The sequence below is a fragment of the Cricetulus griseus genome, chromosome 4, assembly GCF_003668045.3.
Source record: "Cricetulus griseus strain 17A/GY chromosome 4, alternate assembly CriGri-PICRH-1.0, whole genome shotgun sequence".
NCBI lineage: Eukaryota > Metazoa > Chordata > Mammalia > Rodentia > Cricetidae > Cricetulus > Cricetulus griseus.
The window spans coordinates 188,835,058-188,907,146 of NC_048597.1; the positions used below are offsets into that span (position 1 = coordinate 188,835,058).

General features: G+C 42.5%; 1 protein-coding gene across 2 annotated transcripts; it reads left to right on the forward strand.

Annotated features, from left to right (window-relative positions):
* Positions 1-16,573: 16,573 nt before the first annotated feature.
* Gclc (glutamate-cysteine ligase catalytic subunit) lies at positions 16,574-53,471 on the forward strand. 2 transcript variants are annotated; one of them, XM_027411109.2, is made up of 16 exons: positions 16,574-16,988; positions 34,667-34,779; positions 35,706-35,888; positions 39,593-39,706; positions 41,287-41,345; positions 41,438-41,571; positions 45,038-45,112; positions 45,487-45,603; positions 46,400-46,538; positions 46,959-47,071; positions 47,504-47,596; positions 47,886-47,990; positions 50,794-50,875; positions 50,956-51,059; positions 51,162-51,282; positions 52,146-53,471. In XM_027411109.2, the coding sequence occupies exons 1-16, from the start codon at positions 16,581-16,583 to the stop codon at positions 52,355-52,357; spliced, it is 2,172 nt and encodes a 723-aa protein (XP_027266910.1). In that variant the 5' UTR covers positions 16,574-16,580; the 3' UTR covers positions 52,358-53,471. The 2 variants fall into 2 exon arrangements, with proteins under 2 accessions (XP_027266910.1, XP_035299704.1); XM_035443813.1 differs by lacking the exon at positions 47,504-47,596.
* Positions 53,472-72,089: the final 18,618 nt, after the last annotated feature.

Sequence of the window (72,089 nt, forward strand, 5' to 3'; positions counted from 1 at the left end):
AATTTTCTTACCTTGGTTCCTGTAGTAAGAAGTTAACTGGTTACCTTTGTGATTGCTTGGGGCCATTATCTCTCTGCATTTCTGACTTGCTTTTGATTTGGGGTTTACGTAAGTTCTAGGGACAGGGAATGTCTAGAAAGCCAAGGCCACCACAACAAAATAGTGGGGTGCCCCCTCCCAGGATAGGAATCAGTCCTCAAGACTGTCTGTCACGGAGAGGAGAGCCCCATGTTTGGTGACAAGCTGTAAAATGTGGGTCTGGGTGGGGGGGTCTCAAGAAAATGACCACACAATCCAAAATATTATGACAAGGTAAAAAGCCTCACTTCTGCAGAAGGGAGAGTGGCTGTGACAGATTGAGTGGCCAAGCACACCCACCTGGGTAAGGCCCTAAGGGAGAGGAGTGTAGTGCCTCATTCTTGAGCACTCAGAGCTGGCTCACATTCTTATGTGAATGGCTGACTTAAAGCAACACAGCTGATAAACAGAATGCGATTTTGAGCATAAAGTGAAACTGTGAGCATGTATTTTGATTTCAAAAAAATATTAACCCTAGAGGAATTCTAATCTCTGCCAAATGATTTCTTAAAACAAACAAACAAACAAACAAAAAACCCACTTTTAGAAATGGAGTTTTGTCTTAACTCTTTGATAGAAAAGACAGTACACTCTGTTTACATTTCCAACAAAAGGGGGAAAAGTTTGAAGAGATTCACGCAGACATGGTAGCTTGCAGCTGCACTCCAGCTACTCAGGAGGCTCAGCAAGACCACTTGAGTTCAAGAATTCAAGGCCACCCTGAGCAACAAGGAGAAACTCCATGTCCACATTTTGATTAGATTTCAGGCCCACTCCAGAAAATGGAACCCATACCTGGCACAGATAGAGTAGCCAAAAACTGAGACTAGGTAGGTCATGGGCCCCAGGGGAAGACCTGCTACTATTATTCTGCTAAAGGAACATAGCAATAAAATGATTCCCGATGGCATTTTGCTATACCCATAGAACAGAACACTGCTCGTCCCTCATCTGAGAAGCATCTTCTGTCAGTGTCAGTGAATGGTAATCAACAGAGACCACAACTGGATAATGTGGGGAGAGAGAGAGAGAGAGAGAGAGAGAGAGAGAGAGAGAGAGAGAGAGAGAGAGAGAGAGACCGGAACACTCAGCCCTGAATGGGATGGATATCTTCATCAAACCCCTCCCCTCAAGGTTTGGGAATCTGTATGGAAGGAGACAAAATGACTGTAAAACCAGATGACGCCAGGGAACAGCTTCTTCTAGACACAACAGGTCTGAAGACATATGAGCTCCCAGAGACGGTGACAGCATGTGCAAGCCCTGCAGAGCTTCAAACTAGACAAAATCCCAGCACTGAGAAGTGGGCACGAAATCCCAGGAAGCTGTTTGCAATTGATACCTGCTGAGAAAGGGAAAACAGTTTTCTGCACTGGAGTGTCACTGGGTATATTAACCACACTCCAGGGAAGAATGTCAAAAGAAAGACATGTTTTTCCATCCAAAAATAGATAAAATATAGGAGGATGTAATCATCGGGGAGTGACAGAATTCCTCTGTTGCAGTCACAACAATCTTGGGTCTTAGTAGAAATCGGTAGACCCAACAAGCTCAAGCCTCCAGCTGGTCACTTTGGAGACTGCTTTGACTGGTTTTCTACCCTTTCTGTTATACTTCTCCATGGTGGGGAAGGAACCTGGCAGGAAAAAGAATCTCCAGTGAACTTCTGAAGAAAAGACCTAAAAGTAGCTTAACAGGGTTATATTCTTTTCCTTTTGCTCATAGCCACCTTAAATTTCCAGCTTTTAGTCAGGCATTGTGGCACATGCCTTTAATCCCAGTACTACGGAGGCCAGCCTGGTCTCCAGAGTGAGTTTCAGGACAGCCAGGGCTTCACAGAGAAACCCTGTCTTGAAAAAAATATTCTGGCTTACAGGGCTGTAGAGATGGCTTGATGGTTAAGAGTAATGACTGTTCTCTCAGAGGATCCAGGAATAAATGAATACACAGTAAAAGTAGATTTCTTACATTGGCTTTCATGATATAGTTCAAGTAGTCCGATAATGGCTGGGAAAGCTGAGACTCCTGTAGCTGAGCCTGACCCTGAAGGCCAGTGAGATTCCTTAGAGCCATTGGTCTTTGGTTGATATGAGAAGCCTGAAGAAGCTGGGTTCTGATGTCAGTGAAGGAATGAAGTTCACAGCATCGGTCAGAGAGTAGATGGACTCACCAATGAGAGACAAAGAGTAGATGGACTCACCAATGAGAGACAAAGACAAGCAGGCAAATCGCAAAATGCTTTCTCTCAGACCTTTTATCTGGCTGCCACCAGAAGGTACTGCCTGTGTTTAAAGGGGTTTTCCCACTCCAAACAACCTGACCAAGAAAACTTCCTACAGATATGCCCAATGGCTTATCTCCTAGTTGATTCCAGATCTACTCTAGACGGGCCACCATGATTAATCACCACAGGCCTGGTATGATGGCACAAAACTTTAATCGCAGCAGCTGGGAGGCTGAGGGGGGTGGGTTTCTGTGAGTTCAAGGCCAGCATGTTTTGCATAGTGAGACCCTGTTTCAAAACAACAAGTTAATCATCATGAGGAGCAGAGAAATGAACTCAAGATGGGAGTAAGAATGTGGTCTCTGGGAAGGACATAAATGTTGATGAAGACTCAGTTCTCTAGAACTCAGGGGGCGGGGGGGGGCATTGGGGGGGAGGATGAGATTCCACACCATGTGCAATCAATGGCTCCACTGCCTTGCTTTGTGGCCATTCTTCCCTGAGTCTGAATAGCCCTTTGCTAGTACTACCCTGCATAACTGATAGTTTCAGGAGATTCCCCATGGCTCTCAAGGCATGGAATATGGAATTCCATATGGAATCCAGTAAAACCTGAGGTTTCTGGCTTGTGAAAAATGTCACTCAGACTTTCCCTCTTTGCACATGTATTTAATCTTTCTGATGGTAATTTAAGAGATATGGAAAAACCACAAAGATTCCCAAAGAAGGGTTCACTATTTTCATTTCCCCAACCCACATAATCTAGCACTTTGTTCACCTTTGCATGAGTTCATTTTATTCCTGTGCTCTTTCGAACTCCCTGACATATATGACACACTGATCACTTCCTGTTTGTTTGTTTGTGTACAACTCAGCAAATGTTTAATGTGCCTCTGTTGCTCTGGGAGCCAGGAACAGAATCATACCTTGAATGACTCAAGCAGAACTCTACCCTCATCCCAGATATAGCAAGCAAAGAGTAGATTTATCTTAAAGAAAATGCAAATGATTTGTTTAGCCTTCCTAAGTTTGTGTGCTTATTGGAGATTTGTTTCGTGTTAATTTATTATAGTCAATAGGATACACAGAGTTATTCCAATTTTCCTGATTTTGTTAACATTTGTGTTCCTGGATGCCTTCTATTTTAAAGATGCTACCACAGGCTAATTAGAGTCAATATTCTTGGTGTTCTGGTGGAATAGTCTATAGAAAACAGAGACCCCTTCTATGGTATACTATTTTTCTTTTTTTTTCACAAAAGGAGGAAGGTCTGAATTCACTGAAATATACCTTTGGAGTTTTATTACTTTACATACTAGATACATTAGTGTGATATACGGGAATCCAGGGAAGTGGTGAAGCAAGGCAGCAGACACAGTGATTTGAATTCTGATTCTGTCACTTACTAAACAGGGAAACTTTTAAAGTGATGCTTAACTACCCAATGGTTATCTTTTCAACTACAAAATGGAGAAACTGCTAACAACTTCATGGTTTCCCTGGGAATTAAATGAGAAGAAGCTTCAGAACCAGAACACAGTGAGGGATACACACTAAGGCCTCAGCCACAAAACAAAGTGATCAGTTATTTGACTGAGATCTGTAAACTTTCCAAAGGGAGGTTATAAAAGACATTAAGCTGGATGAATCAGACTCTTGATAGATTCTGATTCTGTAGAATGAATCTGCTTTCCCCCCAATGAGATACTGTATCTTAAGCAAGCACAGCAGTAGTTTTTGTCACTTTGCCACAGACTTCAATCTAAGCAATAGTGTTCTGCAGTACTCTCATCCACTCAGCCTTAGCAGAGACACTAGCTCTCTCAGAAGGTGAGGATACTGCTGCTCATCCTGCTTTCTGCATTACTAGGCTTGGGCTCCTCTTGAAGGCTGCTTGAAATAGCCTAAATGGCTCTAGAAATAAGAGAGGAAATAGCTCTGGGTTTTGTTTGTTTTTTTTAATCAATAATGTCTGCAAAGAGCGTTCTTTGGTAGAGAATTATCCCAAAGCATGTTTATGTGTGTTATGTTGTGTATGCGCAATAACTATGGTAAGACTCAGGTTTCCAGTTTTAGTTCTTGTGATGTAGCCCTCCATCTCATTGTGTAACTCAGGCTGGCCTCATGCGTCAGGATCCTTCTGCCGCTGCCTCCTGGGTGTCAGGATTAAGTTGTATATACTATCACAAGTCTGGCAGATTACTGTGTTACTGGTTTTTCCCCAGAACTAAGGCTGAGAGGCAAGCATATTTGCCCAAATTCTTATCACATTTACACTAATATTTGAAAGGAATGAGCTTGCAAATAAGGAATCTAGACCACTGACCCAGGCTGTCTTCATTTGCATTCCTTACCCCTTCCCCTGCTCCCCCTTTTCTCCTTTTCTTTATCTGGTAATTTTTTATTATTATTTCCTTGTCAGTTTCTAATGTCATTCCTCTAAAACACTGGAATTACTGATCACTATGACCAAAGAACAAAAGTGCAGAAGTTATTGTTTTTACATTATTTGAACAGTATACATTCCAAGTAGTTAGAAGAAACCCAGCATCCCTTAATCATGCAGCAACATGCACCTGAGCTGAACCGTTAACAGACATTAGGAGTTGAAATAAATACTTGCAGGCCTATGTGGATGTTTCTTTTGCCTTTTAAGTAAATTGCTGTATAATCATCTCAGTATAAAATAGCCTTAAACTATAAACTGGTCACAACTTGAATACTAAAACTTGGAAACATCAGAACACACTACTATAATTAAAATACAATGACCAAGACTCCACTTCTGTGTAGAAAATAGAGAAGAACCAGTTTTAATAAGGATTCAACTTTCATCAACAAAACTTTTTATGTCTTTCGAGAACTACCCACAGACTTACAAACAACTTTGAGCATGATACAATTAACGTGGATTGTTATTTATTTCTTGTAAATTTGACATCATCAAATGTACTTACCCAGGGCTGTTTGTACTTTTTCAATCTTGATTTACATTTTCTATGTCTTCCACCATCCTGTGCCAGGGACCTTGTGTTAGCACTGTCTTCTTACAGAATATGATTGCATAATATATCAAAACCATACCATTAATTACTGCCTTCATCCCAAGTAAATGTTGAGAAAAGTCTAGTAGGTCAAGTCAGTTTATAATATACTCTTTGACATTTTGACATTTTGGAATACTGACTATTGTGGTGATATACTACTTATGATTTAACTAAAGCTTGCCTGAGGATTCAGAAAGCAAAGTCAGCCTCAAGTTATAGAGATCAGGCACTGGGTGCTACATATTCCCAGTATGTGGAAATAGTTCACGCTCCCTCAAGAAATTTATATGTGTTTATTTGAAGAGAGGAAAGAATGTCACTTTACTGTGACCTTGAAAGACATTTCTAGACAGAGGACTCAGTATTAAGAGGTAGATGGATCTCTGTTAGTTCAAGGCCACCATGGCCTAAATAAGAGTGAAGAATAACAGAGCTCTGTGTTTGATCCCAGCACCTAGGGTTACACACCTTTAATCCCAGCGTTAGGCAGGTATATAAGACAGGAGCAAGGTCTCAGAGCTAGCATTAAGTCTCAGGATTCTCCAGTCTCATTGAGGAGAACACAGCAGTCTGAGGTTTGGTAGAACCAGGATTACCTTTCAGTCTGAGGTAGAGGTTAAGAGTTAGTGCCCGGCTGCTTTGCTTTTCTGATCTTCAGCTTGAAGCTTGAACCCCAACATCAGTCTCTGGGTCTTTTTTGTGCAACAGAATATATTCCATTATAAATCTCTCATAAACCTTCCATACTTTAAATATTAAGTAAATATATATTTATAAGCACATAAGTGACAGTGCAACAAAACCCACCAAACTGGTCCACTCCGTGGGTAAAAAGAAATATTTATTGGGGATCAAACTGCCCAAGGTGACCTTTCAGGGGACAGTAAGAAGAACTAACTGGTGGGATAACAAGTAGATTTGGCAGTTAGAAGGTCTCTGACCAGGGAAGTACATTCCATTGCCCAAAGAAGTTGACAATGGGTGAATTAAGGGAGATTCCTGGTAGTTTAAGGGAGAATCCTGGTAAACAGAACCCCCTCCCCCTTTTAGGCCTCCAATAGGTTTATCCAATAACCATCCTGCTTACCTGACCAAAGTTTAGGACACTATTACCAGCAATGCCATTTGCACCCCCCCCTGCAATTTTGGACCTAACAATAAGGACCTGTAGATTCATAACAGAGAGTGGGGAATATTAAAGGGAACTAGGCATCTGGCTTTTTGTTTTGTTGTTTGTTTTCTTACTTTGTATTTAAGAAAGGACATTAGATACCATACCTGAAAGAAAGTGGTGAAAGCCTTTCTACCTGCTCACCCATGTCATACCCAGAAACAACAGGGAGATTCTTAGGAGCCTGCTAAGCTTTCCAGCAGGCAAGATCACAGCACCTGCAGCTAAACTTTCAGCAAACTAAACAAAATGGCCTGGTACATGAAATAATAGGTGGTCTCTATATATTCTCTCTCTTTTTCTTTTTAATTACAAACAAGCTTCTTTTACATGTCAATCCCAGTTCCCTATCCCTTGATGGGGAATGTCCTTCTATGTATGTTTATCTTATTGGTTGTTGAATAAAGCACTGTTTGGCCAATGAGGCAGAAAGTTAGGCAAAACTAGCAATTGAGGAGGATTCTGGGAAATGTAGTAAAAAAGAAGTCTTGTGGTCTAGGCAGGAAGTGACATAGCAGGCAGACTCAGAATATAAGCAGGGACAAGCAGGAAATTGTTCTCTTCATTCTTCTCTCTTCTCTGGAGCTGCCATGTGATCCCAGGAAGACAGGACTCATTCCGCCAGTGTCCTCCATAAGATAAGTCTTATAAATATATAGATTAATGATTATGGTTGATACTTAATACTCAGCTAGCAGGAAGAAATCCTAGTCATTGGCCAGCAGCACTGTACCTAATATAAGTCTCTGTGTGTTATTTTGGCCACCCACGTGACAGGCAGAACTCGGGCGGCTGGCGGAAAGATTTATCATTACACTCCCTCCCCTTATATATTCTTCAAAAGACATTTAAAAGGGATATGTTTAATTTATCTTGTCTTGTCATTCTAGAAAACAAATCTCCATGAGAGCAACACTGGCAGAGTTATATAATCATGCTACTTTCGCATGCCAAACTTTCAAAGTTCTTTGTGGCCTAGATCAACACTACTACTAATATCACAGATAATTTGTGAAGATATTCAGTCAAAATTAGAAAATAAGGATGGCCATTTGTAGAAAGATCTCCATGGCCCCAATTAGACTGAACATGAGCATGTGTAGGCACGCACTCCTCCACTGAACTCCCTTCCCAGCCCTATAGAAGATTTGGTAACCATGTTTACACAATAAAGACAAAGACTGAGGCTATAACCTCAGTCATAATCTACTTTCTAAGATCTCTCACCTTCAGGCTTGAGCTACTGTTAGCACTACTGCAACAAATTATGACTTGATGAGGATTTCCTCATCACACTGGCCTGTTCCTGACCCTACTAGGGACAATGTAAATTCTGATTAGTTCCCAGTATGTGGAAATAGTTCACGCTCCCTCAAGAAATTTATATGTGTTTATTTGAAGAGAGGAAAGAATGTCACTTTACTGTGACCTTGAAAGACATTTCTAGACAGAGGAGTTTTACTTTGGATATGAATTTTCACATATGATATTATGAAATGATGCTAATGAGAATAGGCCTATGCTTATTAAGGGTCATTTTTAAAAAGGATTTTCCTTTGAAAACAAACCACTGCTTGCAGATTTACTGACTAGTCTAACTCCTGTGTTACTCTTCTCTCACAAGTAGGCCACAACCTCTGGCCTACCTTTAGTTCTTCCTTGCATCTCCCTTCATCAGTGTATGACAGCATTCACAATGTCTACTCCAGCAACTGGTACATGTATGAGGGCTTCCTAGAGATTGAACTCAGGGCTCATGCATGTACTATGTCAATTAAGCTGCATCCCTGGCCCAATGTAGACATTATTCTAAAACCAAAACCTATAGACAAAGAAATGTAAGGGTATAGAGATAAAAATATGCAAAGCCTCAAAATACCAAGATTAAGAGGGTTTGTACAGTTTTGACCCAGTAAACCTAACTCTATTATTTGGAAAATCTGTACTGAATGGTTTATGTAGGTGAGGTTTCTATGTGTCTCGGCAGCTGCTTCCAAATAACCACAAAGAGGCTTAATATTAATTATAAAGTCTCAGCTGATAGCTCAGGCTTCTCTCCAGCCAGCTCTTACAACTTAAATTAATCCATATTTCTTATCTATATTCTACGACATGGCTCATGACTTGTTAGCTTATTTGCTACATGTCCTGCTTCCTCTGCATCTAGCTAGTGACTCTTCAGACAACACACTTCTCTTCTCCCTAGCATTCTCTCTGCTCTGAAAATCCTACCTAGTTATTGGCCAATCAGCTTTTTATTAACAATGAGAGCAATACATTTTCACAGTGTACAGAAGGATAATTCCACAGCAGATTTAAACCATCACTTAGTCAAGATACCTGAGGCTAATTTTCATAGAAATTATGCAATTTCTATGATTTCTTATTTCTATAATAACTAAATTCTATGAATTAATTTAGTTCTTAGAAGTAGTGGAGTGTAACATAGAAAATCATGCAAATAAACAAAAAACTCAAACCCTAAATCCATAATAAAAATCCAATGCATTCTACTATAAGTTTATGGATAAGGAATTTAAATTTTGTAGGTATATAGGAAATATTCATTCCTTTACATTCCTTTACTAAGGCTAGACTTAGCCTTTCTGGCTAAGTACTCTGTAAGCTATGGTTCCTATTCAAACGCCAACACTACTTTTTGTTAAGTTTTGCTTTGTTTTTAACAATGTGAACTGAGTGGATTGAACTTGGACTTTGAAGGCAAACAGACTGGATCAAATCCTGATTCTGTTTACTAGTGTGCCTGGTCAGGTTTCCCCACTGAGCCTTCCCCTCCTCGGTAGAATGGAGTCTTCCTTCCTTCCTTCCTTCCTTCCTTCCTTCCTTCCTTCCTTCCTTTCTTATTAGTTTTATTAATTAAATTTAGTTTATTAATTAAAATTAGTTTAATTTTATTAAATTTGATAACATATATTCACAGCAGAAACTATTTTTCACATTTTTGTAGGACTTTTGTAGGAATATTGTCCAATTCACCAACCTATGATTTGGTATCAGAAAATGAAGTAAGTTTTAGGCCTATATTTTCTCCATAACTAAAATGACTTTTTTTTCCCCCCAAGCAATTAGATTTCCAGAGACCTACAAGGATGACACCAACTGACAATCTAGGCAATGGTGGAGAGGATAACCTAAATGCCCTTCCCCTATAATGAGACTGATGACTGCCTTATATGCCATCCTAGAGCCCTCATCCAGTGGCTGATGGAAGCAGAGGCAGACATCCACAGATATACACTGAACTGAACTCTGGAATCCAGTTGCAGAGAGGAAGCAGTGAAGAGCAAAGAGGTCCAGACCAGGCTGGTGAAACCCAAAGAAACAGCTGACCTGAACAATAAGGAGAACATGGACCCCAGAGTGATGTCTGAGAGGCCAGCATGGGACTGATCCAGACCCCTGAACCTGGATGTCAATATGGAGGCCTCAGCACTCTATGGGGCCCCTGGTAGTGGATCAGTATTTTTCCCTGGTGTAAGAAGGGACTTAGAGAGCCCATCCCACATGAAAGGATGCTCTCTCAGCCTGTTCACATGGGGGAGGGCCTAGGCCCTGCCCAGGATGATATGACCAACTTTGTGGAAGCCCCATGGAGGGCCTTAACCTCTCTCGGGAGCAGAGTGGGGGTATGAGGTGGGGGGGGGGCAGTGGGGGAAGAGGGAGAAGGGATTGCCATGTGAAAGCAGCCTTGTTTCTAATTTGAACGAATGGAGTCTTTCTTTACCTTCTTCCTAACCTGGAAACTCTCTCCTCTCCCTTCCCTCCCCACACTCCACCTGATTCTCTTGTTTGAGGAATGTTCTTGCTGTGTGGTTCAGCCTGACCTTAAACTTGAAATCCTCCTTATTCAACCTTTGTACTGCTCTAGTTACAGGTAGTGCTCCAGTAAGGTCACAGAATATATTCACTGCCCACAGCAACCTGTGACCAAACCAGGGAGACAGTGTCATCCAATTGGCTGTTTTGCCATCCCTGGGATAGAGGAGGTCAGCACAGGAGTACCTTGAGATACTCAGGTCACACTCTTTGGGCATTTTACTTATTTGGTTTGTGGAGTGAAACACATATAAAACTGTCCAAATCATAATTATTGAATAATGTCTTAGTTCCCCATCCTTGTCCAGATCAAAGACAAGAAGGCAACCCACTCACTTGGTTCCCATCTCCATGTCCAAATACTTCTTCAAAGCAGAATCTGTGTGTGTGTGTGTGTGTGTGTGTGTGTGTGTGTGTGTGTGTGTGTCAGAGAGGGGAGGGAGGGAGAGAGGGGGGAAAGGGAGAGAAAGAGGAGTTACAATCATTTTATATTCTTCTCAACTAATCATTTTGATGACCTTAGAAGGCCTTGCAATACTTAAGGGAAAGTACCATTGACAAGTGTGTGTGTGTGTGTGTGTGTGTGTGTGTGTGATATCAAACTATATTTCTCAATCTGACATTTGGTTCTACCGATCTTGTAGATTGGGTTATTGTTGTAGAGCTGTCTTGTAGTATAAACTGCCTTTCAGTGACTTCAGTTGTTTTCATAAGAATCTATTACATTAAGTCTAAGTGCTAACTAGAATGAAACAAATGGCAAAAGGCACAGTGTGTGTGGGAAAATAACTTATGCACAATGATGTTATTATTTTGGCTTTTAGGAATTGGTCTTATCTAAACACAGTTGCTCAATGTTTATTACATTTGCCTTTATACATACATGTAATTATGATTTGACCTTTTTAAATCTCATCATTTACATAAATAGGATGTTGTGTTCCAGGTCCAATTAGTTGAAGATATCTAATCTAGAATGAAATGTACATATATTTATATGAATTCAAGTGCATGAGATGGGAGGTAAAGACTAGAATCTAAAATCTGGCACTTGGCCTACTTAATCATGTCATTATCCATGCAAATCATTGTGAAATGGTTTGTTTACATAACATGCAATAAGCACAGTTTTGTTTTGTCTTTTTAAATGGAAAGTTCCATGATTTAAAATATCTAGTAACTGAACTAGGTGGAAGGTGGTGGCCCATGTCTTTAATCCCTGTACTTGGGTGGCAGAAGCAGGTGGATCTTTGAGTTCGAAGCCAACCTGGTCTTCAGAGCAAGTTCTAGGACAGCCAGGACTGTCATACAGAGAAACCCTGACTCAAAAAACACACACACAAACAAAAAAAACCCTAATAACTTGGAATGAAAAACACATGGATTATATATGTGTACAATCACCACTTTCAGAACAAAGGAAACCACTTCTGTCTGGAAATCAACTTACTCCTACTCTTTCCCATCTCCCTGGGCCCCATGTTTATCACTGAAACCATCCTTTACATGCCTCTACCAGACAGATAGATCAGACAGACAGACAATAGCTAGCTAGAAGATCAATATCAACATTAAGAGCCACAAGATTATCCACATAGTGACACCAATAATAGAGAATGGTGTGTGTTCCATTATATCTGCTTTCATGGTGTTGGGAATTTTCACGGTAAAAGGTTATTTTTTAACCATGTTTGTAAGAAAGAGTTAAGTCTGCTAGGTACAGATTTTGGCCCTTCCTGTCCCAACCCATCATCTTGGCACCTGTATCTTCTTCCCCAGCATCTCAATAGGTAGACAATGATACTATAGGGTATAGGGAGTTCACCTATGTGTGCAGCATCCCACCCATCATGTCCAGGGAGGACTTGCTTCTAAAAGCATCATGTCTTGCTCCCAAATCTGCAATTTCCTACCAGCCTTCATCACTTACTGATCTTTCTAACTACATGAAAACAAGCACATTTCTGTTTCTCAAAAATCTAAATAAACTAAAAAAGGAAGCAGAGTGCGTGATGTGAGCACATCAGAAGTAGAGGCAGGAGGGTCAGGAGTTCAAGGCTATCTTTGGCTAATCAGTAAATCTGAGGCCAGCCTGAGCCACTGGAAACCCTGTCTCAAACAACAAAGCACATCACAAGAGCTTTGCGTTTTCATTAAAATAATAGCACATCTCAACAGCATGAGTACTACACAGTGCAAAAATATTCGCATGTCCCCAACTCCTTCAGTACTGGCATCAAAGAAATGTTTAGGATGAAAGGGAAACCCATCTCCATACTCATGTATAACAGGTAAGAAGGGAAGGTCCCTTGACAGTAAACACATCTTGCAAATCTGTGAAATCCTGTCCCTTAGGGCCTCTACCACCACAGGAACCAGGACACTTCCTTGGGTCTGAACAAATGGCAAGTATAATTCAAATGGAGGTAAAAACCAAATCCCTTCCACATCATTTGTGTTTTGCTACCATATGCACTGAAGGAATGGCTGTTGGCACCAATTAAGAAATTTAAGGCATGACTTGAAGCTCTTCCCTAGTAAACTTGAAGGCTTTGGAGAAAGGGTGTGTCAAAGTAGGTGTGCTCCGCAAGGGGCATCACACCCGGAATCCCACTGAGGGCTGCCACGGGCCTCACTTAGGCTGTGCTTTGAGCTGCAGCAGAGAAGAAGCAGACTTAAAAAGTCAGACTTTAGAGTCACAATTCAGCCCCCCATAGGTGTAGCTGGCATACTACGTCTCAGTGACCTCACTGAAAAAACCTGGTAGCTAGCTCCAGCTTCCCCATGAAACTGAAGAGTGTGGCATAACCAGATGCGGCACAGGGTAACTGATTAAAAACCCACTGGAGGACATTAGGCCCTATCTCAGACCCAGGGGAGCTTGAGTCCCCAGGGCACTGAGCCTCCGCTTCCCTCACAGGATCTCAGCGAAGCCGCCAACGAGGAAACGTAATCGCGTGACGCCCGAGGAACGACGCCCAGTCCGGACTTGCGTATCTGAAACCGCTGCTACGACAACGACCTTCCTGCGGGAACGCCGCAGCCTCTGCTCCGGGACCAGACCCCGCGGGCGGGCGAGCAGCCCGCGCAGAGTGCTGAGTCACGGTGAGGCGGCACGGCGCGCCGGAGAGGCGGTCCGCCGGTCACGTGGCGAGCGCTACCACAACAACGGCGGGCGTGCGACGACGCCCTGGCGCTGAGGGGCCGGCGCCAGCTCCGCATCCGGGTTTTCCCGCGGCCGGCGGGCGGGGCCTGGGCGCGCGCTCGCTCGCTGGCTCGCTCGCTTGGGGGGCGCGCGGAGTTTGCGCGCACGGCTGGGTTCCCCAAGACGCCCAGCTTTCCCTCGGAAGCGCAGACCCGGCTGCGCCTGTGATCGTGGCGGAGGGGAGAGCTGGTTCTGCAAGCTGGGGGCCTTTTCTCCCCTTAGCATCCCCCGGACAGTCTGTAGCCTGCAATCTCGGAGACTTGCAGGTGCAAAGAAAGCGCTGGCAGAAGGGAGCCGCTTGCTAGACCTTGATCGTGGTGGTGCCTCTTTTCGTTTTGAACACAGCTAAAGGCATTGCAGGGAGCATGACTTAAAATTTGGCAGATCTGTCCAGTGGCGCCACAGTGTCTGTGCCTAAGTTATTGCCCGGAGTTCTGAGATCCTCATTTGGCAGTGGACGTTCAAAATTCAGACATCAGGCAAGGGAGCTCCCTACGCTATGGTGAACCCTAGTCCAGTTCAGTCCAGACCAACTCACCGAGTAAAATCCCCAGTACGTTCCGTATCGCGTCGGAATTTGACTATGCTAGAACTTGTCAGCTACCGAACAGCGCAAATCTGTTTCCTCCTGACACTGAGTTGACATTCTCCCTGGAGACCGCTTCATGGTCTCTCTGTGAGAAAACAGCAGGTGTGTGGGGAAATTACTTTCCAACATGTAAACAAGTCTACACCAGCTCTGTTTCAACGAAGTGGAGTGCGGGACACATGTCAAAATTTTTCAGTGTCCACCTAAAAGAACTACAAAGAAACTGGTGGAGCAACATAAGTAATGTGCTATTTATTTTAACCAAACATGTGTATCAACATGTAGCAAATATAATTTTTAGCAATTTTTTAAAAAATTTTTGTACTAAGTCTTCGAATCTAGTCTCTTCGGTCACTAAATTTTCATTGGAAGACTTTAATTGGCATTTCTGTTCCATAAAATCTACAGTTGAAAATTCAGTGAGTTCATAGTCTGAACTTGTTCCAAATGTATGTATAAGTGTCCCTGTTACCAAGCGAAAGATGAAATTTTAGCGGGTTTGTTGTCTTACTCTAACCCAGGCTGGCCTCAAGTTTTCGGTAGTCTTATCACAACCTCCAGTGGGGTGAGGGGTGGGGGGGTGTTAACCTCATCCACCCAGACATGCCATACCACTGCCAACTGAAATCAATTTGAAACATATTTGGAACAATTAAGCTTAATAAAACTAAAAATTCACTTTTTAAGTCATGTAAGTGGCACTCTCAATGCTTAATCCACTTGAGGCTGCTGGCTATTGTGCCGAATTGTGCAGGTGTATGAAAATGTGAGGTGAAATTTAATAATAACCAAATGATCATTGGACTAGTTTACATGCAGGTGAAACAGCTTTTTCCTCCTCTCCCATACCCGCTCTTTCCACAGAGAAGCTAACAATTATTAAGCACTAGTCTATATTGAGCACTTTCCTAGAACTACAAAATACACACATACACTGTCATCTCTACTCCAAAGAATGCCACCATCTAACATATATAGTGGTATAAGCAGAGGTGTATACAAATTCAGGCACAATACACAGTAACCAGGGCTCAAAGGAGTGTGTCAGCTGGAAAATCTGTCATGCAGAAAAAAAGGAAGGATGATGGGAAGACCAGAACATTGTAGTTAAGAACCATCCATATACAGGAAGGTTGGTGGGGCCGGCACAATAGGGTAGGGGATAGTATGTACCAGAGGCTGAGTGGGTGGGGGAAAATTTGAATGAGTTTTTTTTCATCATTATTCTAGCTATGAGCTAGAGATAGATGTCATTGTCTGTCTCCTTAGTTTTAGATCATCTAACCTATGCACCTGCCCCCTTACATATACTGTGGAAATCACAGCACGCCTTCAATATCAATGGTCCCAAGCTTTTTGATGGGCACATTCCATATGAAGGCAGTGAGAAAATATTCTTATCATGCATTCATTGATTAGTGTTTATTAAATGTGATTAGTGTTTATTAAATATCAACTCTAAGCCAGGTGTAGAAGTTCATACCTGTAACTCCAGAACTCAGGAGGCCGAGGCAAGATGAACTCCAGGCCAGGTTGGGCTACATAGTGAGATCTTGTCTCTAAATAAGTCATAATGAAAATGTAGCTACAGTCTGGTAGAAAGGGTGTAATAAATGTTTTCTGCCCTCTGTACATGAATGAATCATCTAGTTACTGCATATATTTATCCAGTTGCGAAACATTAATTGAACAATTATTCAGGGGCAAGGTGCCACTTTCCCTTCATTCCCACCAAATCAAGTTCCTAGTGCCTTCAGCACTCATGGCAAAGCTCTCCTAAGCAGTATTCTGGCCCGTGCTGGATGAACCTTAGGTTCTGAAGGTGGGGAGCTTCTAAAGACAACTCCTCACACTGCCCACTTGGTGATAATCACAAGACCTCTTCTGCACAATGTCTGTGTCACCTAGATCCCGTTGGCAAATGGTTATCTTACTTACAAGGTTTGCATACATATGCCTAACCCCTTGTAGACACATGAATTCATGTAAATAACCAACAGCCAACTCTACACAGTCCATGCCGTGTGGAGCTGAGCAACACCCATTAAAAAGTATTTCTCTAACTTTAAGCAGGTGCAAAGAGTTGAGCAGATATTTCAGCTGACTCCCTAGTTAATATTTTTCACAACATATTTTTTTTTTGTCTCTCGCCGTTTTTGTAAGCATGAGGCCCTTCCCACCTAAAAAGCAATCTGGTCGGCTTTTCATCAATTCAAACAATCGTTTTCTTCTTGACCCGGATTTTATCTCTTGGGACTAAGACTTCTCTGTCCTTAACTCGCTGATAGCCAGGCCACCAGCGGACGGCCTCAGCCCCGCCCCCGTCACTAGGCCCCGCCCCCTAGCCCCCGCCGCTTCGGTCCCCGCCCCCGCCCGCAGTCTATAAAATCCGGAGCGCGGCGCGCGGAGCGGCAGGCGCGGAACTGGGCATGCTCGGTGCCGCGCAGCTTTGGGTCGCAAGTAGGAAGCCCGTGCACGACACCGGCGGCGCCGAGTGGAGCGCTGCCGCGGCGGCCTGGGCCGCAGGGCCGGCGTGGGAGCGCCAGACCGGGCGGCGGCGAGGGACCGCGTCCCGGGCTGTCACCTACGCGGCGGGGTCCGAGCCGGAGCGGGAACGGACGGGACGCCCGCCGCGCGGCCCGAGGGCGCCCCCGGGGCGGAGGTGCGGCCGGGAGGAGGACTCGGCCATGGGGCTGCTGTCCCAGGGCTCGCCGCTGAGCTGGGAAGAGACCCAGCGCCACGCCGACCACGTGCGGCGGCACGGCATCCTCCAGTTCCTGCACATCTACCACGCCGTCAAGGACCGGCACAAGGACGTGCTCAAGTGGGGTGACGAGGTGAGCCCGCGCGCCTTTGTTCGGCCAGGCCGCCCGCGGCCCCGTCGCCGGCCGGGCTCGGCGCTGCGCCTCGGGCTCATTCATTCTTTTCGGAACGAAAGCCTCTCGGATACTGGGAGGGCCTGGGCGGGAGGTGTGTGTGTGTTGAGTATCTGCCTCCCGCCGTCCGTCCGGTGACACAATTCGCTTTGGAGATTAGTGTGAACGGAACTAACTTGCCCAGGGGTTGGCTTGCTATCATGTTTCATTTCTCCAAGGTGTTTGCTTCGGCCCTCTATCATCTAGGTTCTTTTAAACGGGTGTCACATCCCATACCTGTCCGGAAACTTTAGTTATACATTTAAATGAATACATTACTAGATCTAAGGACTTGGGACTTGTCTCCCTACAGGACGGAAGACTTAACTATCCCGTTTAACTGTAATTGCTTACAACTTGAAGGTTGGGTAAGACTGGTTAGGTCCTGCAGCTAAAACCTGCTTGATCTCTGGGACCCGTTTGTTGGAATCATCTGAAAGCGACCACGCTAAAACTGTTGTTTATTTAGTTTTATGCATTCCCCGTTTTAAAAAACACAAGGATGTAAGACACATAAAGTAAATGACCTCTTGAGGGGTCATTATAAGGACTAATAATTGACGTTTCTACAAAAATTGTGTATCTGTTTTCAGGAAAGGGACACAAAATGTTTGGCAATTCTCCAATTTTAGTCTAAAGTTTGCTGTCTGTTTATAACATCTGATAGTTACTCATTTGTGTTTTGTGTGTCATTTACAGGGCTTCTTGTTCACCTGTTTTTCCTAGGGCCTAACCCTGTGTCTGGTATGGTTGGCAGCAGGTAATTGTGGCATCCTTTAAAGTTCTTGTGGAACTTGAGCAATCAAAAATTTATTTTTGCATCTTTTGACCTTTAACTAGGACTCCATAATCCATAAAAATAAAAAAAAAGAAAAGAAAAGGAAGGAAGGCAGTTAATATCTTTGTAATTGTTCCAGGTAGAGCTTCATCCACAGGAGATGTTCAGTGCAGCCGAAGCACAGCTGTTCACTCGAGGGTCCCCTTCCTTGCCTTTTTTTCTAATCAAGAACCACCTAGATCCTTTCTCTTAAAAAGTGTGCTCCCCCTGTTGGCAAGAAGAGCATTATAATTGCCTGTTTCAGGTGACTTACTGAGTAAGTAAACTGATCTAACAGGAGCTGTGGAGTAAGGCCTCAGGTGTGCTACACACATTTCCATCTTGTCAGGCTTTGGTGGCTAGAGTGTTGGGACTAGGTTTGCCTTCCTGCCCAAACAGATGGAGAGGAGTTAGAAGCCTGGCAATCCTGTGCACTTGTTTTCTGTCTTTTTAGGCCCAGCATTTCAGCCAGTTTTAACATTGTTTTTTAAAGACAAATTTCTTCTGTGTAGTTCTGGCTGGCCTGGAACTCTTACCTGTATGCCAGGCTGGGTTGAACTCAGAGATCCGCCTGCTTTTGCCTCTGGGGTGCTGGGATTAAAGGCGTGCATCACCACTACCCAACCAGTTAGCACTTCTTGAAAAGAGGATGTTAGGCAGGTCTGTTGAGAAGTTGGACTTGGGAGGTGTAATCCCCTAATAAGTTACCTGGCTAAGAATGTGCTGAGACTATGTTTCTAAATTTCTTTTTTGCAATATTCTTGTCATAAGCGACATACAAACCTATTAAGTCGAATTTTCCCCAACCTTCCAGTGTTGAGAGTTTACCTGGAAATTGACCGACACCGGAAGAATTTGAATTTTGGAAAGTTCCTAGATGATAAGGAGGAAAAGTCCCTACCCTGCTGTTACTCCTGAAATGGCACCTGAGTGAATTCAGCATTAGTTTTCTCCTCCAGAGGGTTCACAATCTGCCTTTGACCTTTGAAGCACAGATCCGAGCCTCTCTTAGCGTCTGTAGTAGCACTTCCACATTTCTTCTGGCTGCCTCATGCTGAAGTATTTGTTGATGTTAGCTTTATGTACAAGAGCTAGAAGTCAGCAAGAGTCCTTGTGCACAGTGGGATGTTTGAAGTCTGGTCAATTCTTGATGCTGTCTATAAGTAGAACCCTTGGGAACAACTGAGAAACAGGCTGAACAGATAAAAGTGGAAAAAAGGTGTGGTCAGTGGTATGGGCCCTGGAGATGAGAGATAACCCTGGTGGATAGAAGTGTTTTAGATTCAATATGTTGCTCTGGATAGACATGATACCAAATATTACTTTTTACAACAGCGGTTTTCAGCCTGTTGGTCGTGACCCCTCTGAGGGGTTGAGTGTCAGATATCCTGCATATCTGATACTTAACAATCCACAACAGTAGCAAAATTACAGTTATGAAGTAGCAATGAAATAATTTTATGGTTGGGGGTCACCACAACATGAGGAACAGTATTTAAGGTTCACAGCATTAGGAAGGTTGAGAACCACTGCTTTACAAGGTTTGATGTTGCATCTGTCAGACCTTGGACTTGGTTGGAAAAAAACAAAAAGGACTGCAGCCAAACCTTGAAACTGGTCATGGTTGTGTTTGGAAGAGAGCCTGCCACTTCAGAAATGTGCAGCTCCATGTACTAGCTCAGTGTTTATATCTCCACATGAGAAAGAACCTTGTGTTAGTGTTTGCCAAACTGAGTTGGATCTTGAACCTGCTTGCTTGACTTTCTCTTATTTCTTTAAGCTTTTACACTTCAAGTATATACTGTTTGGATAGGGTTTTGTTTTCTTTGTTTTTTTTGTTGTTGTTGTTTGTTGTTTCTTTTTAGGCTCTTTCCCTTGGAACCTTGGCTGGCTTTGCTATTTTGTTTGTTTGCTTGTTTTTTCTTCTGCCTATACAGGCCTATTTCACCTTTAATATGGCAGGTCCTAATTCTGGCCACCATTTATTATGCTATTTCTTTGGGAAATAGAAGTTTTAGCTTGAAGAACCAGGACCAGGTTTTATAGCTCAGTGCATGTATACTGATGGAGGAAGCTGACTGTGATGGCACACATCTTCAACCCCAGCATTCAGGAAGCCTAGGCAGTCGGATCTCTGTGAGGTCAGCCTGCTTTATGCAGTAAGTTCCAGGATAGTCGGGGCTACATAGAGGGACCCTATCTCAAAGAAACAATAATAATAAATACCAACTTAGGGCCAGGGACATAATTCAGTTAGGGAGTTCTTTCCTAATATGCATTAGGGCCATTAGTTTAATCTTCTCTATTCCCAGAAAATACAGAGAATTTTATTTGATCTGGGAAATTTATTGATCTGGGAAATCTATAATGCATATAGCAATAACTACTTTTTTAAAAAAAAATATTACTGTCGGCTATGTGTACAGCCTTTTCTGTTTCTTAGTAGCAAAATTGAAACCTGATTCTAAAGTTTGGCATGCTACCAAATCCCCTTTTACCGCACTCAAACTAAGCAGGTCATGGAGCTGTCAGAATGTATAAAAGATGTCATGACTTGCAGGGAGCAAGTGAAGTTCTGAATGAACATGTATTGTTTGACTTGAGTCATGTCGAGGACCAATGCCTTGCACTCATGGGAAATTGGCAAAGCCTTCCTTGGGTCTGAGTATGAATGTTGACAATGTGTACAAGTAGAGTATTTTTACATCCTGAGACAGCTTGCCTACAGAGACCTCCCACAGGATTAGCTAATCCCCGCTCCTGACCCCATGCTGTACATAATAAACACAAGAGGTTCTTGGTTGTTACTGAAGTTGGTGCTGCACCATCAGAGTGAGCACAGCCTACCTGACCCCATCTTTTCTGTACTTGTATCTGTGCTGCCCTTTCTTCATCTCTGCCCCAAATGTGGTAAAGATGAGACCTTTCTTAAATAATATACGTTAATAAAAATGTTAAACAATAAAAAGGTTTTTTTGTTTTTTTTTTATTTTATTAGTTCAAATTAGGAACAAGCTTGCTTCAGATGTCAATCCCTTCTTCCTCTCCCTCCCCTCCCCCCACAATAAAAAGTTTTAATGCACAAAAAAAGCAAACATTTCAGATTTTTAACCAAATACAGTAGTTCTCAAAAAGTTATGTTTTCCCCAAACTCGTTTTTCTTCCAGGTTTTCTTCTTTGTCTCAAGGATATGTTCAGCAAGCACACAACTACTGAGCTATAACCACAACATTTTTAAAAATTTTGAAACAGGATTTTGATTCTCCTGCTTCAGTCTTCCAGGTAGCTAGAGTTATATAGGCCTGTGCCACCAGGCCCTACTTTATATCTCATTTAAGTAACCATAGTTATTATGGGCAGGACATTCCACATTAGTTGTTTTGTTTGTTTTGTTTTTGCAACCAGATCTATTCCATTAGTTTAGTAGATTATGCTGGAATTTTAAAATGGCTCAACAGTTAAGAGCACTTGTTAATCTTCCAGAGGACCCAGGTTCTATTACCAGTACCCACATGGCTTTTCACAGCCAACTGCAGTTTCAGTCCCAGAGGATATAACACCCTCTTCTGGCCTGTGAGGGTACTACACTCATGTGGTGCACAGACATATATACACATGCACAAAACAATAAGATGATAATAATTAAATAGCATTTCAGAATCTCAATTGTATTTCAGAACCACATTTATTGATTTACTAGGATATACTGTTGGACACAATTCAATTTTTCTTTTTTGAATTTTATTGTAAACTATCATTAAAAAAAGTTACAAATAAAAAAAGAAAAATCATACACTAAAATTAGACCAGACCCAAAGACTCAACTGTTGCAGTTAGAATAGTGCCACCTCTCTAGAGACAGTGGGACCTGGGAGAATGGAGCTGATAAATGAGGTGGACAGAAGTCTCATGCAATAGCCAACTTTATTTATCGCCTCAGACAGTTTATACTCTGAAGCTTAAGAATCACATGAGTAGAGTGTATAGTCACAAGGACAAGCCACACGTGGTAAAAACAAAACAGAACAAAAACCTGGAAAACTGTGTTTTCCATAGAAGGGATAGTTTAAACTTTTAATTGACTAACAGCAGCAAGCAATCTAAAGTAAGCTCACTCCTCTCCGATACATCCGGGAGAAGCATAAAAACACTCCAAGAACAGTTCCATGCTTTGAAGAAACTGAGTTCTTAGGACTCTTGTTTTCTTGGCATTTTCTCACAAGCACTCTGAATTCTCTCACACAAGTCCATTCTTGGGCCATGTTCTGACAGAATACCTGTTCAAAACAAACTGAAATTTCAAACTGGATTTTATACTTTGATATTTTGAGTGAATATATATATATATATATATATATATATAATATTATATTCATTTGTATTTGTATATATATTTCTTTGATTTCTGTAGAGAATGAAGTCAGGAAATATCTGTTCATTCTTAGTTTAAATTCTATATACATCAGATTTCCATGAGTTTTAGAACAAGGTAGACAGTTTGTATTAAAATAAAGTAACCCTCATGAGATTTTAATCTCATTAGGACTCTATTGAGTATACATCAGTTTGAGAGTTGGTACCTAAGCAATATTGAATCTCCCTACTCATGAAGTATATCTATCTTTTAGTTTCTCTCAGCAATGTTTTATAGTTTTTGATGTATTGGTTTTGCACATACAAGACAATATACACTTGCTGACTTTCTAAATTTGTCTTTTATCCTGCAGCCTTACTAAATTCACCCTTCTGGACACACTGAATTAAATAATTAGTGTTGTTCTAACAATTGCTTTTGACATTTCAGGTCACCTGTCATTGGTTGGCCCCCATCCCTATTTGAGTATGCTTCCATGCTTTGAATGCCTTCCATGCTTGTGGATTTTACCCTGTTAGATACTTAGTGTTTATGTATTCATAATACTTCGGGAATATAATTATTTAGAGAGAGGCTCTTTTAAAGGATTTGTTTATAGATAATGAGTAGCTTCAGAAAAATGCATACTTATCTACCCAGTACCGCTGAGTTACGATTTGGTTGGAGTGCAAATATCTGTGTCACTTTGGGGTACTTCTGTATAACATTGACTTAGTTAATTCTTAAGGAGGAGGCTCTGCAGATCTCTGAGGGTTTTTCTTGTTTGTTAGGGTTTTATATTACTTTTTGTTTGAGTAAGAGTAGGAAGTGGAAGCCTCCCCACCTTGTTATCCTTACAGCTCTGTTCTCCTTTGTCTATCCTCTGTCAGAGCTGGCTGTCCTCCTGGTTCTAAGACACTCCTTATTTGTTTTGGTATCCTTTTGTGGCCTAGGGTTTCGAGTCAGGGCTTTGTGCATTCTGGGCAAGTGCTTTTAATACTTTTAACTGTTTGAGAATGTTCTAAATGCCATATAAATTTTGAAAATCATGGAATGCACTCAACAAATATTAATTCCTCTAGCTCATTTGATAGTAGCCTGAAAAATGGGTTAGTAATGATCCATAGAGACAGGCTCACACTCAAGCACAAAGTGCTTACCAGCAGAGATTTTTGTTTGTATGTTTTTAGTTGTACCATTTGTGTTGTAGCACCTGGGTATCAAACCTAGAGTCTTCACACATGTAGGCAAGCTCTTCCTCCCTGAAGAGTTTTGTTGTTGTTGTTGTTGTTGTTGTTTTTGTTTTGTTTTTGTTTTTGATACATCATAGTAAGTAACTAGAAGATCTGGCTATGGTCCTGGTCTGTCCTAGGAGAGTTCATGGTTCTACTCTGTTGGTCTTTCTTGGAGTGCTTTGTGTTCAGATTGTGTGTCTGTTGTGGTCAGGAATTTGTACTTTAGCTAATTTCCATAATAAGATTACAAAAGTACCCCAAAGACAGATGTTCCAGATGACACAAATGTCCACACGCATCCATCATCTTTGTAGTTTTCTTGCAATACCCTTTTAAGATTCTTTTAAAGCCTTTGTTTCTAAAAGAAATTGCTGATTTAGAAGCTGTAAAGTAAGGGACTCCTGAATATTTTCCATGAAACTCTCAGAAACCATTAAAAATCCAAGATGTGGACTGGGGAAATGGCTCAGTGAATAAAGTACTTCCCGCAGATTGTCAAGACCCAAGTTTAAATCCCTGGACCTGTGTAAAAGATAGCTGTAGTCCAAGCATCTGTAATCCCAGGACACAGGAGGTGAAAACAGAACAATCCCTGGAAGGTCCTTGGCCAGTTAGCCTGGCATACACAGAAGAAAAATGGCAGTCTCTGTCTCAAACAAGCTGGGAGACAAAGACTGATACAAATGTGCACCCATACATGTACGTGTTGCACAAAAAAGCCTGGGATGTGATTTTTATCTCATTGAAATTAACCACAGGAGTTAGCTCGGGTTCTTAGGATATCAAAGGGCTAGGCAAGGGCCTAAAGTATCTGAAGTCAGCCACACTTCTCTAAGTGTTGAAGATACTTAGAGAAAACAGCAGTGACTGTAAAGCTCGGAAAGTTAATAAAAAATTAAGTCCTTATGGAGTTTATTCTCTGAGAGCTGCAAGCCTCAGACATATGTAAAGGGAAATTAAAAGCTACTTTATTGCTAGCACTCTTCAGTGTAGTCCTGCCTGTGCTGGTGGGCCAAGAGGTAGCTGTGTGTGGGACTTACGTTCTGTTGACCCTTGTAGTCAAGTAGACTAGAGCCAGGAAGTAAACAAAAGTCCTGAAAGCACAAAGTTCATGCACTTCACTCCCAGCTCCTACCCAGAGATCACTATTCTGTACTCAGTTCTGAAGAGCTTGGTCACTTAGTTGCTTGGCTCAGAATGAACTGCAGAAAATGGATTGAAGTGACAAAGAGCAGGAGTCATTTTGGCCACCCATGTAACTCAAAGTAACTTGCTTCATTATAACTAGAAAATTGCCTAAAGAAGTCTGAAGTCCTAATAAGTGCCTTACTGCTGATAGAAGGGAGTGCAGTGTTCTGAAGAGGCAACCTTGGGTAACAAGATTGCCTTTAGGTAAGGAGACCTCTGGGAAAGCAGAGTAGGCAAAGCAGTTTATCTGTTACAGTGTGGGTGTCTGCTTGAGGGGGGTTGCCCTGAAGAAGTGACACAGGAGTGCTCTGGCAGACTTGCTGTGGTTACTGGAGAAGCAGCGTGGTGGGAGGGTTTGGATGAGGATGACAGTTGACATGCTCCTGGGAGGATGTTGGAGATTTCTGCTGTGAGCCCTTGAATAGTTTGGAAGAGGGGATTGATTGATCTGTGCAGTGAAGGACACTGGGTCAGCCTAATTGCACATTTTGTACATAAGGAACTTTGAGTTAGTAAGACCAGACCTAAAACAAAATTCCTAGTGAGACACTATTATTGTCACCGGAATGAGATATTCTTGTATTTCTTTTCTCTGTTGAAATAAATAAATATTTGCTAACATCATATCTACCATGACCACCAAGGTATTGTAATCAACTTTTGAAAAGCTTTGTGCCCTTGCTGTAGAGCTAGAGAACAATGAACACTGGCCTGCAGTGGCACTCACTGTGTTTGGTGCCATTCCTCTCGGGGCTGTGGAGGTGGTACTTTTTCATATCACTTAAAAAATAAAGCAGGAAAGTGAGGCATGTGGTCTGCAGGTTCTAAAGGACTGTCTACTCTCCATTGCTCCCCCAGGTGGCTGCCCAAGCAGGCAGGAGGAATGATGGTGTGTACAGACTTCCCCACAGATCAGAAAAGAGGAGTGGGTAAGGGACAAGTGGCAAGTGGTGCCACTCCTCATGAAGACATGAATGTATCTCAGAGCTATAGAGGCAAACTTAAGCATAAGCGTTTGTCATTATCAGATGGCCAGTAATTCTCAGTGAGATGCCAGCTCTCTGAGAATGACGCTGTTCATTGTGTACATAGTAAATTCCTGGATCCAGAGGACAAAGGATGACAAGTTGAGTGCATGACTGCAGCCTTCCCAGCTAGTCTGCTGGCAAGCTGGCCCTATGAGAAGGCAAAGACAGGACCAGCCCTTCATAAGATACTCAGGCTGAGCTTGCTTTACAGTTAAGCAACCAAAGGCTCTTGACCTTTAGGCAGAATTCAGCTTGTCTAAATGTCCCAAGTCGTGTCTAACACAAGCTGGGATGACTGGTCAGTGTGCTGACATCAGGTACAGCTTCAGAATAGGACCCTGACACTACTGTTGAGAACTGTGATTAATAGAGTATCTGTGTTCAGATTCTTAACATTTTGGAATGGCACTTCAATGTTTGGGAGAAAGGGGACTTGTGTTACTGTCATCCTCTCACTGAGGCATAGATGGTCCTCTATTAGTACAGTAGGTCTGTTTTGAGCCCCTGTTACTTGTTGCATGATTTGGTTCCTAGGAACTAAAGCCACGACTTTCTCCTGTTTCTCACAGGGTTTAGGGCAAGGTTGTACAGGGGATGTATTTACTCACCTCTCTGAGTGAGAACACCTATGAGTGCTCTCTCTAGTAATAGGCATGTTTCCATGCTAATGCCTTAAAGTCCCTTGCACCTAGGAGGAGCCACTGCACAGTGCATAGCTCTCACACTCTTGAGTTAGTGACCTCAACCCCCCTCCAGCTCTGCCTACTTTTGGGCAGTTGATTGAAAGAGGCCTTCGAGTTCTCTGTGCCATGTCCTCCACATACATGTGACTAGAACTCTTGACAGGGGGATATAGTTTGTTTTGGGAAAGAGCTAAGGAGTTTGTCCTCAATCTAGAAACTAAAGTTAAAATCTAGAAGCAGAGTTGTTTTGAGGTAAATAACTGCTTATATTTACAATACTGTGAGTTATTGCTGGCCAAAACAAACTTCACATTGGTAACCTGATATGCTTCCTTCAAGTTTGAGTGAGAAGACTAGTTAGGTTCATAAACAAGGTACAGCTTCATACATATCAGAAAATTTAAAATGGCATGCCAAGAATCATTGCATGACTTTAAAAAGTAGCTAACATAAATTAAGAGGCCCAGAAAATGGATGTTTTATGTCATCCTTAAAGCATGGAAGAGCAGGGGTGGCAAGGTAGATAAAGGTGGCTTATCCCACAACCCTGACAGCCTAAGTGCGACTCCTGGAATCCACATAATAGGAGGAGAAAACCAACTCCTAAAAATTATCATTTAACCTATATGTACACAGGCACCATGACATGCCCCAAATCCTAGATTAATAAATTAATATGGAAAAATTGTAAACATGAGGGAGGAGATCTACATTCATGGCTCTTTTGTACCACTGTCAGTGTGTCCAGGTCAAAATCCTGCTCTCTTGGGTTTCTATTCTTCCTACAGTAATAGAAGTGTTCTGGCCTGTACTATTTAGTTGACATCAGATAACTAAAATTTTACTTTGGTAATTAAAGTCTAAATAACCATAAGGAGAACATGATCAATTTTCCTTTCATGAGAGTCACAATCCTATTTTCTTCTTAAAGTCTGAAGAAGGTCCTCTTCTCATTAAACTAGCCATGTGAAAAATTTCCTCTGTGGGCCAGAGTGACTCTGAGAGGTAAGTCTGCCTACAAGAGAATCTCACTTATGAAGTGTTAAAATCGAGGTTAATAATTGATATGAGATTAATAATTATAAAACGCAGCCAGCTCTGGAAGCTACAGTCCCCATCAAGCATGCCAGATACCAACCAAAGACCAGATCAGGATAAGGCCAAATTTATTTTGATTTCTAAATATCTAAACTTGACCTAGAGTGTATCTGTGGCATAAACTGACATCTTGAAGTATTGTGTGGGGCCTATTGTCTTATGATATAGGAGATGTTTTAAGATTCCACAGAAAGCCTTTTTGAGGCATGAACACTTTATTGTAACATCTCACCAGTTTACAGTACTGCCATGTTATTGCAGGTAGAAAGCCACAGTACTTTACACTTTGTTCTCCAAAACTGCTAAACATGGCCAGAAATGCTGTGGTTCTGATATTTATGATAACACCAGAGTCCACCTTAAATCAAAATCTCAAATTTTGGTATGAAAATTTCTGCATTAGGATGTTGTTCTATTTATTGCTTCGTGAAGAGAAACCATGACCAAGGCAACTTTTTAGAAAGAAAGCAATTAATTGCTTACAGTTTTCGAGGGTAAGTAAGTTCATTGTCATCATGGTGGGGAATGCAGCAGCACACATGCACTGAGCAGCAGCTGAAAGCTACAGCCGCATCCACTAGCCATGAAGTGAGGGTGGGGAGTGCACAAAGAGGCCTGTCTTAGACTCCCTCCTACAAAGCCACCTCCTAATCCTTCTAATCCTTTCAAAGAGTTCCACTCCCTGGTGACTAAGCATTCAAATCCAGGAGCCTATGGGGACCATTCTTACTCAACCACCACAAATTTCCCACCCAGTTTTACACTGTGCTTAGCACAGCTGTTCTTGCTTTTGACATTCAGATTCTCCCTACTGTGGTGTAACTAGAAATTAGTAGTGTCACTGTGACTCTCACCTACAGGTGCTTAAGGTTTGAGTGTCATGCTGGATATGGAAATGGCCCTGTCCAACTTGATAACTGAGAATGTGTCCCCAAAATAAGTTACTAATACTTTCTTTATAGGGAATCTTGGATAAGAGTTTATGATTTAGAGGAGAACTATTGTGAGATGATGTCCAGTGTGTGAGCACACACTACATCTGCTGGGAAGACAGCAGCTCCCAGGAGTGTCTAGGAAGTTGTATTTATGTTGCAGGAATGATCTGTAGGCACTTGCCTTTGTGTGGCCAGTGTCCCTTCTAGATAATAACTTTAAATGACACATCCTTTCTCTGGAAAGCCCTCTGGATCCCTAGATTTAATTAGGCCCTTGTACTCCACATACATTTTGAGCACCCATTCAGTTCATTTAGTTTTCTAGTGTTATTGACTGTCTTTCTAGCTATAGTGTGACTGTTAGAGCAAAAGCTGCATCTTCCAAGCTCTTTAGTGTTCCCAGTACCTGCCCTGCTCAGGATTTAAGAATAAAAGAACAAAGAAGTGTTAGGCAGAATGGACAGCTGGACCATGCCTTAGATCTAGAAAACAGTTTCCCCAAACAGCAAAGCATTAATAACAATTTTGGGGGAAGAACTTCCAGCCATCACAGATGACTAATCTGTGATGACTAATGGCACATCCAATGTGGAATTGCCCAGGAGTTGGTGTAAGGAGAAAACTGGGTCTCTGAGGGGAGTACTGGTGGTTCTAGCCATAGAGTCAAGGCTAAAAGAGAGCCAACAGTGGAGGGGCTAGCCCTGAACCCAGCTTCTGGAGGGTGGCTAGAGACCTGTCTTAAGCTATAAGAAATTTTGCCTTCTTGCCCTCCTCTACTGACCCTTCCTGTGGTGTAAAGAGTACCCACCACACACACTTTTGGGGGAAATACAGTACTTTGTGGCACCTTGCACATCAGGTACCGGGTTCCTTCTCTCCAGGGGTCAAGTGTATGCTATATGGGTCAAACACTTTTGGGTGTGGAGATTGCTTAGTTATCATTCATGCAGAAGCTGACAAAGGAGCTTTCTCAAAGTAGTCATTCTCTGGGAAGCTTCCCATTAGTCCTAGGGAAATGGACTACTTCCTCTTTGCTCAAGTAGAAACCAAGAAGGCACTGCTTCCTAAAATGCCCAGCACGTCCCTTCCCACGAACTTCACAATTTATAAAACTAAGAGAGGACAGAAAGTTTAATTTGTACTACTGGCAAGTACCACTTACAGGCTTTGAGTGTTATTACTGCTTTTTTAACCTCTAATACAGATATTTGCTATATGTCTGTTCTGTATTCAGTATATTATAGAGTACTTGGATCACCTTCAACTAAGATTCTTTATTTTTATTGGTATAATTTTACATGAACATAAAGATGCTCAACTTTGCTCAAACCTGCATTATGACTTAGAATTACATGTCTGGTTGTTCCTGGTAACATTAACATATACAGCAGAGTTCACAATAGCCTTTTATGTGTGCCTTTTGTCTTAATTCAACAGCTCACAGATATGCAAGACTAGATTTTTATGTCTGTGTTCTTGATTCAACTGTTGAAAGATTTAGTGACTTTTAACTAATGGGATAAAAGTTTCTATTTCTCAGCAATAGAAAATGTATAGAGAAAGCAGTATATATTTAAAAAGATAGCAGAGTGGGCAGGTACTTTTACTGGTCCCTTTTTCCATGTGGAAGGATAAGTCATGGGTTCTGGGCAGCCATGTTTCAAATTCTTTGTAGGGAGTTGTCTTCTGTGTACTATGTGGAATAGACGTCTGATGCTGGTGTGCGCTGAGTGTTTTGTTTCTTCCTCTGCTACTTCTGGCATGGTACATTGATTACATGAAATTGAATTAGTCACTCTACAGCCAATTGATAATGTCTTCAGAATGGCATATGTATTCAGTCTGCTTATGAGATACTTCTGGAATTCTGGCCTTATAGCCTAGTCAGAGTTAGAGAATTGGCATATTCACTTCTTAATCATTAGGGTTAGTTAAATCAAGTTTAATTGCTGCACACAGTGAGAGATTAACAAATAACTACAATACACTGTAAAAAGAGTTACATGATTGATCTTTGTCAGAAGCTAAGACATAACAAGTTTTTGGGATTTTGAGTAATTTAAACCAGAGAAAGAAAATCCTCATGGAAGGGGGACTACTGTTGCTAGTTACCCCAAGTGCTGCCTACGTGACCTCTAACTTGTTTGTCTTGGAGGGCAAGGTAGCTGTGTGGGTCAGAAGCCCTGCTAGGTAGACTCACTGAAATTGGTTCTGATATGACTGCTGGACTGATCCCTCCCCCATAGCCTTTAATGTGCTGATAATCCATTCTCCGTGCCCCAGTACTGGAGGGTTGCCATGGCAGCAACTGGAAAGAACAGAAAAGAAGTAAAAAGTGAATTTCCAGATAATCTCTGCCTGTTCCTAGAAAAGGCATGAATACTCTTCCCCTACTTAACCCATCCCTCCTCCTTATTTCTCTGTAACCTCCTGACCCCCAAGTGTTGAGATGCTGATTTGTGGGTTTATCTGGCACTTCTACTGTTAAGCCTTTTCGAATTTTATCTTCCTGATAATTTAACCCTTCAATTCTTGGACATTTTCCCTCCTCCAATGGCACTCAGTCTTGTAGGTCCACATTTCTGAGGGGTAAGAAGGACCTAGTGTGGGGGCGGTAACTGATAATACTTATGTGTTAATCCTTGAAGTCAAAAGTGGCATAGAAAGCCTCCGAACTGTTGTTATTTTCTCTTTAGCTTTCTTTCTGTTATGTCAAGGAAGCAGTTAGCAAAGGGGTGAAATCCAGGCATCGACATGTAAAACATTGGTTGTAGCTCTAGGCATCTTATGGGAAAGCTTTGACTTCCTGTGTCGTTATCATACATTGTTTAGGTGACTGAGCCATTTAACCCTGCTTTGGTTGCTAGAGATTCCGTTAGCATTTTGAGGTGACAGGTGCTGCATTGGAGTCACGAAATGAGCAATTCTGAGGACTGCTATGGAAAGACGAGAGGAAGAAAAACCTCATTTTGTTTTATGTTACTTATTTAAAATTGAAAAGTGCTCAGGAACTTTTATAAGATTTCATTCAAATGTAGGCCTTATTAAAAAGTCAGGTTTTGTTTCTCATGTAGTAAGTATTCTGATACTTTCTCTTCTGTTTGCTTCATGAGATCACGGGATGGTTATTCGAAGTAAGACTCTGGCTTATTAGCATCTTCAGTGTCACTCAGCTGATTTAAAACAATGAGCTTGAGCTTTTTCCTTTTGCCCTTCTTGATGCTTTAAATTTGAGACTAGCATTTAACTTTCTGAAATTTAGGATTTCCGTTTCACACTAGGAAACTAACTGGTCATTTCAGTTTAGCTGTATAATGACCACAGATATTCTTGCTTATTTTGGACACAGATAGGTGATGCAGACCCAGTAAACTAAGATTCTTAGTTTATTTTTTAGAATGCTTATTCTGTTGAATGTATCTGTTTAAGATACATCCCTAACTGATGATGCCAGGCCGATATGTGGGTCAATGAGCAAAGGAAGAAGATTCCCTCCAGCTATCGGAAGCAAGTTTGGGAGGGGGAACCTCTGGTGACAGAGTGGTCTGTCCATGGAAGGGGGAACTTTGGGTATAGGAAGCAGAGATCTCAAGACAACAGGAAGCAGACATGACTTTCAAGGAGTGACCCCCTTTGCCAGCTGTACCTCTGATCACAAAGGCCCCACAATTTCTTCAAACAGTGCTGCCAAGCACATGAGACTGCAGGGAGCATGTCACATCTCAGCTGTAAGAATAGGTTCTAAAGGTTAAGCTCTATGAATGAAAATGTCACGGTACTCTCTCTTTGTGCTCCTTTGCAGACAACACACATAGCTGAATAGTAGTACTATTCAGGTAGTAGTTTCATGTGCCCCTCCTGAGTCTTACAAAGTGCCATGGTCTGACAGTGTTGAGCTAGTCAGGAGTCCTAAGTCTGTGGCTGCTTGCTGTCTGGCAGGCAGTCTGGCAGGTGGGCAGCCCTTCTCCATTTTCAGCCTTGGGTTTTCGCTACATTGACTGGGTGGTTATAACATCTCATATTTCTCTTTCATATACCCATCTTAAACTACAAATTCTTGATAGGAACCTAAATTCATCAATGAGATGATTAGTGATATTAACTGCAAGTGTTTTATTTGGTTGGTTGGTTGACTAGTTAGTTCTCTTTTATATTTTATATAAATTTTATATATATTTTATATAGTTCTCTTTTATATAAACTGCCATGCCATTTCCTGTGGTTATAAATGTTCATATCTCTGTGTGTTTTAACTGAAAAACAAAAGAGCCTCTTAAGCCTAGACACAAGGGGGTGGGCCTAGGCCCTATCCCAAAGACTATGACAGACTTTAAAGACCCCCTATAGAAGGCCTCGCCCTCCCTGGGGAACAGAAAGGATATGTATGGATAAAGCATTAGTTGGGGGGGGGTTTGGCAGGGGAGGAGAGGAGGGAGGGGGACCTGGGATTGACATGTAAAATAATTTTCCTTCTATAAAAAAAAGAGGGGGGAAAAAGAGCCTCTTAAAAATTATGCTTCTCCTCTACTGTCTCCTTCTCTGCTCTTCTCTCAATGGCGACCAGCCATGGCAGTCAGACATTAACCCTGCTTCTCTTCTTTCTTAGTCTCTCTACTCAGCTGGGCCTATAATAAACCAGTTAAAATGTCTCTTAAAAAATTATGCTTCGCCTTATGGTGTTACATACCTGTACCCTTCAGCACTAGGAAGGCTGTGGCAGGAAGATTGTGAGTTTGATATCAACTTTGGCTACATGATGAGTTCAAGGCCAGCCTGGGTAACTAAAGGAGACCCTGTCTAAAAACAAAACAATTAGCAGCAAACCAACTGTGGAATGGCTGACTTGAATGCCCACCAATACTGAGCTAAATCCAGACAACTAAAAGATCAGACACTGACATCAACTGCACTCAGAAGGAACAGGCAGGCTGCAGGCTGACTTCTGGGTATATTTAAGGTTGAGATTCTGCGTTTATATGTGAAACACAGGGAAAGAAGTAGATACACTCTCACCTACCTTTTCTTCGCTCCTCCCTCCCTTCCTTAATAAAAATAAGCCAAGCCAGCTATGTCTGGGACTAGTTTGTCTTGTGGGCCATCAGCTTGCCACATGTTCTCTATAGTTGCTGTCTGAAGAATCAGCTAAGCATTTGCTTGAGTAGCTCAATCCACAACTTCTTGTTCACATGTGAATAGTGGGTATTTTATTTCATTCACAGATGGTGATTCATAATCTAAATTTCTACACCAACTCTCATTGTTTTAAAGCATGCCATCTCAGAAAACAAAAGCAAGCTGAAGTTTTATTCTGTCCCCGAAGTCTGTCTTTCGTGTTTGACCTGTGATTTTTCTTTCTTTCTTTCTTTCTTTCTTTCTTTCTTTCTTTCTTTCTTGCTTTCTTTGCTTTCTTTGCTTTCTTTGCTTTCTTTCTTTCTCTCTTTCCTTCCTTCCTTCCTTCTTTCCTTCTTTCTTTTCTTTTTAGGATTCTATCAGGTGTCCTACATTATAAATAATAGCATTTCAGATCAAGGAAGTTGTCTGAAATTACTTGTACCATACCAAAACTAGAAACCTCTAAAATAATGTCTTTACTTTGATGCATTTATGATTTTAATCCTTGAAGAAGAATGGGAATTTACAGGATGGTAGAAGAATCTACCAGGAACTGTAATCTATCTTGACTCAGATGTCTGGAGAGCCACTTTGCTGAACAGTTCAGGAAATGAGCAGTAGAATTCTTCCTTTTTCAAATGCATCTCTCAGCATTTCAGCTTCAAAGGCATCCAGTAGTACTTGTCAGAATGGACATCTTGAACTTTCCATGGGCTATGGAGGAGAAGAGAGGAGAGAGAAATTGAAGAATTCAGAGTTCTTGTCCTCCCACAGTGAACTACAGATGGACGGTGCTCTACAGTTGTAGTGCCTGCAGATATGATGGTCCCAGTCTCTGTGACTCCTTTCCAACCTTCTCATTTTCCAGTTCCCTGCTCTGTTTCCTTGCTTTTTTTCTCCCGGGGGTTGGGGGGTGGTGTTCAAGACAGGGTTTCTCTGGTGTAACCACCCTACTGTCCTGGAACTCACTCTGTAGACCAGGCTGGCCTCGAACTCAGAGATCCTCCTGCCTCTGCCTCCCAAGTGCTGGGATTAAAGGTGTGCACCACCACAGCTCCACTTCTCCTGATCTGTTATTTTTGAAGGTCCTATTGAGTTCAAGTCTGGAAAAACATTATAATCTATCTTGCCTTTATATTACTTTCCACAGGTGGAATACATGTTGGTGTCCTTTGATCATGAAAATAGAAAAGTCCAGTTGGTGCTGTCTGGAGAAGACGTTCTTGAAACTCTGCAGGAAAAGGGAGAAAGGACAAACCCCAAGTAAGCTTGCACATTCGAGACTCAGCCTAGTGGTTCTGGAGCCTTTAGAGTAACCAAGACATAGGATCTTTCTTCAGATTTCTAGAAGGCAAGATGACAGAGGTTAAGAGTGTAGGCTTGGGTCCCAAGTTAGTTTTCAACTCTGGTTCATCTGCTCAGTTGGTGAGTAAGTAGACTTGAACAAGTCACCTGACCTCTCCGTGCCTCAGCCTCCTCATCTCTTATAAAGTGTGGATACTGTTACCTCAAGGGTACCTCAGAACACTCAGCACAGTTGGCTCAGTGTGGAAGGGCTTGTTTGTTCTTAAAGACACATTTCTGAAATAGGATTGAGATCCACAGCAAATTCAGACAACTAGAAGCAGTTTTGTTTTGGCAGCAAGATGTTTAAATATTTCCTCTGCTTCTGTGTAGCCCTGGAACTCACTCTGTAGATCAGGCTGGCCTCAAACTCACAGAGATCCACCTGCTTCTGCCTCCCAAGTGCTGGGACTAAAGGCATGTGCCACTACACTCAACCTCTATTTTTTTTTTTCTTTTCTTTTTTTTTTTTTTTTCTGATGAAATGTTTCTTTGCACAGGAGTAGAGAGGGGCCAAAGCCATCTAGTCTCTAGTTCATTTTCTATTTAGTTGTTTTGGGAAGCTGCATTTGGGGACCCTGACATTGAGCTGAAAGCCTGTAAAGTGGGCTAGCTTTGTCTGCACAGAATACATGTGTGCATTTTCAGTTACTTATAAATATTTTGAACTCAACACTTAGCAGCCTTAAGTAGTTGAAAAGCTATAGAAAATTGACAGCTTTTAATACACCTTTTATTCATGTGTACACAATAGCTTTAAATTTTTTAATGCATCTTTTAAAAATTTTAAAAAGTGAGTGGACCACAATAAAAGGATAAGCTAAAGTAAAATGACTTTCCTGTAGCCACCCAACCCTCTGGAGACCGGAGTATGGAAGTTACATGATTGAAGGGACACCTGGCCAGCCCTATGGAGGAACGATGTCCGAGTTCAACACAGTGGAGGACAACATGAGGAAACGCCGGAAGGAGGCTACTTCTGTGTTAGGGGAAAACCAGGCTCTTTGCACGATAACTTCTTTTCCCAGGTTAGTTCCTACATCAATTTGTTTGAGGGGGAGTATCAGACTAAAGCTTATGAAGACCTGGCATTTCCCTTTAAGTGCTCACACTTAAAATAGTTTGTACTGTTGGACTGTGCGGCACCACCATCTTCAAAGTTCACTTTAACAGACTACATAACACACATACAAATACACCATACACACATCTCATGTTTTAAATAAATTTACAGTCTTGTGTTGGCCACCTTCACAGCTAAGGTGCTTCATGTGTGGCCCATGGGCTGCAGGTTGACTTGCCTACTGACTTAAAACTGCTATAGAAGTTGCAGAGCATCTTCAATTGGTGGGTAGTACCTGTACACCAGGGAGAGCACACACGTACACTAGGGAAGAGCCAAGCCCCTGGGGCTCCTCTCACTGGACTGTTGCAGTTGCACTTGCACACACATTCTCAAAAGGAGCATCTGCCCTCTAGCACTCACTGTGGGGTTCTGAGCTGTGGATCCCAAACCCCAGGGTGCTTTTGAACACTGGGGAGGGAGCATACTTTCACAATCTGCAGATACCTAGCACAGATAAGGTGAGATCAGGGTGTGGGGGAAGTACCGAGCATCTTGGGCACTCTTGTTCCAGGTGTACTCTTGCCAGATACCAACTGAACAAGCTGAGTCACATTTGCATTGTGCTGTAAACTTAGGGCTTGTCACCAAATCTAGTTAGGACAGTAAATACCAGTAAGTAAACATAATGAAGATTAGAAAGGGGTGCACAAATGTCCATTATTAAATATAATGCCCTATGTGAGATTGGAGGTCTACTCACAAACCTCATTTATCTATGCTAGAGGTCTGCCTTCTCCATCAAAAGAGCTATAGGGGTGAATATCCATAATCTTAAAACACTATACTATTCTGATGCTGCTTTTTCTTCTGAGAGCACAGGCATTCAGAATCATACCGTTGATCTTAGAAGGACATTATTTTAAATAGGAATTACAGTTTTTAAACTCCCTATTATAATAGCTACATATAGGAGTTAAAATCTTAAAGTCAATTATCAGACACTTAGAGACACTAAGTGTCTGTTCTCTTCCAGATCCACGTAGGCTCTGCTCTGTAGAGCTGAGGGCACAGCAGAGATTAGTCAAATATCCATTATATAATATGGACTATGTGATGGTAAAGTTAGGAGTGCTGTGGGGTGTGGCTGTGGCTATGCGATGGATTCTGGCATGGAGGAAGGCCTCTCCAAGGGAAAACGATCAGCAATGTCCAAAACTCCAAGAGAACTTTCATAGGAGAGGGAGGACAGGGGTATTCTGGGGAAGAGGAGTTACACAGACAAGCCTGGCAGGAAGTGCAAGAAAGCAAGTTAGCTGTTGTGACCAGGAAGCTGAGGTGCAGGTGACTGGGAGTCTGGGCAGGTATTGGGAACTTCAGTTGTTTTTCTAAAAGCAGTAGAGACCTTGGCAATCTAGGCTGGGTAGATATTATCACAGTTTGCTTTGTAGCCTAATCTGGGCTGTTGGCATGAGAGCAAGTGCCAGGCCATGCCAGAAGAGGGGAAAGGGAACTCCCAGGGCACTGTCTTGGTGGCAGTGGAAAAGTGGGTGGATCATAAAATGACAAAATCAGCTAACAGGCCGGAGGAGAATCCAGCGATCCCAAGGATAATTGCTATAGGTAACTTGTGGAAAACCCAGGCTATAGGTGTTACTTAACAACGTCTAAACTCTACTGTGTCTCTTGGCTCAGTTAAAGGCTCTGTATGGGATAGTTGTTCTCTGGAGAACAGGTTTATAGTGGCTTCTTCACTATAAAGAGAATTGAAACAGGAATAGCTCCATCAAAAAGTCTAGTTCTAAAAAAAAACAAAACAAAACACCTAGTTATATGCACTAGGATGGGAGGTTCTTGGGGACTTGTAAACGAAACAATAATTATTACTGATTTAGTTCTTCAAAACTTCCTCATAGGGGCTGGAAAGATGACTCTGGTTGAGAGTGCAGACTGCTCTTACAGAGGACCTGAGTTCAGTTCCCAACACCTGCATTGGGTGCTCATACCTGCCTGTAACTCCAGCTCTCAGAGATCCCATGCCTCCTGCTTCCAAGGGCAGCTGCACAGACATGCACATGACCACACACACACACACACACACACACACACACACACACACACACACACACACACACACCTAAAAATAATAGGAACAGACATGCACATGACCACACACACACACACACACACACACACATAACTAAAAATAATAGGAACCAATCTTAAACCAATCCTGTGCAGCTACTCTAAATGATGAAGTTTTCCTGTGTCGTGGGATTGAGAAAGAAGTGCTGTGCTAAAGTATAAACTGATTTTTCTCAGAAAAGAGACTCAGTTCTGTAGTCTGGAACAGTGACAAACTGAATTTGAATGAACTTTATATGCATTGAAAATCCAGCTTCTCAGTCAGACTGGCCAGGTGCTCTGTTTGGTTTGGATGTCACAGGTGATAATCTCCCCGTCATTGTAGAACGTTCTGGTGGACAGTACAGGCGAATGGTAAAAGTAGTGGTGTGAAGTTAGAATAGCACCCTGAGTTTAGTGTCTGTTTATCCTGCCTGGATCTAGGAAGCTAGGATTCCCCCAGCTTAATGCCAGTCACTCTCCTAAAGGACTTCTTCAAGTTCATGGGCTCAGAAAAGATGCACAGTTGCTGCACGTATGCCCAGGAGGCCTTGGTGCTAGGATTTTCTGTTTTCAGATGAGAACAACAGCTTCAGTTGTGTATAGGGTGGAGGGCAGCCTGCTGGGACTGGACTGACTATATAGAAGGTCTGGGCTAGTAGTTCCTGTTGCTGATTTAAACCCTGTCAAGAGCCTGCTTTGTTTTTTTTTTTTTTTTTTTTTTCACTTGCTTGGAAAGACTGCCTTACCACAAATGAGGTTTTCTTGAGGTTAAATTAGACAATAAGGTTGGATCTTTGACATGAGAGGGCACTCTGAATAAATTGGGGATACGGAGACACTGTTTTAACCTTGAGGGATTCCTGAGGAGATCTGCAGAGGCAAAAATCAGGACACCCGGTCCCAATTCATCAGGAGGTTGGAGCAATATATTGAGCATTTATAGCCAGTGAAGAACATGTCCAAAGCCATTTGGGACACTTACACCTCAGTGAAGAACAAAAGCCATGTGGGGCACTTGGGGGCATTACACCTCAGAACAGCATGTGACCAAGGGATTCCTTCTGTCCTTGGCACAGCTGAGTAAATGTCTCTAGATGCTGAGTGGAGACTGATAAACTTAGAATCTGCTGCAATGAGATCCCAATGCAAGACAATAGGAGTACAGAAAAGGGCCCCAAGGGGGCCAGTATTCACAGCATTTACATTGGCTTGGGAACACTGCTAGACCCTCTAGGGTGAGGAATGATGGAAATGAAATGCTTTGGCGTTTTTTTCTTAGTGATTTATTTTTATGTGCATTGGTGTTTTGCCTTCGCCTGTATCTGGGAGGATGTTGGATCCCCTGAAACTAGAGTTGTGAGCTGCCATCTGGGTGCCAAGAATTGAACTCAGGACCTCTGGAATAGCAGCCAGTGCTCTTAGCCACTGAGCCATCTCTCCAGCCCTGGAAATTAGATGATGTTAATCATTGCAAATTATGGTGATATTATAGCTAATTGGTTCTAAAGCCATTTCTCACTTATTCCTTTTAATTGGTTGCAGACTAGGCTGCCCTGGATTCACACTGCCGGAACACAAACCCAACCCAGAGGAAGGAGGAGCATCCAAGTCCCTCTTCTTTCCAGACGAAGCCATAAACAAACACCCCCGCTTTGGGTGAGTGTGGCTCACACTCTGCTTTCTGGGATACAGTATTTGGTCTGGGAATTCCTCTCAGGCACATACTGGATTCAGAGGAAACAGCAGACACCCATCTGCTCACATCCACAGCAGCCCAAAGATATTTCACTGTTGCTTTCTGCATCCAGGTTTGCTTTGTCCATTTCCAAGTTACCCTGAAAGTCATTGGCTCCTTTACTCTAATTTACAGGTAGTTCTCAGTCCTGATTCTGCAAGCATGTGTATTGGGAGGTTCCCTTTCCCTGTTCCTTTCCTGCCTGAGTTACCACCAGCATCTGTAATCACCCTGTATCACTCTGTATGCCATGACCAGGTCAGATGTGGGCAGCACCTGTCAGAGCTCAGGCCTTCTCCTTGCATCCTCTAAGCCTGTAGTTTGTAGTTGAATTCTTAGCTTTTAAGTTGCTTAGGTCCTGCACCAGCTGGGTCTTGACTTTCTACCTACGGGCTCACCTATCCTCCTGACCCAGTGTGGGGACACTAGGAACTCTGAGAGGTTACTGCTTTCACAGTCCCCTGCATATTTCACATTTAAAATCTTTGTAAGCGTAGATTTATTTATTTGTTCTGCTGGGTTTTGTTTCGTTGAGACAGGGTCTGTACAGTCTTGGCTATCGTGGAATACATTATGTAGACTAAGTTGGCCTCAAATTGATAGATATCCTTCTGCCTCTGCCTCTCTAGTGCTGGGATAAAAGGCATGTGGCACCATGCCCAGCTAGATAAAGATTTATAAATATAGTTTCTTTGAAGCATTTTCATGTGTTTAAAGAGAAAAATATTTAGCTTCAAGGAAAGATGGACTGTGACAGTTATCAAATGTTAGCACCAAAATTCCTCACGGAAAAGGAAAGCACAGGAGGTCCTCATGGAGAAGGATAGCAGTTGTGTCTGACTGAGGGAAAACAGGCATCAGAACAGATGTAGTGTTTAAGCTGAGTCAGTCACAGCACCATGCCAATCTCTACTACTCAGGCTAACATAAAAACTAAGTGAACCTAGTTTTATAATGTCTCTAAAAATACCTCATCCATGTAAAGTGTTACTGCAATTTGTAATCGGTTTCAAAAATCCTGAGGAAAAAAATTTTCCCTTCTTTGTGTTGTAGAAATCGTGTGTTTGAATTAGGACTAGTTGCTGCAAGTGTTTGGTGGCCATAGTGTGTGCATTAGCTGAGTGTCAGGTTAGTGCCAAGGAATTGGGGAACTGAGGCAGGTAAAGGATTTAGAACTTCAAAACCTAAGTTCTCAAATTTGACTAAAATCATTGGAGTTTCTATGAGAAATTAGCCAGACTGTGGCTGGCCTTGAACACCTGAGCTGGACCTCGCTCGGGTTAGCTTTAGATGAGCAGGAGAGATGGCGCCACTCAGAGCCAAGAGCTGCTGGATGCCAGACCTCTTAGAAACCCTTAGAGTAGCATGCTACATGTGACACAAGGCTGTCTTGGCGTTTTAGTGTGAGGTGGGATTCATTCAGTTCCATTCCCTTTCATGTGCTCAAATTCTGTAATGTGGCAATTCTTGGGTGACCTTTTCTTCTGTTTGGTTGTTTCAGTACCCTAACAAGAAACATCCGGCATAGGCGAGGAGAAAAGGTCGTTATCAATGTGCCAAGTAAGTCTGTGGGGCGTGGGGTGAGGCAGCCTGTTGAACTGCTACCCTTGATTCTCAACTGTTTCTTCTTCTTCTTTTAATTAATAATACAGTATTTAAAGACAAGAACACACCATCTCCATTTGTAGAAACATTTCCTGAAGATGAGGAGGCAGCAAAGGCTTCTAAGCCAGACCATATTTACATGGATGCCATGGGATTTGGGATGGGCAATTGCTGTCTTCAGGTACTGCTTCTGTTACATGAAGAGGCTAAGTGTCCTCCTCCTTCTTACTAATTCTATGCATGTTTCTTGTTTAAAAATCACCTTTTAATCAGATTCAAAGATAGCATGCTTTTCTGAAACAAGATTGTTTTAGTAACCTCATTTGTAAGTGTCTTTTGACTAAGAATTTAGAGTTCACCACAAAAATGTGTGGTTTTTACTAAACTTAAATATAAAGTATTTGTGACTTCTCTTTCTAGATGCATGATTTTTACTGCCATCTAGTGACAGCCTCTGAGGATGTTAGACAAGGCTCGGATCACTTTATTTCTGAAAATGACCTCTGGTGGGAGAATCCAATGATTTTGTGATCCAAGGGAAAGGTTGTTTGGCATTTGAATTTTTATGTTTGTCAAAGTTACCTCATTGTTTAAAGGGAATAAATATTAACAGCCTTTTGCCTTGCCCTTGGCTAAGTTACACAGGAGATACATAGTACTTTTCTGTTGACTTAATTAACGTTTTTGCTGGGCCTAATCAAGTGATCGATGGCCCCTGGCAGTGATTGTGCCCAGGACCGGAATGGGGAATGTAGAGCTTCCACTCCCACACAGGCCCACCAGTGTTTGTTGACTCTGCCTCTGCTTAATCATCCAACTTCCTCCATGACTTTTTTGGCTCATTTTATTAAACTGCGCTATAGCCTCGGCACAGAAGCCACAAAACTCAGTATTCTTCTCTCAAAGCTGCAGGTGTGTGGGCATGCACATGTACGTATATACATAACGTTTGTTACATAAGCCTCCAAACTGTTATTTTTAAAACTACAGATATAATCCAAATTGAATACCCAAGTCAGACTTTTCCCACACTGTCTGTTTCTGTAACATGCTAAAGGACAAGGCATTTTGTTTCCTCCACATAGTTAGGTAGGATCAGATATGTGGCCTCCAAATAGAGGCCAGTCTGTTCCCTTAGCAATAGCCGCACTTCATTTAAAAAGAGGCTGACTTAGCTGCATTATCTGCTTTCCTATCTTAAACACAAACATTCTGGAATGGACCATTAAGCTCTAATACTTAAAATACCTGACTTCAATATTCTGGAGTGCTCTCAGAACCCAGCCTTTTCTTGTCTATACTGAACCAGGGAAGCACAGTTACTGTAATACCATTCCAGAGGGACAGTCTCTCCCTTGTGCACTTGATTTATGCAAATAAGGGCAAACATTTGTGTGAGAAGAAGACACAGTTCTCTATTCTATTTAAGGCACGAGTTTAGTACTTCCTACCTCCTGACATATCCAGTTATAACATTCCACTTTAAAAAGTTACAGTCACAGATATTTAAAATGTGTGATAAATGAGATGAATTCACAAATAACCACAAAAGTTCCTGACTGGAACAGAAGGAACTGTTTATTATAGAAAAGCACCCCCAAAAAAAAATGGGAAGTAATTTTTTAGTTAATAGAAGGCTCAACTGAACAAACAAAGCACCTTCAGGTTTGTGAGCTTACCAACTCTATTGGTACTCATTTGTATGAGTTCAGGGCATCCTGGGCCCCATAATGAGACCATCTCAGAGAAAAATCTTCAGTCTTCAGACTTTTTGAGAATCATTTAATAAACAAAAGGTCTTGGCCTGCTATATGTTTGTTTGTTTTGTTTTGTTTTTTCTCCACTTAAGAAAATTATATGGCTTCAAACCTGGATTCTAGGTAAACTTTAGATTCTATTTCTAATATTGTGTGTTCATAGTTTCTCCTTTGCCTCTCATCGGTGTCATAGTGACATTTCCTCCTATGTGATCCTTTAAGAGGACAGCAAAAGCTAGAACTTGCTGTGTTTCTACCTCAGTTAAGATATCAGAGCTCCTTGGTTTTGCTTTCTCCATTAAAGGCCCCATCTACAGTGATGTCCTGTTTGACTTGGTGGACATACTGTTAGCTCTAGAGCCCGGGAAATTTTCTTAAAATAACTTGAGTCATTAGAAATGGAACTTTCAAATTTCAGCTGTTATTTTTCTAAAACTGGTTTTCCAGGATCTACAAAATCCTCTGCTGTGTTCTAGGCTACCTGAGAGAAGTCAGTCAAAACCATTCAGGAAAAATGTTCATAACAGTATCTGCACAATCAAAGATAGTAACACACAGTAACATATCCAGAAGTCACAGGAAGGAGCTAGACTAACTAAGAAACACATACCCAATAAAATCTGTTACAACACCTGGAAATAGTTAGATCTTTAAATCTCAGTGGTTTTCCCCAGGTTCCTGTCTTTTTCATCCTCTTACTTCATGACCCACTGTAAATTTAGTAAGTGGGTGGCAGACACTGCCCCACACGCTTGGGATTCAGAGTGGCAAGACTGAGTCCTATAACTTACCCTTAAGTGTTGGAAGGACCACAGCCAATAAGCAGTGCTTTGCTTATCCAGTCCTGCCATTCTTCAGTCCTGCCAAACATCAAATCTTTACTACACATAAAGTACATGTGTGCATGCTTGTTCCATGTGTGTGTAGACCAGAGACTGGAACCTCAGGTATCATTCCTCAAGTGCTGTCCACAAGGGTCACTCATTGGCCTAGAGCCCAGAAGCCCTAGGAATCTGCCTGACTTTGTCTCCCCAGCTCCAAGGCTATAAAAACATGCCACCACACCCAAATTTGGGGGTTCAAGGGATCAAACTCAGGTCTCAATGCTAACAAGGCAAACACTTTACTTATTGACCTATCTCCCTGACCTCACAAGTTGGTTTCTAAATCCCATGTCACTGGAGAAACTACCTTGCCTTGCTTGTCAGTGGCCTCATCTCCAGCCTTCCCCCCCCTCCCCCCCCCCCCCCCCCCGCAGTTTTTACTGTGGCCTTTGAAACTCCTTTTCCTTAATGGCTACAGCATGCTTCACATTGTCTTAACCCTTGGTGGCTAGTGAATTGTCAGTCTTTATAACTTTATAGCATTAACATGGAAACTACAGGAAAATCAGGACACAGAACTGTTTAAACAATTGTTTCAGTAGCCAGTTGCACATATAACTCAGCAGCCGTGTCCCCCTTGGAGCTTGTTTGATATAAGGGACAGTTGAGATAGATATACAGTCAAAGTACTGGAACTGAGATTCTTAACAGGACACTTGGTGGCTACTGTTACTTCAAGGGTTAAACGCATACATTATTTCCTGCATCAGGCCAAGCAACTTTTTTTTGAGACAGGATTTCTCTGTATAACCATCTTGGCTGTCCTAAACTTACTTTGTAGACCAGACTGGTCTCAAACTCACAGAGATCCGCCTTCCTCTGCCTCCCAAATGCTGAGATTAAAGGCATGTGCCACCACGCCCTTCCCAAGACAACTTGTAAACAAAGCTCATACCTAAAGCCTTCTTTTCCCCACCACCTTCCTCTCAGACTTACTTCTTATGGGACCTGATAATGACTTTAATGACTTTATGTAGTCATTTTAATCATTTTTATTCTTAAACAGGTGACATTCCAAGCCTGCAGCATATCTGAAGCCAGATACCTTTATGATCAGCTGGCCACTATCTGCCCAATTGTTGTAAGTGAAAGTATGTCTTTCTTTAAATACATCTGTGAAGAAAATAAGACCACATGTGCATGCTATTTATTAAAGTCATAACACATAGCTGGAGAATTGAGAAGCCAAGCTATAGTTCCTTATTTTTGCTAATACTGTATTTGAGTATGACCATCCTTTCTCCGTCTATTAAGTGTGTCCTCAAAAGTGTTGTAGAAGGGATAATTCAATAATAAATAAAGACTTGGAGTTCTTTCATGTACATTCTGTTTATAAAATAGCAGCTGGGATTTCATCAGTAGGCCCTCAAGGACTGTATGGACTACTGATGCATGGATGGGAGCCCCCTGTGTATGCAGCACTCTGACCCTGCATTTGTTCCCTTGTGTTTTTAGATGGCTTTGAGTGCTGCGTCTCCGTTTTACCGAGGCTACGTGTCAGACATTGATTGTCGCTGGGGAGTGATTTCTGCATCTGTAGATGATAGAACACGGGAGGAGAGAGGACTGGAGGTAGGAATGGTTTTTCTCCTTAATAGATCTTTTACATCAAGCAGGTGGTGTGCGTATATTGTGCCCACTTGCATTTTAAAATCTCTCTTAGATATTTACCCTCTGGGTGTTCACATAAGGGAAGAGAATACAAGTGGTGAACCTGGCTTTGTAAGGAGGAGGGTGGTTAGTTTGGGTAGGGAGTCAGTTTTTATCCTTGCTTGAAATCTGTATTAGTTGTAGCTTCTTTTGAAAACAGTGCTTATTTTCTGTACACTGACAGCTCTGTGCACCGTGTGAGTGCTGTGTGTCCAGTGGTTGCTATTAGGAAGTGTAATTTGTTGTTAGGTGATTGTCTCATTTGAGGGCTTAGGCTTTGCCCTGTAAGGGTGTGTTAACACTTGTTAGCATTTCTCGTCAGTGCTCAACTGTAGCAGCAAGTCCTATTAACTCTACACTCCATCAGCCATGGAGAGTCAGGCACCCAGGTTCATCCTAGATGAGACTCTCCAGGACAAGGACCTGGCTTTCAGCATTGTTTTTAAGGGCTGTCACAGAGGAAGTCTCCACTTAGGGCATTTCTGCTCTGGTCCTTTCATAATTACCCACAAATAGTTGAACATACTTTACAAGTAGAAGTAAACGTGCAATGGGTTGGGGAGAGCAGATGTTCCTCAGCATATATTTAGAGTCAGAGAGCAACATTGTAAGTTGGTTTTCTCCACCAGGAGTTCTAAGGATTGAGTGCTGTCACTATGCAAGTGTGCTTCTAAACAGTTACCTGGGCGTTCATCTCAGATCATTCCTTCTGTTTTAGCCTCTGAAGAACAATCGCTTTAGGATTAGTAAATCTCGGTATGATTCAATAGATAGCTACTTATCTAAGTGTGGTGAGAAATACAATGACATCGACCTGACCATCGATAACGAAATCTATGAGCAGCTCTTGCGGGAAGGTGAGCAGCCCCCACCCCTAAGCTGATCGTATGTGCACCTTTTGTTCTTCAAAGCGCTTTCAACTTTTGCTGACTCCTGGTCTGGTTTCTGTTTTTAGTGTGAAGTCTCTAACTTTTCTTATGAGGCTGCTTGTTCCTAAAGTTTCAAGTTCCAAATACTTGTGAGATCTTCTTGACTTTTAGCAAAAGGAACTTTTTGGAGCTCTGTATCTAGGTCCACACCAGTGCCGAGCAGGCATTGTGTGAGGAGTGAGTAAACTCCGACTCTTCCCCAGTGTCCGTAGGATAAAACCCTGGGCAAGGTGAGAACACTGAACCACCCAGCCATTTCCTACGTCTAGACACCCTTTCTTCAGTCTGCGGACTTAGAGTTGTGCGTGGCGCCTTGCCCAGTGGTTAGACCCTGCCTCTGTCTTTCAGGCATTGATCATCTTTTGGCACAGCACGTTGCACATCTCTTCATTAGAGACCCACTCACCCTTTTTGAAGAGAAAATACACCTGGATGATGCCAACGAGTCTGACCATTTTGAGGTATCTGCTATTCAAATGCATTTCACTTCACAAACTAAGGCAGGATTGTTTCTGTGCCTGTGAGGACTGGTGGTAGGAGAAATCTCTTTCATTACCTGGTGCAGTAGAGAACCAAGAAAAACTAAAAATTAATTTAAATACTCTGTATGGTTCTTACTACTTATTTCTCAGTTCTATGATACTAAAATGGCAGCACAAAAAGAAGTGTTGAAGACATGTCCTGACTTCCAGGGTACACTTAAACTTCATTTTCTAACAGGTCACACTCAACAAAGTCTTAAAAGTTGTAGCTTTCTTGGGTTTGCAAATTGGGAAGTATTAGTTATGGATGGACAGCAGTAAACAGTCTTCATCACTCATTAAATACATGTCATCTAACTGTTCTAGATGTGTAGAAGGTTGGTTTTATCCTATTTCTTTTTGTTGTTGTAGAATATTCAGTCCACAAACTGGCAGACAATGAGATTTAAGCCTCCTCCTCCAAACTCAGATATTGGATGGAGAGTAGAGTTCAGACCCATGGAGGTGAGACACATGCTTCCTCTCAGAAGCTCCCTTCTTTCCACTCCCCACCTTCCTCCTGTTCTTCTCAGAGGGATCTGAGTTTATTCGAAAGCAGTAGGAGGCCAAATGTACCTATGAATAGCAACTCTAAAAGCCACTGGGAGCTGATATCAGAGTATGAAGCTTGATAGAGGGCTTCCAGTCTCAGATGGGGAAGATAGGAGTGCTTGGGAATAATGCAGTCTGATGGTCTAAGAAGGGGCAGCTGGGGCAGGCAGTAAATCGCTAATACTTCTGTCTTCATCGTCAGGTGCAGCTGACAGACTTTGAGAACTCTGCCTATGTGGTATTTGTGGTTCTGCTCACCAGGGTGATCCTCTCCTACAAACTTGATTTCCTCATTCCACTCTCCAAGGTAATGATGGGCGTGATTACAGCGACGGACATGGGCAGTGCATACCTGTTTAATTACTTGTTTGTATTCACTGTCCAGTTCCAACCTGTCTTTACATAGAGTTTTCTTATCCATTAGAATAAACTGTCATTAGAATAAATTGTTTGACTCTGGTTTTCCCCACTAGCCTAAATTTATTTCTAGAGACTTTGCTTAAAGATTATGGCTGGAGATGGTTCCACAAACTAGCACCATCCTAACGGTCCATGTGGTCTACCATGTCAAAATTAGGATAACTGGAGGCTTACTGGTAGAAGTCAGGGAAAGATCTCAGTGCAACCAACCTTGGATGTTTATGGAAGATGTGATGGCATTAGATTACCAAATTAAGTTACAGATCCCACCCCAGGAAGACCAGAGATGAGGCTCCCTGGAGGAAATTGGCCAGCAGAACTTCTGAGTGTGTCCTTGTTCAGAAGCCATGAAGCTGTGTCCTTAAGGTGGTCAAGGCCATGAGTTCTTGAGCCAGTGTCTTCTTGACATAATGGATGGGAAAGACTGTTAAGTGGAGTGAGGGCTCTGCTGCTGTGGACTTCTGCTAAGGAATCAGGCCACAGAAGAGTTAGAACAACTTTGTCATAGCAAACCTGAAAGAAATTCAGAGGCTTATTGCCCATGGGTGTATGCTGGTTAAGTCAAATCCACTCAAAGAAAAGTCCACATGTGCTACCCATCCAGGCCTCTGTGAACCTGAGTAGATGTCCCAAAGCTGACAGGAAGTGAAGAAAAAATATCCCTAAGAGAAGGTTGCAGCTTCTTCACTTGGACAGTCCTCAGTGAAGCAGTTAACTCCAGCACCCAAATCTAGGAATTTTATATCTCCTGGACAGGAGAGACAGATGGTAACGATGCCTGCTGGGAAGAAAAGGAAGTGGCATTTACTTCTTTCCTGAATTTAATGCCAAAGAGATGAAAAGAACACTGTTTGAGTTCCCTTCCCATCCAAGTACATTCTTTGTCTCTTTTGTATAATTTAGTATGTCCTAGTTTGTTTTCTGTGACACTGATAAACACCATAACCAAAAGCAACTTAGAACAGGTTTTTTTATCTTAGGATTCCAGGTCCTAATTCATCATGAGGGAGGGCAGGGCAGGTGCTCAAGGCTTTACTTGCTTAGCAACCTGCTTTGTTATATAACCCAGGATCACCTGTCCAGGGGTGGTACCACTATGGTGTGATCAATCATCAACAAGAAAATATACTCACAGTCTTGCCTACAGACCTGTTTAATAGAGTCAGTTCATCAATTGAGGTTGCTTTTTCCAAGGTGATCCTACCTTGTATCAACTTGACATAAAAACCAACTAATATTGGCGGGGGAGTGCAGATTCTGTGTGGCAAGGGCCACTTTCTCATTCTTAGATAATATGTTCTCCTGTGTCCACAGATGACAGAAGGGCCTGGCTAGCTTTGGAGAGATCTCTCTCCTTTATGGTCTTCCCCCACTTGGGTGTTGTTTTTGTTTAGTGGTAGAGAGGAACCTAGGACTTCAGGCGTGTGAAGCGGGTACACTACAACAACTCACTTATACTCCATTCTAATCTGAAGTCTTGAATAAGGCTGTGTTCCATTCAGAAGGGCAAAGGCTCCCAGGATCCTAATCCTGTCACACTGGGGATCAGGTGTTATTGCGTGGATTTTGAAGTGACACAGACACTCATATTTGGGCAAGTGCATTATAATACTGGACATTTAGAGAATAATACTTTCAAAATTGCTATTAAAAAAACAAATAAAATGGTCTGGAAAGATGGCTAAGCAGTTACTAGCACCCACATGTAACTCCTAATTTGGGTTGGGGGATTCCAGCACCTTCTTCTGGCTCTGTGGGCACTGTATACACATAGTACACCCAAATACATGCAGGCAAAAAAGTGAATCAGGCTGGGGAGATGGCTCTCTGGGCAACAGCCACTTATAAGCATAGTGTGGCAGTACACTGCTGTCCCCTGAATTCTAGTGTGGAGACAAGTGGATCCTAGGCTCAGTGGTCAGTCAGTCGAGTAGAAACTGAGAGTTCCAAATTCAGAGAGAGGCTGTGATTGAGAAAGACAGCCCAACATCAGCTCTGGCCTCCACCGTGGCCCTCAGTTTGTGTTCGTGTCATATATTGAAGCTCTCCATAAGACAACATTATAAAGAGCTGGAGAGAGAATTCAGCTGTAGAGGACCCAGATTCCGTTCCCAGCAACCATGGGATCTGATGCCCTCTTCTACCCTCCAAGAGCACTGCACACATGGGTGACAGACATACATGCAGACAAAACACCCATACCCATAAAGTGGGTAAAAAAAAGATAGCATTGTGAAAAATGCAGCTACTAAAATATTTTAAAAGGTTTATCTTAAGTCTTAAAAATTATTAGAGAAATTAAGAGTTCATGAATGAGTTACTAGGTAGGCAAATGGCATTGGTGACTCTGCCCCTGGTGAGCCATCCAGTACTTCAAACCTGAAGCCTGCTGGCCCTTTGCTCACTTAAGTGAGGCAGGGCTAGGAAGAACACTGACTTGAGACCAGGATCTTAAGCCCTTCTATGTCTGAAACCTTGGAAGCCTTAGGAAGGAGCATTTTCTACTTGATTTTGTTTTGTAGAGTGAGATTCTCTTAACTTGCCATTGTTTGCACAAATGAGTGCACAAATGAGTCTGTTTCTCCAACTGTGAAGGACTGAAGGGAACAGAATCCTAAGGGGAGTGATGAAGGCACTGGTTTATTTATCCAGTATGTTCTGACTTAGTCCTAATTCTTTTCCTCCATTAGGTTGATGAAAACATGAAAATGGCACAGAAACGAGATGCTGTCTTGCAGGGGATGTTTTATTTCAGGAAAGACATTTGCAAAGGTATCACATATTCGGGTTTCTTGGGTCGGTTTATGCTGAGCAAGCTGCTGAAGCTCCTCTGTGCTCCCCTTGGTTGGCAGGTGGCAATGCGGTGGTGGATGGGTGTAGCAAGGCCCAGACCAGCTATGAGCCAGCAGCAGAGGAGTACACCCTCATGAGCATAGACACCATCATCAATGGGAAGGTACAGCCTGAATGGGGCTTCTCATCCAGGAAGGTGTGGCCTGAATGGGGCTTGCACTGTGAGCATCAGGCTGGCAGAGTTTATAATGTGTTCTTTTTGTAGGAAGGGGTGTTCCCTGGGCTCATCCCCATTCTGAACTCCTATCTGGAAAACATGGAAGTAGATGTGGACACCAGATGCAGTATTCTGAACTACCTAAAGCTAATTAAGAAGAGAGCTTCTGGTATAGTAGATTTTTTTCCCCATTCTTTGTTGCCTTACAATATTTGGTTCTGTGACATGCTTGGGGGTATATCACACTCTAGCCATGCTCATTGTTTTGCACATTTTGCTAATTCTACAGTTGCATATACCTTAAAATCTTAGAATCTCAGTTTTAATAGAGAAAACTTTTTCCCCTTCCTGGCTTATGAAATAGTGATGCATTATAAAATGTAGCATTTCGATAAGGTGTGGTGACTGCAGGGTCAATCTGGTGTCGTCTGTGTGTATTGCATGTCTTTTAGAGTTGTGTCAGGCTAAATAACCACAGCTCCAATAGTTGCACTGCCTGCACCTGTGGAGCTGGGAGCTCGTTCTGTACAGTGGCCCTCCTGAGAAGCTTTATCAGTTTTGAGATCTCATCTACTATGTAAGTACTTGCCAGTACTTACACGAGGAGCAACTCAAGCAAACCTTGTTGGGAATGATAACAGCATCTTGACAAAGGTCACCTGTAAGAGCACAGCATCCCCAGAATGTTGTATCTTCAGCTACCCTTTTATTCTATGTGCTCATCACTGTAGGGAGCCTATAGTCTTTTGAAGTCGACGGAGGACACATAGCTCTTATAAACAATAGTGACCCTCCGTCCCTTAAGAGCTGGTAGTGTCAGCCTAGGGTGCGGCATCTCTCTGAGTATGTATATGCTTGTTGCTGTCCTGCAACCTTCCATTCATCCCCATTAGTAATGTTTTGAATGTGATGAGAGCTATCCTCTCAGCTCTTAAAGCCATATAACACTCCCGGTCATGCTGATTTCCTTGTAGAGGCATGAGTTTGCTAGTCATTAAATAGCCACTTCTTGAAGCACCTAATTTTTTTCAGGAGAACTAATGACGGTTGCCAGATGGATGAGAGAGTTTATTGCAAACCACCCTGACTACAAGCAAGACAGTATAATAACTGATGAGATAAATTATAGCCTCGTTTCGAAATGTAACCAAATTGCAAATGAATTATGTGAATGTCCAGAGTTACTTGGATCAGGATTTAGAAAAGCAAAGTATAGTGGAGGTAAAAGCGACTCTTCCAACTAGACATCTTTCAGAAAGAGGTGCGTCACTGTTCAGTGAGTGACAGATGCTGCACTGACTCCTGGCCCTCTCGGATGCTGTGAACACCAACATGGCCTGCAGTGTTCCTGTACCAGTGGCCAGCAAGTGACTAGAAGCTTCCTTCAGTAGGTAAATCTGAGTTTGTACATGTATATACTAAAGTATTTTTATGATTAACAATGTATTTTAATAACATTATATCTAAAGTCATAGTAAACTGGCTTGTACATTTTTGAATTCTTACTCTGGAGCAACTAGCATCTAGGCAGTTTTGTAAATGTAATTGTACAATAATACCTGCATTCCAGAGTTTTAAATGTTTACTGTAAATCTTCTTTTAATACTACCTGGGACCTGATTCACTGAAATTTACTTAAAAAACACTTTGTTGTAACTGTTTTTTGAGTTGCCTCTGTTGCTGTGTATGTAAAATCACTGGACTGCACTGATGCCCGAGGGTGAGACACTTTACCCATGGTTTCTGTTCCAGAGAAGTCCCATGCTCTCACCACTGAACTGAACTCTGCTAGCTCTTAGAAAAGAAACTTCTTTGGGATTTGTCTAAATATACAGACTCAGAGTTCATGCATAGAGAATTTGAGGGTGAATTTGTTTCATCTGAAAAGGGAAATCATTATCTTCTATACACACCAAGAGCTCTGTCAAAAATGGTGTCTGCTCTTCCATTTCCACCAGTTGTCTGGCTGCTGTGCTCATGAATGGTCAAATCAACGCAGCTGCCAAGGTTTGGTTGCTCTTTCTCTAGTTTGCAGTAAGCGCATTGGCAGGCTGTCATCTAACAGCCATTCATTCCAGAGTGTCCCTGGGCAGTATTCTGCATTCTGCTTGCTTTCTCTGTTAAACTCACAGATCAATCATGAAATGCACTAATTTTTGTGAATCAGGACCCTAAATGTTTAATTGTAAATAATTTGTTTCAGCTTTATGTTATATTCTTCATTGTTAAGTAAATTTAACTACTTCTGAAAATAACTGTACTGTAGATTAAGCCAAGCTTTACAGATATAAATATTTACATTGTAATGCTAATTTTGAAAGATTGCAATAAAGCTGCTTCAGCTTAAAACTTAAAGGACTAGGATTGACTGTACATTTCATTTATTTTAGAAAGTTAAAGTCCTTTTCTCTTTACAGTTCTGTTATATAAATCAAGTTGTAAAAAGGATAAAATGGTCATGGTATAAGAAAATAAAAGAATGTAATTCATGGGCTGGAGAGCTGTCTTAGAGGTTAAGAGCACCGACTGCTCTTCCAGAAGTCCTGACTTCAATTCCCAGCAACCACATGGTATGTGTCTCACAACCATCTACAATGGGATCTGATACCCTCTTCTGGTGTGCAGGCACACATGCAGATAGAGCACACATACCCAAAAAAGAAAAACAAAACCAGAATGGAATTCATATTCAAAAACTAGTACATGTATGAGTGGCTTAAGGGTTTCAAAATTTGAGTTGGGGGAACATTTTTGTTGTTTGGGGCTTTGTTTTTAACTCTACTGCCTGGCTACTTTGTACCCACATTGTAGATCAGGCTGGCCTTGAACTCACAGTTACCCACACCTGCCTCTACTACCTCCTTAGTACTGTTAAAAGTATGTGCCAAAATGCCTAGTCTTTGTTGGGAGGATTTTTTAATTAGCCTGATTGGTGTCATTTCATCATTTCAGCTCTCCAGTCCTTTAAGAAAAGGACCAGTAATAGACACTTAGACTGAGGAATTAACAAGCCTGTCTGGATCTGAGGCCACACCCCATCCCCCTCACATAGACTAAGCTCATGTATATGTTTTTATTGGTCCACACCTTGATGAGTACAAAACTAAGACTGCAGCCCAGACATAAAGGAGAGACTCATGATGTATAGCAGGAGGGTTATTTCCAGAGCGGTGCTCTCTTCAGGCAAAGGAAGCACAAAAAGGGATTTTATTCTGCTCAGGGACTTCCTTCAGAAAAGTACTTCAGGGACATTCCCAAGTTGCTCAATTTAAAGTGATAATTGAAGAAGGAAAATGGGTGTCCTTAGTTCAAGAGTACGGTTCGAAGGTTTGAAAGGTTGAAATGGGAGACAAGAACACCTATTGAGGTGTGCTGGGTTTTCATCAAAATTTTAGCTGCAGATAAAGGAAAAAACGGGAAAGGTTCATGTATTAGTGAAGGAGCGAGTGCCCCACCTTCCCGGGCTAGGACTTCCTCAGCAGCATTTACCACTGTAATCTACATAACCTAGAGTGGAGTCCACACTTCTCCACCACTAATAAGCTCCTATGTGATGCTGGTCTGTCTGCTGATTGCATGAATAACAAGATTTATCACCACTTCACACCCAAGTTACATATACATCAACTTAAAAGTAACACTTGCCTTCAGTATATGTCTAGACTGTTCTTGATAAATTTAAACCAGGCAAATTTCAGCCTGACATATATGCTCTTCCTCTCCACTCCCAACAGAGCAAGTATGACCCATAATTCTTGAGCTGTTTCATTCAAACAGAATTTAGGGTCATGAGCCAAATTATAAATGCTGACATGAATAAAAGATGCTTTGTCTGGTAAAAAATATATGAAGAAGACTTCTGAAAGAAACCCTGCTGCTTTGTAAGCTAATTAAACATAATTTTAAAGAAGGAGTTTGGATGGAGGTACCCCACAATGCTGAGAAGACAAGTTATTAAGTGAAAATCTCAGAGCCAGGTGTGAGATACTTTGTATGATTAGAGAGGCCCCAGAGGCCCCCAAAACAATTGCCATTGCTCTCGGTTGCCCAGCAAGGTGATAAGATCCTGCTAAAGATCCATATGCTTTAATTGCAGGACACAGAGAACTCAAACTGAGCAAGAAGTTCTCTCGCTGCTTGCATGCATTTATAGTGCCAGAGGGGCTATGTAGGCTGCTGGGGGAGCAAAGATACTAATCATCTTACCCACCCAATGAGAGAATAACCTGCATGCCAAGGAAGGTGTGCCCACCGGAGCAGCAGTGGGGAGACTTGATTGGATTTGAGGCCTGTTCCATGGGAGGGAAATCAATACCTGGTGTAGTGAACAGGCCCAAAACCATGGCTAGAGAAGTTAATGAGCCCGGCAGGGGGGGAGGGGGGCTCTAAATAGTCATGTTGTCAGACTGCCTTCTAGATTGTATTTATGCCTGTAGATTGATTTGCGCCTTCAAATCTCAGAGAAGCTTTGTACTGCAGTGGGTAGTGTGGAGGTGTCTTGCTGTTGAGAGTGCTGAGAGTAAGCAGCTGTGCTCAGCTCCGCTGCAGACTCCATCAACACACCTGCCTAAAGCTCGGGGTTTTCCAGAAGAGGGGCAGAAGTGCTTGCTCTTCTCTGGACGTGACATGGATCTTGCACGACAACTCAGTGGCTGTCAATTACCTGCACAAATCAAGACACTTAGAAATTCCAGGAAGAGGGAGGGAGGGTCTTCTGGGCCCAGCCTCCAGCAGAGGAACTATTTGTAGTTGATGGCTGCTGGAGAGAGTTATTTGCTTTTTGGGGAGTGTGGACACTGGTAGGTACCCCATGCCCCAGTGGATGGTATGGACAGCATTAATTGAGTTAAAAATAAATAATTATAAAATTAAGTGTGGAGTGATGAGGGGTTCTGGGGAGAGCTGGAAGGAAGGGTGGTATATGACCAACATATATTCTATACATAATTTTCAAATAAAAATTAACATTTAAACCAAAACCATGTCCAGGCCTGGACTCTGTGTTCTCTTACTTAGACATGGCCTTTTTTTTTTTTTAACCTGCTTCTAAGTACTGGTCACAAGGACATTCCCTTGTGGTAGTGATCGGATCCTCCTTGTTTCCAGGCTGCCTCTTTGAGCACACCTTGCCCTCCCCCCACCCAGCTTTCCATTTATTCACATTTCACGGATTGTTACACTTCCTCACAGGCTCATTCAAAGCTCACGTACACTGAGAGGGTACTGTCTGACAATTCAAGTATTTTAGCTCTAGAAAACAATTCCTATTTAAGGTAAAAAGCAGATTATTCCATGTGTGTTAAGAAGTCTTACATCCCCTTTACAGCTCTGTCTGCATTAAAGGACAGTCCTCAGTCTTGTGATTGCTTCTGGAGAGCGTGTGGTGTGGCCTTGTGCAAGAGCGTGGGGCTAGAAGATGCCCTGCAGAGCTTATATCATCACCTATGGGTAACAGAACAGGTCATTTCCTTAAAATCCCACTTCCAGAATGACGCTTGGTCTGAGTGGGATACCTTGCCCTCATAAACCAGTATCTAATTGAAAAACTGGGTGTCACGGACAGTCGTGGTCAGGCCCAGGTCTTGGGGTGCTGGGAAGTTTATCACCTATAGAGGACAGGTGAGGTATCCCTCGGGGTTAATGGTAAGGAAGACAAGTGGTAAGCCTGTGATGCCAGAGTCTTTTAAAGCTCCGCTTCCTCAGAGCTTCCAGGAAGCTGCTTGGTCAGGGCTTTCAGAGATCCTGGTCACAAGCTCCCTCTGAGGTCAGTTAGGGCCATCATCTTTCCCCAAAGACAATCCACCTTTCTCCATGAACACTTTTGGAATTCACACCAAATGATACTTAGAAAAGTAAAAGTTGAAAGGTGTCTTGGTTCAGACACCAGAACAACATTGTAGACTCGATGGCTTGACATCATACCTCGGTTTTGGAGACTGGAAATCCAGGCCCAACCATTGGCAGGTGGGAGCTCCTTCTGACTTACAGGTTAACTTCCTACTGCTCTGATGGGTGGTGCAAGTCTCCTGATAAGGGCTTGATCACTTTTATGAAAGCTGCCACCACTCTGTGAACCTAACTACTTCCTTAAGGTCCCACATGTAAATCCCATAGGGAGTTAGGCATTTGAGGGGAGACACATTCAGTCTGCAACAGAAAGGAAGTGGGGAAACCAGGACTGGGAGTGAGAGCTTGGTCCAGCCTCACCTGGGAAAGGTACGTCCTTGAACTGCTTGATAATCACAGGCCACCGCAGTCTGAATTCCTTTTCACTCTAAACATCATTGGAATGAATTATCAAGTATGAAGATGCACTGCGCAAAAACAGTGTCATGGCGGAGTGAACTATGCCGTTGTAGCACAGGCTGTCCCAAGAGAGAGAAGCCAGACACAGTGTGCCCTGTGTGAAGCCCACTTGTAATTCAATACACAAAGCTGAGTGATGCTGCATTCCTAGTAGTTACTCCAGAGTGAACAGCACTGCCTGGGAAGCCATCTACTGCTGCCATGCTAGGCTGGGTTTCTAATCTGGATGATGAGTTGGTGTGGTGAAAAGAACAGGGCTGTACAGTTAGTTTGAGAGCACTTTACACACATCAGGGCCAACAAAAAGAGTGGGCAAAACTTACACAGTTAAAGAAGGCCAAGGCAAAACCTACACGGTCCTCCTGTGGTTCATGTACAGAACATTGCCTCCTTCTCTCCCTCCTCCAACTCAGCCCTCTGCCCACTGAGTGCTGGGATTACAAGTGTGCCACCACACCTAGTTTTCAAAGTGAATTTTTTTGAGGTCCTTTCATGTGCACGCGTGTATGCGTATTCACGTGTCAGGGCAAGCTCGTGTGTGTGTGTGTGTGTGTGTGTGTGTGTGTGTGTGTGTGTGTGTGTAGAGGCCTAAGGTTGATGCTGGAATCTTCCTTGATCATTCTTCACTATTCTTTGAGGCAGGTCTCTTAGTCAGTCCCAGACTAGTGAGTGAGCTTGCCCCAGGACTCTCCTAGCTCTGCCGTCTGGGCAGAGGACTTACCGGCCATGACCACCTGGTGTGTATGTGGATTCTGGGGACCTGAACTCCTATCTTGCTGCTTTTGTGGCCACTGAACCTTCTCCCCAGCTACATAAGCACTCTTCTCATGGCTACTGTACACATGAAGCACTATGTGGTATCTTAAAGTCTTTTGAGAGCTCACATCTTGATCTAGGCAGTTTCTGAGGACTGGGTCAGACAGTGCACAAGCACTTCCAGTATATAAGAAGGCACGCAGATAAGTCCAAACCTGTGGAGAGCACACCTATGGACTGGAAGGTGCTTAGCAGTTTGGATGACCACACAGATTTGTCTTTAGAATATGCTCAGCTTATTCACACAAACATTTCTTATGATATCGTAATATAAAAGGTAAACGTACATCTCACCAAGCAAGGAGCCATTGATTTGGCAGAAATACTGCTTCAGGGATCCACTGGGGAGTCCTCCAGTGAGGGATCTTTAGAAGTTTTCAGGCTCCACCCACGTTCACCTTGAAGTCCAGCTGTGACAGGCTGGGAGGAGGGCCTGGTGGATGTCCCAGGAGGTCCTTGAGACCAATGACAGGTGGGCCTGTATGAGCCCAGCAACACTGCTAGAAGTTCAAGGGTCACTAGAAGCCAGGGCCACGCTCAGTATCTCAAGGCCTCCTTCTGATGGGTATCAACTCAACACAGGCTAGAGCTGTGTCTCAGAAGCAGGACAGTGCAATCCTAGAGACCATTTCTAGTTTTGTATTATTTCATCTGGCAGTAGCTTTGCACTCCAGGGCTCACTGCGTGGGGCTGCTGGATCACTAGAGCATCAACACCTCCTTGGGGTTAGCTCATTAGCATATCAAGGCCAGTCCTGGGCTAGGCTGTATCTGAGCTGCCCAGTGGCCTGCCTAGGACTTACCAGAGCTGCCTGGTGACATGCTCAGGCAGTGTATTGTTCCAAGTCACACAAAATGGTTTATAAATTTACACAACTATTTCAAATATGGTCCTAACAAAACCCTAATATTTTCATACACTAGCTTGGTGAGTAGATAAATAACTAAACTTTTTGTTTCTAAGAGTCGCATGGGTGGGAAATACAAAGGAACAGTACCCCTACCGGTGGCCTCTCAGAGGGTGCTCCTCCATTATAGATGACGCACTCATAGGACTCTAACCAGCCTAACGCATCTTCTGAAAAGCCTCCTTTGAGATCAGAAACATTTCCAACAATGCAACGAGAAATCAGAGCAAGAAAAAAACTCAGCCATGCTGAAAGCTAAAGCTGGGATTCCTGGGGGAGGAGAGGGTGACAGGTGCTTTCTCTTTTTAGTCACCTCTGGAACATGGGCCTAGTGAGTTTCCTAGAGTCATTTTGGGTTAGGGTTTGGGTTTGCTTTGTGTCAAAATAGAATTAGGTGTTTCAAATGCCTTCAGCCTTTTCAGGAGGCAGAGGTGCTGGGCCTATTTAGAGCAGTTGGGTGTAGGTAGCAGAAAAACTTGGCGCCGACTGGCCTGGAATTCAAAAGAAAACCTGTCTACCTGCATAGTAAAATGTCCAAGAAGTGACACTATGTCCTCAAGTCCTAGACTGCCACAGCTGGCCTGTGCTCTCTCAGAGTGCAGTCCCCAATCCTACCATAGCAGCTCCAGGTGTTCTCATGGGCTGTGAGTCCACAGCAAAAGCTGTCTGAATGAGTAGTGAAGACCCCCAAAGCTGGCTCTTGTTCCAAGTCCTCCCAGGATGTCTGACATTAGGGTTATCATTTGCTCCCTCTATACCTCCATTTTCTTCTTTTCAGGATGAGTAAAATATCAGTACTCCTCAGATTTGCTCGAGGGCCAACATGGCTTCTGCATTAAAACCTTACTCCTTTTGATGCTGAGGGCACCATCTATTCAGTCAGTGCCTTTTTATGTAATTTCCTTCAGAGTTTTGGTCTTTTCTGTTTTAGTTTACAAACACTCCCCAACTCATAGACCTATTCTCAACAGCTTATTGTAAAGTGAAACTCCATATTGAGGTATTGTTGTTGTTTTGGGTTTTTGTTTGTTTGTTTGTTTTCGTCTGGTAGACGAGGCTGGCCTCAAACTCACAGAGATCCACCTGCCTCTGCCTCCTGAGTGCTGGGACTAAAGGTGTGCACCACCACCGCCCCTCTGAGTCTTTATTTTTATGTGTATGGGAGTTTTTTATTTGCATGTATGTTTGTACATCACATTCATTCCTGGTGACCCCAGAAGCTAGAAGAACCTCTGGAACTGGGAAACTCCATGTTGAGATGTACTTTAGCCCTTTTTATATTTAGATACAAATGACTTTTCAGTCTAACATAAGCTGGTAAGTTGTGGGCTCGTTCTCACCGCTGCTACAGGGATCTGTTGTTTCGTTATGATGTATTTTTTTTCATTTTGCATGCACTAGCCTGCACACCCACACCATACACACACACACCACACATATACATGCCATACACACACCATACATGCACACCATACACATACACACACCATACAGACACACACCACACATATACACACCATACATACACACACACCATACACACACCATACGCTCATACACAACATACACACACACCCCATCATACACACGCACACACACACACACACACACACACACACACACACACACACCACTTGTACCACTGTATACACATGGAGGTCAGAGGAAAACTCTCTTGACCACCTTGTGGGATCAAGAAATTGGACTCAGGTTTCCAGGCCTGCAAAAGCACCTAGTGCACTGAACCATATACAAGCCTCATTTTCATTATTCAGTTATGCGTGTGTGGGTGTTGTTCTGGTTTGGTTTGGTTTGTTTGGAGTGGGGGGGTGTTTGTTTGGTTGTTGTTGTTTTGAGTGTTTTTGTTTTGTATTGAGTTCTTACTATGTACTGGTCTTAAACTCATAGAGACCTGCCTCTGCCCTCTGGTGTACTGGGGTTAAATGTGTGGACTAGCACACCTAGCTGTTGTCAGTGTTCTTTAACACTCTTGGGTTTTTTCCGCTTTAGCCAGGTATTATTTAGAAGCATATAGCTTGATTTTGAAATCTTTAGGGATTTGTCTAGGTATCTTTTTGTTATTCTGCATATCTAGTATAATTTCTTTGTTCACAAAATATTCTGAATTACTCTATTACATTACATTTTTTAAAAAAGAAAACTTTTTAATAGCTCACCATGTTCACTTCCCTACAATGTCCACTTGACTCCTTCAATGGGGGATTTTCACTGGGAATATTCAAATCTTCTGTATTTCTGCTCTTTGTTTTGTTTCAATTAACTGGGGTGAAGTGTGGAGGTGACTGGGGTTACTTTTGTTTTTCCCTATGTACCTGAGCTCTGTGGGCAGCTGCCTTGGCCTCTAGCATTGAGATGCACTTCCTCAATAAACTGTACTACAGCTGACTGTAATAACATCATGTCCTCTCGCTGGTGACATTTCCACTTTGGTGTTTGCTTTTATTTTATTTTTTTAAGATTTTATTTATTTAATATGTATACAACATTCTGCTTCCATGTATATCTGCACACAAGAAGAGGCCACCAGATCTCATAATGGATGGTTGTGAGCCACCATGTGGTTGCTGGGAATTGAACTCGGGACCTCTGGAAGAGCAGTCGGTGCTCTTAACCTCTGAGCCATCTCTCCAGGCCCAATGTTTGCTTTTATTTACATAGTCACATCAACTTTCTTTAGACTGGTGCTTACATGATATATTTCTACTCTTTTGCATGCCTATCTGGTTCGCTAACTAAGGCAACTCCTTTATAAGCTCTCATAATAGCTCTTAATTTGTAAAATGTTTGAATTGAAGTATTTAGTCTGTGGGCACTTCCAATGATTGATTTGGCCAGGACTGTCCATCAACCTCTTTGTTTTCTTTTTGCCTTTTCTGTTTCCTCGTCCTTTAACTGATATTTCTTCTCAGTTTTAGGTATGTAGTTTTCTTATCTCTATTAACTTACTTATATCACAGCGGTTTCTTTTAAAGGTTCATCTTGACATATTTCTCAATGAACATAATACATATTTCTAACATATTTCCACAAATAAGCATGGATCTACACTGTCACAGTTCATGTGTCATCTAAGGATTGTACATCTGTGATGGGGAAAGTGCTTCTGTGTGTGTCTGTCTTACTGGATGATAAATAAAGTACTGTTTAGCCAATGAGACAGCAAGTTAGACAGGACTACGAGTCAAGGAGGATTCTGGGAAATGTAGTAAGAAGTGGTGATATAGGCAGGAAGTGACATAGCAGGGAGACTCATATTTAAGGAAGGACAACCAGGAAGTACCCCCTTTCCCCCTTGGCTCCTCCTCCAGCGGCAGGATGTGATCCACTGGCAAGGGAGGACACCAATGGAAGGTGTCCGATAAGTCTTATAAAATATATAGATTTATGATAATTAAGACTGAGCTAACAAATGAGAATCCTAGTCATTGACCAAGCAGCATTTGTACATAATACAAGTCTCTCTGTGCATTAATTGGGGCCCTAACTCGCGGGCGGGCGGCTGGCTTAGAGCGCACACGTGGTGGTGCTCGGGAGGCTTTTAGCAGAAACATTTATCGTAACACATCTGGGTCACCATTCTTTGGATGGTGGTTGCTGTTTGTTTTACTGAAGTGGTAATGTTGCTCACAATCTAATGTTGGTACTTTATTTTAAAAACTAAACATCCAAAGTCTTTGTATCTAATAGATGAAAAAAAACCCCATCAATAATGATAGCTCACAAAAACTCCTTAGGGAACTGCAATGCTGTTATAAAATAGGGGAAAGATACAAAGAAGTATTTTAGCAAAGAGGTGAAACAGCTGGCACACAAACTCATGAGAAGCTGCTCAACATGACTAGCTTCTAGGGAAAGACAGAAGGATGTGGCACAATTAATATTACTACACACTTACTAGAAACACTGAAAAAAATTAGTGTGACCACATTGCTGGGCAGGACAATGGTAACAGCCACTCTGGGAAACAGTTTGAGTTTCTGATACTAACCATGTCATTGTCATTTGGCCTAGATGAGAAAAGGAAAGTCCTATTTGCACAAAGGCCTATTTACAGAAGCCTTATTGTAAAAGGAGACTTTTTCTCAGTCTATCTCAGTCCCTCTAGACCAGTTTCTCTCCATCCACGGGGTCCCCACAGCTGCTATGAAGTAAGTACTAGAAAGACTTAATATATATTTGTAATTGTTTGGCCATTGGATTAGGCTTCATACTGGATAGCTCTCTCTTAATTATTAACTCATTTCTAATAATCTATGTATCACTATGTGGCTTTGGCTTACCTAGGTTATTCCCTGGTGTCTTGCCTCTTTGGTGTCTACATGGTGTCTCTCTCTGTCTTCCTTCTCCCTGTCTCTTTTTTTGGAATTCCCACCTAGCTAAATTCTGCCTGCCCATTGGCCAAAACAGCTTTATTCATCAACCAATAAGAGAAACACCTAGTCACAGCATACAGAAGACATCCCCCATCACTGATTCCTGGTAGCCAAACACAAGAAGCAACCTAGCTATCCCTTCAAGGGCTGTTAAGCAAACAGTGGTACATCCCCACCATCTAAAACCAAGTAGTAATAAATGGGATGAACTGTCAATCTGAACAGCAATCTGCATGGATCCTAGTGAATCACTCAAAGTAAACAAAGCCCTATGCCAGTTAGGCCACTGTAGCTTCAGGACAGGCAACGAGGATACAGATAAGGAACCGGTGTGGTTAGAATAGGTGGGTCAGTGTAAGCGATTCTGTGGATTATGGAACTCCTCATTGTCTTGACTAGGATTGTGAATAGAGGAGCCTACAAAAGTGTATGACGATAACACACAGAGAACAGTCGAGGTAAAACAAAGGAAGTCTACAGCTGATGATGCTGTATTGCCTGGGCAACCACAGATTCGGGAGACCATGCGGTAAAAGGTGCGTGGGGTTTCTGTTGGCTTTCTTTTGTTTTAGTATTACTTCCTATAACTATGTCTTAGTCTATAATTATCTCTGCTGGCATCCACACTGGTAACAAGTGATGCATGATCTACATGCTTGACACACAACATCTCATTGATCTCTGCAATAGGACATCACTATTGCCATGGCTGGCAAAGGGAATAACACACACTAGGGAGAAGTAACTTGTCCAGTTGAAGGAGATCTCGGTTTGGTGATCTTTAGTGATATTTTGATGCTACATAAAGAGCACTAGATGATTTGTGAAAAAAACTTAGGTTCTCGTCACACTTCCAGTGATTCACATTTTAATTTGAAAGTGACTTAAACACTTGGGTGGTTGCTCCATGGGGGCAGGGGAAGATGCAGGTTGCATTTTTATGATTCCCTGACCTCACCTTGTTATGTATTTTTATGATTCCCTGACCTCACCTTGTAGCAGGCAGAAGGCAGAGAACGTGGGCAGGGATGGGGGAGACATGGCCTTCAAAGGTCCTCTTCCTGTAACCTATGCCTTCTAGATGGGCCCCATATGCTAATAACCCATTCAACTATGAATTCGACGATAGATTCATCCACTACTCAGTAGATGAGTTTAGTATACTTCTGATCCTACTACTTCTCTAAGCTCCACTTCTGAACATTACTACATTTGGGAGCCAAGCCTTCACCATAGGATCTTTGGAGAATCTTTTCATATTTAAAGTAATTCCAGCACACACGCTAAAGCTCTCTACCTTTCCAAAGCCTTCCGGATGGCAGGGTGTGCCCTTATGATTTTTGATAAATTATAATTTTAGATCTATTTATATTACTTAAATAATATAATGTAAAATTGACTTGCTCACTTTCACCTTCTGAAAATTGACTTTTGAGACTAGAATGAAGTTTTATAGTCACCTTGAAATTCCAGCAGTGCCCCCATGATGGCAGCATAAGACTATCAAGCATGCCTGCAGCCTTCCAGGACAGTGAACTCACCCACCTGAAGGCAACCTCTAAACTCCAGAATTGTATGAAAGGCAAAAATCAGGTTGCTCTGAAGGGGGATAAAATTCCTCAAACATCCAGGTTGTTAACCTTAGAAACAAAAGAAATGCAGCCATTTTCCAGACAGAGAAAACAGTTTCTTATGGGGAAAACAAAGCATCCACTCTGTGAGAGCAGCCTTTTCATAAGTGATGGACAGCAGCCAGCAGCAAACACAATAATAGCCTGTCAACAAATGTTTTTCCAATTTCCTCTGTCCCCCTGAAAGCAAGCATTTAAGAATAAATGCTTGGCTCCTATGCTGGTATACAAGGGGACAACTGGACTATAGAAATGTCACATATTTTTCTTGGCTGCATGAAGTCATATGAACCCCTGCCTGGGAATTACACTAACAACAAAGAGGTGATTTAGCCAAGGTTCTCCAAGTGCTTTGTGAAAAGTAATAAATATACCCACCCTCCCAAACAGACCAGGCCACAAGCATTTACTGACTTACAGCCAAGTCCAGTAGACACCTACAGTGAACTTGGGTCTCTATTCTTGTAGTCGTTTGGTTTGGTTCTTTAGCAATCTGTACCATCTGTTGATAACAGAATTAGCCCCATGGGTCTTGTCTTCACTTCATGACTCTTGGTCATAGCAAATGCCTAATACAGGCAACAGTATCTCAGAGCCACTGAGTGTCTGCCCTGTGAGAATGGCAATTAAAACACAGCACAGGCAGGCTAGTGCTTCCAGCAGTAGAGGGACCTTAGGGAGAAAGCCCAAAGACTCCTGATGCTGGAGCCTCAATTGTCCAACTTTCCTTATGTTCTAAAGGGCTAGCAAATGTCGTACCTAATAAATTCGTGACTTAATGCAATCTTATTTCAATGGGTTTCTGCTACATGCCTCTCCTGCCAAAGAGATCATCTGTCTGTGCAAAGTTCAGTGGGGTATAAAAAATTATGATTTGGTCCCACAGAATCTTCTTTACTATCAAAATGAACAGATTATCTGCAATTTAATCCTGCTTTTTGATGCGAAATTTTATTGTTTCCTTGTTCTCCATGAACACAGAAATGATAATATCTGCCTGATGAAGTCATTCAAACAGGAAGTAGTCATCTGCCCAGTTGCCCAGCATAAGATGTTCAATTAAAAGGAGCCTGGACCCTGCCTTTGTCACTCCTATTTTTTTGAAAGAAAGAAAGAAAGAAAGAAAGTAAGAAAGAAAGAAAGAAAGAAAGAAAGAAAGAAAGAAAGAAAGAAAGAAAGAAAGGAGAATGAAAGAGAGAGAGAAAGGAAAGAATGAAGGAAGGAAGGAAGGAAGGAAGGAAGGAAGGAAGGAAGGAAGGAAGGAAGGAAGGAAGGAAACAGCAGGAAAATTATCTCCCTGGAGTTTGGAGGTGGCAACAAGCATTTAGGGACTACTGAGCAAGAGGTTCAAGAACTGTGAGACCAAGCGGAGAAAAGGGGTGTGTCTCAGGTGTTTGAAGCCAATGGTACAGATGAGAAAGTCCTAGGGGACTTGGGACCACTGCTGGAGAATAGAAGTACAAAGCAAATACGTCCTTCCTAATTAAACCACAGCCTTTGCTGCTGCTGCTCTCTCTAAGAAAATGTTCACCCCACCAACTCATTATCACGAAAACACAGGAGCCTGATGTGTGTACCCATCGCTAGGCATTTCCAGTGATGTCAGTGAGGATGGCAGACAGAAATCCTCTGGTCATGTAGTTTCAGCTCCCACTGGGGAAACTCCAGGCAGATCCCAGGAGGCAAGTCCTGGCTCCCTCTCACCCATGGGTATCACCTTGGGCTTCTTCCTCATGGCCTTTGTGGGCTTCTGTGGAGTCTACAAGGAGAATCACCATCTCCTGGTCACATGACATCACTAACTTCTTGTTTCATCATTCAGAGGGGATGCTGCCTACCATGCTGCCAAGTGTGCTTAGAGATACAGCAGCAGCAGAGCTTCCAGCAATTGATACAGATTGGAAAGAAAAGAAAAGCAGGAGTGTGCTCTATCCATCCTGGACAGGATGTGACCTAAGAAACTGCAGCCCTGCTCGCAGCACAGACAGGGAGACTCTCCAAGTAGCTCCTGCTGCACCAGCTCAGCAATGCAGAAGGGTGGGTCTACCTGAGGAGGGTAGTTTTGGCAGTGGCTGCAGCAGCCCTGAGCCTTGCCTGGGAACCATTTCTGCAGGCTACCCAGAAGAGTAGCTGAAATGGCCATGAGGCTGTGTGGAAGGTCTGCTCTGGTCAGCTCTTCAGGATTTATTAGATGGGTCATTTGGGAAGGGAGGGGAAATGTTACTTCCTTGGAGCTATCAAATAGAACCCATAACAGACTTTCCCAAGGTCTAGCTGCCCTGAAGTTGTATCCAAGATCTATGGAGAACATAGAGCCGTTTCTTCAAAGCTCCGCGCAACCGTGGGGCACTGAAGTTGTTCAAAAGTTAAAAGGAAGAGAGAGAAGAGATCATATGAACAAAGGTGGGGTCAAGATCATGGTTGGGAAAACCACAGAGAGGTAGCTCACGGACTCTGAACTGACACCTGGGGAACCTAAATGGGAACGAAGTAGGCCCTCTGAATGTGGGTGATGGTTATGGGGTTTGATCTGGTGGGGGGAGCTGGCAGTGGGACCAGGACCTATCCTGGGTACATGAACTGGCTTTTTGGAGCCCATTCTCTATGGTAGGAGACCTTGCCCAGAATGATTTAGGGGGGAGGGGCTTGGTCCTGCCTCAACTTGGTATCCCAGACTTTAGTGACTCCTCAAGGGAGGCCTTATCCCCTCTGAGGAATAGATGAGGGGTGGAATGGGGGAGGTGGGGAGGAAGGAGAAGGGGAGGGAGAGGAACTGGAGTTGGGATGTAAAAATAATAATAATAAAAAACAAAGGAAAACATTTCATTGAAAAATTAGATTATTACATGACCCAGCAATTCTAATTCTGCATATACATGCCCCCAAAGAATTGAAAGTGTGTTCTCAAGGTGTATTTCTACAGGGCAACATCCTTCACACAAACCAGAGGTAGGAATGATAGAAATGCCCAGAAACAGACTGATGGACAAAGAAAAGATGGGATATTACATATAATGGAGTAGTAGATAATTTAAAAAGAAGAAAATTCCAATAGGTTTTACAACATGAATGAATCTTGAAGACGTTGCAAAAGAGCAAGTAATGAATTGTCCTACTTATATAATATAGCGAGAGTAGTCAAATTCATAGAGACAGAAGGTGAATGGCAGTTGCCAGGAACAGTGGGAAGAAAGAATGGGGAGTTCTGTTTAGTGAATCTAGGGTTTCAGTTTTGTGAGATGGAAAACAGTATGGAAATTGGTTGAACAAAATTATGAATGTACTTCATTACAAAACTGTGCACTTAGGCATCTTCAGTGAAGATGTAAAATTGTTAAAGTGATAAACTTATGTTATCCAAGTATTTTGCTAGTTAAAGATAAAAATATATAGTCAAAATATTTTAAAGAAAGGAATGCTAATGGACCTATGGAATAATACGAGCACACACAATGTAATGCAAAGGCTCAAATGGGATTGATTTTCATAGCAAATCTGGCATTGATAAAGCAGAAGGTGAAGGCCCCCACTTTAAAGCACTACTCCAATTGCTTTAAAATATCCATATCTTTGCTCTTGCCTACTATGGGATCTGTCTTGAAAAGGAGATTAGAAAAGTAGTGTCTACTAAACGTGTGTTTATGTCTAGTCAATAATCTTTCTCCCACTGTTGTTTATAATAAAGAAAATTAGAAAACACAAAGCTTGGTAATAAACAGTTGCAGGTGCTACCTGATAGAATTCACTTCACGTAGACCATTCTGCTACTGTTAGAAACTCTCTTTTGGTTTTGGTTTTTGTTTTGTTTTGTTTTGTTTGAAGATTGGATACATGCAGACACACAATGAGGAAGGCCATGGAGACAAAGATTGGAGTTAATGTTATAAGCTGAGTATATATCTCTAGAAAACACCAGAAATTAGAAGAGACCAGAGAATCCTTTGCTGAGCCTCAGAAGGGAGTATTCCCTGGCAGCACCTTGATTTTCCACTGCTGGTCTCCAACCTGAGAGACCAAGTTTCTGCTGTTTGAAGCCACCTCGCTTCTTGTATTTTGCTACAGTAGACCTTGGAAACTGGCATAGTCAAGAGAAACTGAAGCATAGTCACTGTCTCAAATAGCTCTTACTCTGTTTTGAAGTTTACCCACTTTGGGAGAACCAGCTACTTATCTAGTCCTTCTTGATTAACAACAGTCAGAAATACTTGACAGGTTCTGGAATTCCCAAATGATCTTGCCAAGTCTGCCCCCCGAAGTTCTAGAGAATGTTCAGTAGTGCCTTGCTGCCAAAATATACCACAGGAGGGAAGTGTTTCTCCTGATGTTTTTTTATTTACTCCATATAATATTGAAAATAGGAAGTAACAGCTGTAGTGATGGCATGTTGAATGACAAGTGGCATATAGAAGCCCTCAATAAATCTGGCTCAAAGAAGTGAATGAGCGCATGATGGCCATAATTTAAGGTGAACATGGGCGTCTCTTTCTTATGACCACAGAATCTTTAGTCAAAACAATCTCCTGTAGCTGCGATACCAGCATGGGACTGAACCAGACCCCAGGAACATGGGTTTCAGTCAGGAAACCTTAGAAATCTACGGGACCTGCTGTAGTAGTTCAGTACTTATCCCTAGAATAGGTGTGGACTTTGGGAGCCCATTCCACATAGAGGAATACTCCCTGAGCCAAGACACACAGGGGTGGGCCTAAGCCCTATCCCAAAGGACACAATAGACTCTGATGACACCTTAGGGAAGGCCTCACCATCCAGGGGGAGCAGAAAGGACATGTGATAGGTAGGGTTTTAGTTGGGGGCGGGGTGGTAGAGGAGGACGGGAGGGAGAAGGGAACTGGGATTGCCATGTAAAACAATCTTGTTTCTAATTCAAATTTTAAAAAAAATCTGAGGAAAAAAAACCTCTTCCACCTTTAAAAAAAATATCTCTTCAAGTCACTTCCTGTGGCAGTTTGAATATAATTGGCCCTCATTATCTCATGGGGGTGGCATTATTTTGAGATGTCTAGCTTTGTTGGAATGGGTATGGCCTTGTTAGAGGAAGTGTATCACTGTAGGGGAAGGCTTTGAGGTTTCCTATGCCCAGGATACCTCTCAGTGAATCAGTCAACTTCCGGTGGCCTAAATATTAAGGTGTAGCCAGTACCATGTCTACCTGCACACCACCATGCTCCAAACCATGATGATAATGGACTGAACCTCTGAAACTGTAAATGAGCCACCCCAATTAAACATTTTCTTTATAAGAGTTGCTGTGGTCATGGTGTCTCTTCATAGCAATAGAAAACCCTAACTAAGACCATGGCCTGGCAACTTCATTCCTGGTTTCCTAACCAAGGATATTGTTGTGTTTTCTCACTTTTGATCTTATTTCTACGAAACTTCTCATTTGCTTGGGAGCCCCTCTTCCTTCAACCTCCCTGCTGCGAGGGACCCGACACTTCTCTGGCACTAGCAGTCTTCTGTGCCTTTTCCCTTTAAACTGGGGAAAGAACCTACCAGCTGCAAAACGCATCCTGGACCTGGATCAGTAACAGTTTTGTCTTAGACACAAGGATATGAATGCCCTTTCCCACAGGGACCCACTGTCCAGCACATTCAGTTAACCACCCTCCCAATACTGGTTGGGCTCTGATCTCCCTGACAGGCTCGATTCTCCTTACCCTTGGACTACCATCATCACCCTTAGGGAATTTTCCCAAACACACTATGTGAGGTCAGCCTCTGCTGTTTCCACTGCATGGGATACTGCCTTTGCCCGGAATTTTATCTCCTAATCGCCTGCATATTTTTCTCAGTTTTCAAAACTAAGGTCAATGTCTCTTCTAAATTCCTTTCTTTGGGCTGAAAATATTACAATGACTTGGCCCCAGTGGTATCTCTTGATCCTTCCCTGAACATCTTGTCTCTGTGCTTGGGTCACACTGGACTCTTGCTGTCCCCAGAGTTCCTGAGTTCCCAAGTATGTCTAATCATTGCCATTGCATTTTCTGCACCTCAGTCCAGAATGTTCTTCTCCCACTGCAGTGTGTGTGTGTGTGTGTGTGTGTGTGTGTGTGTGTGTGTGTGTGCACAATCGCCTGCTCCCATGCTTATACTGTCTCTAGCCCTGGCTCCTCCAGAAGCTGATTTTAAGTTGTGTATGTGTGTGTATGTTCTCAGTCCTCCTCCCAGGAGGATGTAAGACCTGTGCCTACAGCAGAATTTTTGCTCACCACCACAATGTAAGCATGTAGAGGAACATCTGGCCAGATGTTGCCCAGCAACTGAATTAAGGCTCAGTTTGGTGTTCCATTGCCTTCAAACAACTCTGAATGAAGAGAAAGCTCTAGGCATGCCTCACATAGATTTAACTCAAATGGCTTATGAACAGGCCAAGCCATCAACACAGGCTCCTATGAATATCAAGGTTTGGGGTAATGCTTGTAACGTCTGCAAAACCTACCTCATTAACGAAGTAGAATGCTCAGAGATCATCTATGCCAAGGCCTTAGGTCCCCTAAGCATTTGTACTCCTCCTCTTGGGAGCAGAAGTACTGTTTAGACACAGCTCTTTGGCTTTGGAATTCTTTAATACATTGAACATGAATTATGATGGAGGTAGTAAAAAGAGAAGGGCATGGAAATGTAAAAAGAAAAAAAAAAGATGTTGTAAAGAAAGAAATGATAGGAGTAGAAGAGACAGCAGTGTATGAGAGCATGTACTGCTCTTGCAGAGGACCAGAGTTCAGCTCCCAGCATCACACGGGTGACTCACAGCCACCTGTAACTCCAGCTCTGTGGGATCCAATACCCTTCCTGGCTTCCAAGGACACTGCACACACATACACATGTAACAAAGTAAAATGGAATTTTTTTTTGAAATTTTCAAAGAATTCATAAATGAATTCGTAATTTTATTAATTTA

Excerpts from the sequence above, each read along its gene's own strand:
- Gclc (XM_027411109.2), top strand. The coding sequence starts at position 16,581 with ATGCTCGGTGCCGCGCAGCTTTGGGTCGCAAGTAGGAAGCCCGTGCAC. Across the intron at positions 47,991-50,793 it reads TCCTCATTCCACTCTCCAAG|GTTGATGAAAACATGAAAAT; the intron begins GTAATGATGGGC and ends TTCCTCCATTAG. Across the intron at positions 50,876-50,955 it reads CAGGAAAGACATTTGCAAAG|GTGGCAATGCGGTGGTGGAT; the intron begins GTATCACATATT and ends CTTGGTTGGCAG.